Source organism: Podarcis filfolensis (genome assembly GCF_964270895.1).
Source record: "Podarcis filfolensis genome assembly, chromosome: 3".
Taxonomy (NCBI): domain Eukaryota; kingdom Metazoa; phylum Chordata; class Lepidosauria; order Squamata; family Lacertidae; genus Podarcis; species Podarcis filfolensis.
This window is the reverse complement of record NC_139606.1, coordinates 72,009,311-72,077,255: the sequence shown is the minus strand read 5'-3', so window position 1 is coordinate 72,077,255 and position 67,945 is coordinate 72,009,311. Positions and strand designations below refer to the sequence as shown.

Below are 67,945 nucleotides of genomic sequence, written 5' to 3'. Positions count from 1 at the left end.
GTGTGCATAGGATTGCAGTTTCGGAATAACAATAACACTGCACATTTCAGAGTTCATACACAGAGAAACTGTCACTCAGCAAAAAATCATTTTCCCCCTATTTGGGCAGAACAAGCACTATGCATATATTTAAAAGCTCTTGGATTCAAAATGCAATCATGTGGAAGGTTTAGGAAATATGGTTTTAATGTTGAAACAGCAGACTGGTCACAAGGTTCACGAGTGTGGCTATATCTATCCTTGGCTTCCCAGGCTCAAAACTCCATCATTAAAGGGGGGGAAAGTGTCATGTAGTTTAAGCTTCCCATTGAAATGCCTAAGAAAACATTAAGCCAGCAAAGGTGGAGAAGTTGATAGAAAAGCAGTGGCTGGAAAAGATGAGAGAAGAGCATTAGCAACTGACTTTAATTTTCTTTTCACGCATTTACAATATTGCTAAAACTTCCTCATTCGGGGTACTTTGAGGCTCACGAAATTGGTTCAGAATAGTGCCGAGTCCAAAATGGAGAGGGAATTAGTTAATAAATGTACCTGACGGAAGTGTGTGCGGCTTTGAGAATGAGGATGAAGATAAGCACACCTAGCAGACACTCTGCATTCACCAGGGAACTATTTTTAAACAACGTTTCTCTCTACCCCACCCCACCCTACCCCGCAGTTTTCCTCTGGAAAGCCTTGACTCACCTCTGCATTCAACAGCATGCTCAGTCCTGCCCAAATGTGAGGCTGCAGCAACTATTCATTCTGGCTGCCGCTCTGCCACAGCTGAAGAGCCTCGACTCACAGAGCAACAGGACCCAGAAGGAGATTCTGGGACAATTCCGCTTATGTATGCACATCATTTGATTTTCTGTACAATTGTGGCACCCACACACCCCATAAAACATAGTGACACAAAAGCTGGGGTTTTAAAATGGCACCTAGCATATCAAATTATTTCAACTGGATCTGCACGTGAGTAAAATTGTGGTGTGCACTCGCTCAAAGAATGCAGGCTCCTAGAAATGTGAGGGGTGGGAGCATAATCGCTCAATCTCTGGGTGAGGGCATCAGAATAGTTAACTCCCTCCTCCTCCAATGGTGCTGAGGGAATTCTGAGCTCCTTATGACTCCCCCCAAGCTATGAGGCATTAAGCAGTTGAGCTGACTAGTCCTCAAGTATGGTTCCTGTCCCTGCCCTTCGTGGCGTTGATGGGCAAGACTGAGGAAGAACCACTTCATCTCCAAGACGGAGTCACAAGGTGCTCAGCAATTGTTTCCCCTTCTATCCTGATTTACCCAACCCCACACTGTATCTGCCCAAAGAATGGCGGACAAAGGCTTTAAAAAACCACCTGACGACCAAAGGCTATGTGACATCCAAGAAATCCAAAGCCAATTAGGACCTGAGTGGGAAAATTCCTACATAAATGGGAACCATGTCAAAACCCACAGTATAACAAGGACCAACCAAGTCACACAGGAGCAGAATGAGGAGCTTGTGTCATGCTCAAGTAAAGTAATTTGCAGCTGGCCCCAACAGTTGTCTGTGTCTCAGGGTGCAAAAGTTGCTTTACCTCCCACAAACCAGGCCACGGAAGGAGATGGAGCGAGAATCACTACAAATTTGATGATTTTCACTGATTGTGTGAACTCATTCTTGAGGTGGGTGAATCTGACAATTTCAGCTTCTCATTTCCCCAGTTTTAAATTATGTTCTCCGCATTCCCGCATCAGTTTTTTAAAAAGCCCTCATCAAAATTTAACAGCGTTTGCTGCATATTTCTCCAAATACGCAGGTTTTTTTGTAGGCGGTTTTGCCCAAGATACAGATTTTTGCAAAATAATTCTCCTCATACAAGACATTCTTTGTATGATCCCCCCCCCCCGCAGAGTCTTCAAGCTTTGCTGCAAAGTATTTTCTTGCCTTATTAGCCTAGAAGGTGGACCTTGGTGGCTCAAATTTCAGCAGTGCCCTGTGTGACGGCAAAATCTGGCACCCTCTTTCTTTCACCTTCTGTTTGACGTCATACGTAGCTGCAGCACATGCTGCAGCACCCCAGAAGCTCAGCACCCAATTTGACTGCACCTGTCAGGCTCCCCTAGATCCGCCTTTGGATTACCTTAAATATTTTGATTAGTGAAAGGATCTGCAACTGCTCTTTCTAATCTTTTTTTTTTTTGTTTTAGTAGTAGTAGTAGTAGTACCATATTTTTCGCCCTATAGGACGCACTTTTTCCCCTCCAAAAATGAAGGGGAAATGTGTGTGCATCCTATGGGGTGAATGAGGGCTTTCACTGAAGCCTGGAGAGCGAGAGGCGTCGGTGCGCACCAACCCCTCTCGCTCTCCAGGCTTCAGGAAGCTATCCGCAAGCCTTGGGCGCCCGGCGGGAGTTCCCCCGGGCGTGCGAGGCTTGCGGGCGGTAGCCTGCAGCGCGGAGCACGGGGCGCCCTCCGGAGGACGCCCCGTGCTTTGCGCAGGTGTCCACAAGCCTCGCACACCTGGGGGAACTCCCCTGGGCGCGCAAGGCTTGCGGGCGGCAGCCTGCAACGTGGAGCAAGGGGGCACGCTGCGGAGCACGCCCCGTGCTTTGGGCAAATGTCCGCAAGCGTCGCGCGCCCGGCGGGAGGTCCTGCCGGGCACACTAGGTTTGGGGCGGCAGCCTGCAGCTCAAAGCAAGGGGGCGCTCTGCGGAGCACGCCCCGTGCTTCGGGCAGATGTCCGCAAGCCTCGCGCGCCCGGCGGGAGATCCCGCCGGGCTCGCAAGGCTTGCAGGCAGCAGCCCGTTCTGGGGGCTGGGGTCGGGGGAAGCTCGGCCTCCCCCCACGCCAGCCCCATGCCTGGGGGGGGAAAATAATTTTTTTTCTTTATTCCCCCCCCCAAATCTAGGTGCGTCCGATGGGGCGGTGCGTCCTATGGGGCGAAAAATACGGTCGTTTTTAATTCAAAATTATAACAAGACATATTATCCAAAAACATATCATCCTTGTCCCCCCCCCATTTTTCCTCCCTCCCCCCTCCCACACAACCCCCCCCCGCCCCCACCCCCCGATTTCCCTCAGTTCCAGTCTTTGGTTTCTCTAAGATTGCTGTTTTCTGCATGTTACAAAGTTGTATAGATCCTCAAACTATTTAGCTGATTATTATCAATAAAAAGTTTGTGAATGTTTATTCAAAACCTGCCAAGGAGTCCAGTTCGCTTTGTTGCGTCTTCAGATACTTTGTGAAGGGTTCCCATTCATCCTTAATGTCACAGCTATCCTTGTCCCATTGCTTATATGTCAGTTTCTTTCTAATCTCATACGATCCAGTTCTCAGTTGTGGAGCATAGGGTTACAGCAGCTTTACCAAACCTTGCTGGAGCTGCTGCTTGTTAGTTTGGCCTGTAAAGTGACAACGGTGGCATGATGCTTTATAAAACCGAAACATTATTTTCTTTCTGCCAAAAGGAAGTTCAGCTCACATAAATTTTACCCGTTTATTGCTGCTTTATCTCTTTGCCACTGCAGCACAAATGCAAAATCTGTTCCCTTGCCAGGAGATGCCTGTGTTTCTCTGAGAAGGCAGAAAGCAGCTTTTACTAGCGACCCCAGACCTTTCCTTCTAATTATCTTTTGTGTCACATGGATGCATCTTTACAAGCTCCATGCACCCAGGCCTATTGAAATTAAGTGATAAACCCCACCTAGGGACATCTGTGTCAAAACGTGGTGTGTGCGAGCCGGGAGGAGAGAACAAATAAGAAAACACAGCAGCAGAAAAGGGTAAGAGAAGCAAGCTCAGATGCAGCAGCTGCTAAAGAGCTAATCTGGAACAAAATAGGGTATCGGTTGAATGTGTCATATTTACAGTTTATGAGGGGCCCGGAATTCAGTCCATTTCCCGATAATGCAAGTTTTAACTTATTTTAAAATGGTTTGCTGATATTAATGTTGTAGAGCTGGCATTAGAAGGCCAGCATTGTCAGGCACCAGGTAGTTGGAGTCTTTCAGGAGCTCATGACCTCTGTGTGATGCTGCCCTGCCTGGCATAGGTGCTAACTCCCTGTGGCCCTGGGTGCCCAAGCACCCACAAATTTTGGTGCTGGGGCCATGCATGCTGCATGGCACCTGTGGCCTCGGACACCTACGGTCGCTGGCCAAGCTGGCACTCCTGCCACCTGGTAAACCACTGAACTGCAGAGGAAGTTCCTGGATTGATTCCACCTACCCAGACCGTGGTGTCGACTCTACTGCTGGCCCATACCCTTCAGTGATTCTCTGGTGAAAATAGGATCGTCCTATTCCATAATCATAATAATTTTATTATTTATACCCCGCCCATCTGACTGGGTTGCCCCAGCTATTCTGGGCAGCTTCCAATAAATATAAAGACATAACGAAACATTTTTAAAAGATTCCTTATAAAGAGCTGCCTTCGGGTGTCTTCTAAAGGTTGTATAGTAACTTATCTCCTTGGTTTGGAGGTCATATAACTCCATACCCTCCAACATTTCTCTGATGAAAATAGGGACGTCCTAAGGAAAAGCTGACTATTCTAGAGTCAAATCAGAAACCAGGACAGCTTCTGTAAATCCAGGACTGTCACTGGAAAATATGGACACTTGGAGGGTCTGCTAGCCATTTAGAATGGCTGGGCAAGAAACTGCCCACAGCTGTCGCTTGGATTTCCAAAGGAACCCCTGAACAGATGAAAAGCAGGAATAAGAGTTCCAGGCTTCAGCATGTGTGTGAATGGGGACTTTGGTGGGAGGACGAAGCCAGATGCAGAACATGGGAAAGAGAAATAGGATTCTGGCCTACTATGGCAAAGAAGAAGGGGGTGGGGGGGAAGAAAGCTAGGTTTGAATATTTTTAAGGGCGACAACTAGATAAAAATTTAGAGAGAATGTGATAGGGAGAAAAGGGGAACTGCTATGTTGCTGTTGCTGTTGGTGGGAGATAGCAATACCTGTAGGTTATTCTTCTGCAGAGAATACCTGAACATTTAATTTGGTTGCATGGCTGACATTAGGGCAGAGGCAAAGTCATCTGCTGTGCGTTTCCCTCATAAAGCAAGCATAACCCCGGGAAAAAATAATGGCGATTAAAGAACTCACTGAGTTCTTTATCTTCATCTCATATTCATACACAGACCTCAAGAGACTTATTTACTTAATTCTCTCTCTGTCTTCACCTAGCTCCACAGATTAGCTTCTTGTTTTCTAGCTTCCTCACAGAGGTGACGATTCATGGGTTTCCTCTCTCTGAATATGCTGGAAATGACAACTGGGTAGCACCAGCATTCTCACGTGTATAGACCTGTGATTATGGAACCTATACAATGAATATCTATGGATTTATCTATGGATTTATCTCGGGGGCCTACAAGTCTGAGAGTGCCTAGGAGCTAGTTGGTGGAACCTTTGAAGCCCACCACGCTGCTGGGCCTCAAGCTCCTCTTTTGCATGCAAGGAGCCTGCAAGTTGTAGAATATTATGCAAAGGACGTTATATAACAGCCAAGTGAGAATAGCGAGGTTTGGTTTGCATTCTCCATCTTTTGTCATGTGCACCTTAGATTCCATCCCTCTGCATTCAGTGCATATTTTGGTTCCTTGACTTAGTTTGACTATCACAACAAGCTCACTGTGCAGCTAAGATAATGAATATGGGGTTTTAGATATTGAGTGGCCAGGATGCAAGGCTTTACACTGAGTTCCAACACCTTGTTTGTGTATTTTCACACAAACTGCCTGTTTGAGTCAAGCGAGGGTGAGCACCATCATAGGCATGTGGTCATGTCTGACCTTCCCTCTAGCAGCCTCTCTCTCGACCATGCTTTGCAGCACAACCTAAGCCAGGCCCCAAGGCAGCAACAAATTCTCCTGGCTTTTACGCAAGCACACATAGAACAAAGTTTCATCTCTTTCCAGTAATTCGGCAGATGATGATGAACGGTCTTCTCCAGTGCCAGCAGACAGCATACGAGCCTGTGCTACAGACGGCACTCACACAAATCACCCGCTAAGGTCAGTGTTGACAGGGCCTGGCTACTTAAGAGGGGCATCAGCTTACAGCTCCTCATTTCTCAAACAGAAAAAATGAATTAGATCCAAGTCTATGATCTCTTTGTGTGGGTGCTTCTGTGTGCATAGAAGCATTTCCTTTCTCTCGCTTTAAACTCTGCTTGCTATTGTGAGCTCCTCCTTGCTCTGGAGATTTGCCTCGTTGTGGGCTGTTTCCCCCCTTGTAAGCAAAGAGGATAAAACCCCGTTGCCAAAATGTGCTAAGCTTAGTAAAGTACACCCTCTGGCCTTCTCCAGCTCTGCATGGTCATAAGTATGAATGTTTAATGGATATGGTAGAGAGGACTGGGCCAAAAACAAACCAATCATCAGCTTCATGGTCTGCAAGGAAAATGCAAGACGGATTAAAAGAATGGAAAATTTTGAGGGTACTCAGTTGGAGAGCATTTAAAAGGCTTCTGTCACTGCATTGGCCAGAGTGCAATTCCAATTTACCCAAGGAGATGTAGCTGGCAGCTTCTGGGCTGGACTGTAAGAACATAAGAGCTTGCTGGATCAAGTCAATGGCCCATTTAATCCAGCATCCTGTTCTCATAGTGGCCAACCAGATGCCTGTGGGAAACCTGCAAGTGGGACCCCAGCACAAGGCTATTCTCCCCTCCTGCTGGTTCCAGCAACTGGAAATCAGAAGCAGAACTGCCTCCAACTACGGAGGCAGAACATAGCCATCATGCTGTGTAAGGGCACGCAGCTTACCCAAAAGTACCCAGTGACAGGCAAGGAAGTATACTCTTGACTAAGGGATGGGAAGAGTGCAGGTAATGTGAGCATGTCTGCCAGGTGCCCTGGTAGAGGGGCATGGGGGAACACATGTACCTGAGCCAACAGGGGCCCTAGGCTTTCTTCAGAAATGTCAGTTTGACATTTCTGAAGAAAGTTAGAGCACAAAATGCAGAGGCAGCTCTGAAGGTTCAGCACTCAGCAGGCAGTACCCTTGCTAAGGATGGCTGATGACTTTATCACTGCTGCAGCGAATGGTTTGTTAATGGATGGATAGGTGTGTATCTATCCATCTATCCACGATCTGGAAGGACAGATCATGAAGCTGAGGCTCCAATACTTTGGCCACCTCATGAGAAGAGAAGACTCCCTGGAAAAGACCCTGATGTTGGGAAAGATGGAGGGCACAAGGAGAAGGGGACGACAGAGGACGAAATGGTTGGACAGTGTTCTCGAAGCTATGAACATGAGTTTGACCAAACTGCGGGAGGCAGTGGAAGACAGGAGTGCCTGGCGTGCTCTGGTCCATGGGGTCACAAAGAGTCAAACACGACTAAACGACAACAGGTGTGTATGGCTTTGGGTGTGAATGGAGTCACACAGACCCATTAACTCCCCATTGTATGCATATCTATGTATAGTGGTTTTTTTTGTGACAGCAGTAACCACTCTGGCATCAAAGTTCATTCCTCTCCCAATCTCCCCCATTGCACAGCTGATTGGAAGGGAACAGCTCAGCAGCAAGAGACCGATTGCTGCAGTTACGCCCTGTTTTCTTCACTGCTCAGCTGATTGGTGGGATACCAATACTGCAAGTACCATAAAGTTCAACAGTGGACTGCAAGCAATGAGTTGCACATCTGGGAACTAGATAAAAGAAAAAATGGAGAGTACACATGTTGCCCAGAGAATGCACAAAAGCCTCTTAAGCAAGGCCTATTTGCTACTGACTGAGGAATGCATGCACAGTGTGAGTGATGATTTACAGAGTAGGAGAGTCCTGCCCCAGGGATCTGAGTGTCCAAAGCACTGGGCCTGTCACTACTGCTTAGCAATTCACATCCACCCTGTTCTCTTTTGCATTGCAGATGGCAGGTTTGGTTTCAGCTCAGGATACGGAATTGTACCTGGCCAAAGAGACTATTGTCTCTTGGAAGATATCCTGATTCTCAGTGGGGAGGAGTTGCTTTCCTTTGATTTGAGCACAAAACTAGAAAAGGTACTGACTGTAATTTATCTCCTTTCAAGTCATGGGGAAGAGAAGGCTTCTCCTGCCCCTCACTCCCCCAAAAGGGTGGTGGGAATAGCAGAAACAAAAATGGCGAGAACTGCCTGGGAAGATGCGCTCTGTTTACAACACATTCCCTTTGCCTTTGTTCTGAGAAAGCAATACCACCCCAAATGGAAGCACATCAATTTTGTGGTGCTGCAGACACACCGCAAAGGAGATAAAAGATTGTGCCCCTTTCATGTCTCCTAAAGCAGAAAGCTTTGAAAATACAAAACAAGAAAAGTGGTGTCTTCCATTTTTACCCACCTCTCTGCTTTCTGCTCATTTCCTTTTGCATAAAAGAAATCACACTGCTTTTTAAGATGAACATTTAGATTACTCCTAGCAGTTTCAAGTGCTTTGCCCTGAAAAACATATATATTCAATTACCCTTCACCTTCTTTTGATATACTATTAGATTGCTTTTATATGAATACATATATGCTACAGTGTCTTTTCATTTGAAAGGAGCTGGAGAGCTTTCAAACTTTTATATACATGGAAACCACTTTACTCAGCATTGAAATGCATTCTCTGTAGTGCCTATATTTATTCTAAAAGTATAAAATATCTTGAATACAGGAAATGAAGGGGAGAGAGCCTCAATGGAACCCACGTGCAGTACCGGCGCTTTGTGCATCGCCTGAATTTAACAGGAGATAAGATTTTTTGTGTGTGTGCAATTTAACCATTTAGGGTGTGATCCTGTATCACTTAGTTCAGTTTCCACATTTGCATGTCAGTGTGTGGCTTTTCTTTTTTAGGAAGTCCTCATAAAAATTCATCAACATTTTAGTGTGAAATTTCACCTAAAATACACATTGTTGTAAGTCGTTGTCTTAATACAGTGGTACCTCGGGTTACAGACACTTCAGGTTACATACGCTTCAGGTTACAGACTCCGCTAACCCAGAAATAGTACCTCAGGTTAAGAACTTTGCTTCAGGATGAGAACAGAAATCGTGCTCCAGTGGCGCAGCAGCAGCGGGAGGCCCCATTAGCTAAAGTGGTAACTCAGGTTAAGAAGAGTTTCAGGTTAAGAACGGACCTCAGGAACAAATTAAGTTCTTAACCTGAGGTACCATGCTATGCACATTTTTGCAAAGCTATTTTCCCTAATATAGTTTTGTATGGTTTTGTTTAAACTAATATATGTGCACTTTACCCTCGTTCCCTGGGGAGGGATTGACTGTTAAACCACACTGCAGATGGGGGATAAGGGTCTCCCAACAACTCTCAGCTCCCAGAATTCTTTGGGGGAAGCCATGCTCATTTAATGTGAATTGCATGGTGTGAATGTGGCCTAAGTCTGGTCTGTTGACTCTGATTAGTTTAAAGGGCAGTGATATAGCAATGGGCATTTATCCTGGATCCATCTTCATTTGCTTGCAGGCCATTTATATGTCTTCCCATTATGGCTTCCAGCAACTGGTATTCAGAAGCATTGCTGCCTCCAACAGTGGAGGCAGAGCATAGCCAACATGGCTAGAAGCCATTGATGGCCTTTCCCACCATGGAAGCAATATTCTCAGCAGCAGTCCCATAGGTTTTGATTGTCCCTGGCTCTTGATGTCAAGGTGCAAGTCCCACTTTGCTCTTGATGATAACCCTAGCACATTTATATATTTATATATATAACAGGAGGTCTCTGCAGGCTTCTCACTTCCCGTAAATCACTGCTAATAAAAGTTCATTGTCGGAAGTGGCTATGCAACTCTGAGAAAGTTAACAGATGGGTCAGAGAGGGCCGTTGTCATTTGCCTATGCCTGTTGCAGGCACAGGCAAAACAAATAAGCCAAGTATCATAATGGGACATTAAAGGCCCTCATTTCCTCTCCTTTATTCCCATTCAGACCCGCGTTTCCGATCGCGCAGCCTCGGCCTCTCTCCTTCCACATCCCACCATTTCAGCTTATCTATGTCCCAGGAAATTGTATCCTTGTGCTTTATTACAGCAAACAGAAATATTTCCAGGATATGTACAGCTGTGCTCTTGAACCTGTGACATTTAAAGGGCAGTAGAATACTAATGAGACTAATAAAATAGAAAAACGGTTCGAGATGAGAGGAGCTCTTTTTTTGAGCAAAGTCATTTTGACAACGGCGCTCAGAGCAAATGAAGTGGCGGGACAGAGATAAGAATTTTAAAGAAAAAACAGTAAAAATAAAATGACAACATAGACACAGGTTTTGACAGCGCGAAATAAGCAGGACCTGACTTTTCTTTCTGACCATCGGGGTTTTTTTCTTTTAAATTCAGAGTAAACTCCTACTTTAAAGGGAATTATTTCTTTTCTTTTCTTTTTTCTAAAAGTGCTTCCAGACTAGAGATTTTTGAGCAAATCAGCCTTAGACCTTTCTCAGTTGTTGCCGAGCGGGAAGGAAGAACAAGCTAACTGCACTTCCTCCTCCAGGTGGAACCCCTGCATCTGTTGGGTTTTTTTTTGGTGGGTGGTGGTATGTGTTTGTGAAGTGTGTGTTCCCTGTACCTAAGTCATGGGAACCACTCTGCAAGGGCAGGGGTGAGGGGTTACAGATTGAGATGCTCTAAATGAGAGCAAGACTAGGAAGCACATGCCTTGCCCTTTCATGCTCTCCTTCCCCATTTAGAATATCCAAGCTGAGGGTGTGGCCACCCAGCATTGCTGAGATCAGCCTTCTTCAGCCATGGATACCCAGATGTTGGACTACAATCCCATCCTCCTTGACCATTGGCTAAACTGGCCAGGGATGATGGGAGTTGTAGTCCAGCAACACCTGGGGACCCAAGGTTGCTGACCTTAGATGTGCTAGCTGCACAGCACCCCTTTGCAGCCTGCCCTGATTATTCTGTGCCTGTCAGCAAACACGGCAGGCTAAGCGGTGCTTTGGGGACTAAGCATCGCTTCCGCTTGCTCATCCAACTGGGAACTGAAGTTGCACCCAGACTGGTGGAAGGGGGGGGTTTCCAGTAAGAGCTGTTCGACAGTGGAATTTGCTGCCAAGGAGTGTGGTGGAGTCTCCTTCTTTGGAGGTCTTTAAGCAGAGGCTTGACAACCATATGTCAGGAGTGCTCTGATGGTGTTTCCTGCTTGGCAGGGGGTTGGACTCGATGGCCCTTGTGGTCTCTTCCAACTCTATGATTCCACACCCTGAGCAGCCTGGTACAGGAATGCATGGATTATTATTATTATTACAGTGGATCCCTGGGTTTCGAACGTCTCCACTGACAAATGTTTTGGAAACTGAATGCCGAAAACCTGTAAGTAAATGCTTCTGATTTCGAATGCGCCTTGGAAGTCGAACTTCTGAGATGACTTACTGTTTGAGTTTTTCTTTTTTCGTATTGAGGCTTCCATATTGAGTTTTCGGTTTTTGAACGTTTCAGAAGTCGAACGATCTTCCAGAACAGATTACGTTAGAAAACCAAGGTTCCACTGTATTTACTTTTAAATAGAACAATTGTTTTGGAACTAAGATTTCAAGAAGCATTAGAAGACTTGCGCAAAACTACAGATGTTTGGGTTGCACATCTTTTCTCATCCTTGGAGCTGAATGGGAGGATAAGGTCAAAAAGAGTATTTTAGAGCTGGGGGAAAATGCAGAAAGGGACCAACTGGGTCTCAGGTTACAGACTCCACTAACCTGGAAGTAGTACCTCAAGTAGTACCTCAAGTTAAGAACTTTGCCCCAGGATGAGAACAGAAATTGTGCTCTGGCAGCACGGCGGCAGCAGGAGGCCACATTAGCTAAAGTGGTGCTTCAGGGTAAGAACAGTTTCAGGTTAAGAACGGACCTCCGGAACGAATTAAGTACGTAACCAGAGGTACCACTGTAGAAGCTTTAATGTCTGTGGTGTCCAAGGGTAGTTTTTCATTCTCTCTGATGATTGTAGAACCTGGGTCATTCCAGACAAAACAAAGTTCTTTACACAAGGCAGAGTTAACACTATGGCATGTGCTAGCGCAAGATACATTGAAGGCCACGACTTGGATGGCTTTAAAGGGGCATTATGCAAGTCCACAGAAGATCAGGCTCCAGTGCAGAGCCATCTTTCCCATTGGTCTTAATGGTTCATTGCACCAGGGCGCTGGCCTCTCAGGGGCACCCTAGCGAGTAGGGGAGATGCGCTGCTTTGCTGGCAGCCTCCCCTTTCCCTGCACGCCCGCCAGCTGCTCCCTGCCAACTATATGGCTGGCAGGCATGCAGCTTCCTTCCCAAGCCTCCACAGGAGGAGAGCGATCCCTGCAGAGGCTTAGGACGGAAGCCACGCAGCTTCCCTCGCAAGCCTCTGCATCTGCTAAAGATGGCCTGTTGTCCTCCTCCTGCTTCCTGGCGAAAGGTGGTGCGCAGCCTTCCCGGACACCCTGACGCCAGAGCGTGTCCGCCAGCACGTTTTCCTGCTTGATCGCAGCCGCCACGCTGGGGATCAGGGCGGTGGGGGAGGCAGAGGACATTTTCCACCACCCCCTCCCCTGTTTTGGAGTTGTGGGGGGGCGCCAGAGGGATCTTTGCACCACGGCGCCAGATATGCTTAAGACGGCCCTGCTCCAGTGGCTACTAAGCTATGTTCTCTCCAGTATCAGAAATGGTGTACTAGTTGCTGAGAGTCACAAGCAAGAGAGTGCTGTTGCCCGAACTTGTCTTGGGCTTCCTGTAGGCATCTGGTTGGCCACTGTGGAAAACAGGATGCTGGACTAAAGAGGGTTTTGTTCTGACCCAGCAGAGCTCTCCACCTGTCCCTAGCTGAACCTGTCTCAATCTCATTTCCCCTACAGTTATTTAAGCTTTGGTGTTGTGACCTCTGCTGCATCCTTTGCTGCATCCAGACGCCCAGCTTACACTTGACTTTGTTGACGAGCATTGCTGAACTGTGAAATCTAAAGTATCAACAACCATGGCTGCTCTTTTAATGCAGGCCAAGCATACCAAAATGGCTGAGCTGCTTTGTGTGAACCGGGCAGCCTGTTCTTACGTAAGGCTACATTGTGGTGTCTGTGTGAATAAACTCCCCCCACCAATATTTATTCAAGGAAGAGATTTGATACACAGAGGTGTAGCTTGGGGTGGGGGGGCACTGGGCACTACACCGCGGGGGGTGGCACTTACCACACTGGAGCCATGCATCTCTCCTGGGAGTGCCACAGTGGCTCAGGTGCCTGCAGACTCTGCGCAGCCCAAAAAAGCAACATGGGCCTGTAGGGCGCTGGACTGGAGAGGGGCTCAGGCACTGGGATTCTGGTGCACCCTGCCCTGTCCTGCCCCACAGGTGCCCCACCCCCAAGTGTGTAGCTACTCCGCTGTTGATATATTCAACATACATTTAACACTGATGTAGGTTCTGCTTTCAAAATGATTTCACATGATTTTGTTCCATTTCAGAGGAAAACCTCAGCGAACATGCTTACACATGAAAAATCTCAAATTAATCTATGTATGAACAAGTAAGGTGAAAGCTCACTTTTAAATGTTCACCTTTTTTATATAAAAAAGAATCTGTCCTGTGAAGTAGCAGGAAATTAATACATAGCCATAAAGGCTGATTTGCTGTTTTCATGCTTGACAGCAGACTCCCAAGGAGAATGTTGTAAACCGAAGTGAAGTTGACACGATCGACTGAAAAACAGACTCGTTGGGGCACAATCACAAAATGCTAATGCAGTGTTGCTTTAAAAAAAAGGCAAGTGGGGGGGATATACTACATTTCTAACAAAATAAAGTACAGATTTTATTCTAGTTTTTCAATCCTGGCCCAATGAAATCTCCTAACACTTTCTTTATCCCTTTGTTTAATCTCCCGTTAACTACTGACAGGATTTTGAATGGTATGTGTGACCCTCTACCTTTAGCAAATTTTCCCTTGGGAAGGCTGGAGAGATGGCTTTTCCTTGTGTTCTGGGCTTGATTAGTGGGAAATAATTGATTAGTGCCTGGGTGTGCATTTCTTTTATTGCCAGTGGAGCATGTGACTTGGTTCACTGACTTGGACTACATAAAGATATTAAAGCTGAAGGCAACTTGCTGAAAAGGTTTTGAGAGGTTTTGGCAGGCACCTGGATGTCTGGATGATGCTGGATGCATTTTATCTGTGTATTTGCTTGAAGGGTTGTTGTTGTTGTTACCTTTTAGTGTTTTTCAGTGCATATTTCCAAAAATATGCAGAGGTAATAATGGGAAAGGTATTTTCCCCTCCTTTTGCTATCCAGAATTACAATACCGCCCCCCCTTTACTGCATTATGAAGAGCCAGTGTAGTGTAGGAGTTAGAGTATTGGACAAAGACAGGGTTCTAGCCTGGGTGTCAGGCTGCTGCGGGTGACTCCCATGGCTGGTTGCCAGGAACATACAAAGACAAAGAAATATTTCTTATATATATATAATTTTTATTAAATTTTCTGTTTTACACTTTAAATTACTCATTTTACATTCTTAAGATATCAATGACTCCCCCTCTTCTCTTTCCATGGTTCATTTTACGTATCAAAAATCCCTGCATATTTTACAAAAACTATACCAATCAGTATTCCATTATTGCATCCATCAAAATTTATTTACACTTTTGAATTTATCTTAATGCTGCCAGCGTTTTCAGCTGTACACAATTATTTCCCATATATTCAATAAAACTTTTGCAATCTTTAAACGGATGTTCTTCTTGTTCTCCTATTTTATAGGAAATGTTTCTTACTGTCCACAATTTATTCAGTATTTACAGATAGAAGCTATAGAACCCAGCCTCTTGGATAATGGTGCTGTCCCAAGTGAATTTCCATGCCCACCCCATCTCTCCCACTTCTTCATTCGCCAATCTCATCATCTCTACAGGTGCTGCTAAGTGCCCTCTGTCTTTGAGCTCTTTGCTCTCCTACTTTCAAGGCTCGCCGGGTTCTGGGAGAGGAGGGGTCTGGAATGCTTTCTAAAGACACTGTGTCCATCAGCTGTCACCCCTCTGGTGCTTCCTCTTCTTCCTCCTCCTCCTCCTCTCCCTATTCCCAACTCTTCTCCTCATCTGCCTCTGAATTGTGACTTCCCACAAACCCATGTTGTAAATCTAAACTGTCTTCCTCTTCCTCCTCCCTGGAAGGGTCAAGCTGGAGAGGCGGTCACCACCATTCCTCCTCTGCCCAGTTCCTGACATTGGGTGACCATGGCTGCATCTCAGCCTAACCAACGTCACAGGGTTGTTCTGATGATAAAATAGGGAGAACCATGTACACCGACTTGAGATTTTGGGAGGAAATGTGGGGAACAAACATAACAAATCAATCAATAAAAATATATAATTTAATTTTTAAACTGCATACATTTAACAAACTTACTCTGTAGATCAATCCTAGGTCCTAGGGCAGTGATTTGGCTCCTAACTCCCATAGGCTTGTATTGTCCTGCAAATATTTTCCACGTATTTGTAGGATAGTGTGTGTGTGCATGCATGAAATTGTCTGCATAAATTAGTGGCTGCTGTTGCCAGTGGATTTTCCTTTTTGGCCTTGCCCGGTTGAAAACACCACCTAGAGTAATTCATTTTGAATCAACCCTCCTCTTGAACTGGCTACTCCATTCTGTTGGTTAGCCACCTAATCGCAAATGAATGTAGTCTTATTTTTATGTCATATTAGGGCCCTAAAGCTCCTACAGCAGTTATTAATTACTCAGTATTTGATGTGTAAGTTGTCAAGATGATATTAATGGGTGGAAAATCATAACACCCATGAATGATTATTCGTCCTCAAGCACCTTTGCTTTGGGCCTGTTCAATCTTTCAGAGGCACTTCAGGCATATTAGGCGCTTGCTAATGACCTTCCACAAATGATGTAAATCTCCCCAAAGAGTAATTGCAGTTTCCTTAAAGGTCTGTGATTTGCTAAATCCATCAAAAGTGGATGGCACCAATGGAAGTGTGATTGGAATGTTCTTATTTGGACTTGGGTACAACAGAAGTAGGGATTGCATTCCTGAATCTGATCAGAGTTGCCATATTTCCCATGCGTAGACGGGCACAATCAAAATGTGGAGTGAGACAATTGTATCAGGCAGAGGGCACAGGAAGCCGTGGCTTCGCTCGACCCCAGATTCTCCTCCACCATGTTCCCCATTATCGGCTGCTTGTCCTGCTGCTGCCACCAGTGCCACAACCCACTTGGTGAAGCAAGGGTTTCTATTGCCCCTTCTACCTCATTTTCCTTGCCTGATGCTGAGGAAGGGCCAAGTGTGTCCCTCCTCAGAGTGAGGCATTCTGGGTGCAGTGCCAGGACAGGTCATGCGCCACCATAGTGGCTTGCTGCAGCAGAGAAATACTGTTTACACGGAGAGAAAAAAAGTTAATTGAAAAACCTGCTGTTGAACAGTTTTTCCTACTTTTAAGCTAAAATCTGCTTCCCTGTAATTTCCTCTATGTTGTTTTAGTTCTATCCTCTGGAGTAACACAGAGGAGGTTGAGAGCCCTTCAGATGTCTCTTCTTCATGTTCTCTTTGGTCACACCTGGACCTTGCATTTAAATTATACCACTTCAACAATCATTGTTGTGGTTGTTGTTTAGTCGTTTAGTCGTGTCCGACTTTTCATGACCCCATGGACCAGAGCACGCCAGGCACTCCTGTTTTCCACTGCCTCCCTCAACTTGGTCAAACTCATGTTCGTAGCTTCGAGAACACTGTCCAACCATCTCGTCCTCTGTCATCCCCTTCTCCTTGTGCCCTCCATCTTTCCAAACATCAGGGTCTTTTCTAGGGAGTCTTCTCTTCTCATGAAGTGGCCAAAGTATTGGAACCTCAGCTTCAGGATCTGTCCTTCCAGTGAGCACTCAGGGCTGATTTCCTTAAGAATGGATAGGTTTGATCTTCTTGCAGTCCATGGGACTCTCAAGAGTCTCCTCCAGCACCATAATTCAAAAGCATCAATTCTTTGGCAATCAGCCTTCTTTATGGTCCAGCTCCCACTTCCATACATCACTACTGGGAAAACCATAGCTTTAACTATATGGACCTTTGTTGGCAAGGTGATGTCTCTGCTCCCCCCCTGCTCCCCCCTGCTTTTTTTTGGTGCTCCCCCCCAAAGAATCCTGGGAACGATACTTGGTGGAGGATGCTGAGAGCTGTTAGGAGACCTCATTCTTCTCGCACACAGTAGTTACAATTCCCAGAGTAGTTTAACAATCAACCCCTCTTACCAGGGAACTCTGGAAATTGTAGCTCTGCAATTAAGTGTGGCCTCTTCTATAACACATTTCTCAGGCATGGGACATTACAGCAAAATGGGAATAGCTCTCTTACCATTCATGTTTTTGATGAGGGGTCTTGGACGAAGGGGCCAGAAGCCTTGCCAATGGGAAAAAAAAGGTTCAGTAAAGATGGTTTTTCCCTTTGCAAATGGCTGCCTGATGCCTTAAGGTATGGAGCTATTGTTCAGCCCTTTCTAATGCATGCAGCACTGCACTCCTTCAAATTATTTTTATCACTGCGAGGAAGGTTTTAAGAAATACAATGAACACTGCAAACATTCCTACAAGCTATGCTTTGGTAATTATCGCTTGAACTCCTGAAAAATGGCAAGAATAATTTAACTCCTTCTCTTGGCATTTTAGAGCTGTGTTATTTGCTTCCTTTCCCAGAAACCTGTTTCAAAGGATTTGCCTCCTCTGCCGGAAGCTGCATTTAGACAGCGTTAATGAGAAGGAGCCAAGCCTCACAAAATCTTGTGATTTCAAAATCTAAAGTAACCCCTACATAGTTGGTCGGGGAAAGATTTCTAGACAATCAACTCGCAAATTATCGTAGTAGTTTTAAGCTTTCTCTCTGTTCATGTTGCGTGCCCAACTTAAAACAGTATAATGCTTGTTAAATTTGCTTGTAGAAGTAGATACCAGAGCTTCCACCAGGGGGAGCTTGAAGATCATTCATATCCAAGGAGCTTATGGGGTGGAGCATTGATGAATCCATGGGTAGAACATCTGTAGCTTCCTACATCAGGTTTTCCTTAAAATTCATTGCTGGAAAACAATTGCCCTGGCTTCGGTATGGCCTTTTGTGATGTCCCTACCTCAGATTCATCCCATTTTCCACTTAAAGGACACTTTTGTACCTGTCTCTTCCCCTTGGGAGCACTGGACAGCATCTTCCCATGTGACACCTTCTAAGGCAGGTAAAGCTGTAACACTCTGATCCAGCATGTGAGAGCCACATCCACACACAGCCTTCTGTGCTGCACTGCTGATGAAAGTTGGATACCCTTCACCTTCCACTTTGAGATGCTCACACCAGCTTGTTGAACTGGCTGCATGCATCTAGGAATGAAGATTCACATCTGGATCTAGTGCATCTAGCAGACATACCTTGCATGCCTAGCTGGCTTCAGATGGTTTGGAGGCAGAGCCATTCACTTTACCATGGCTTCTGAATAAGCTAAGTAACCAAGCAAGGAGGGGCTGTGATCCCAGGGTTGCCAGTTCCAGACCCAATAGTCTAACCTCATGGTAGGGAACCTTTTTTGAGCCTGTGGAGAGCCTGAGTTGGCAGTGGGAGGGCTGCACTGTTGGGATAAAGTAAAGGTAAAGGTACCCCTGCCCGTACGGGCCAGTCGTGTCTGACTCTAGGGTTGTGTGCTCATCTCACTTAAGAGGCCGGGAGCCAGCACTGTCCGAAGACACTTCCGGGTCACGTGGCCAGCATGACGAAGCTGCTCTGGCGAGCCAGCACCAGCGCAGCACACGGAAACGCTGTTTACCTTCCCGCTGGAGCGGTACCTATTTATCTACTTGCACTTAGGGGTGCTTTCGAACTGCTAGGTGGGCAGGAGCTGGGACCAAAAGACAGGAGCTCACCCTGCCACGGGGATTCAAACTGCCGACCATACGATCGGCAAGTCCTAGGCACTGAGGTTTTACCCACAGCGCCACCCGCGTCCCCCTGCACTGTTGGGATAACAGGGTCCAAATTACCTTCTGAAACCCTTTAGTATGCAGTGAGCAGGGTTTAGCTAACGAATTTTGGTTAGAGAGTAGATGTTACCTGATGCAATCACACACCCAGAGTTGCTTGCAGGTAAGAAAACAGCAATGGAGTTGTTTACTGTAGAAAATACATAACTTGGATAGAAAAGTTTCTTGTGCTGGTCTAATCAGTCTGGAGAAGAACAAGGCAGTTATGCTTGCTTCTTTCTTCTCTTAGAGCATAGTTAAATTTGAGATCTGAGAGACAAGTGTGAGGTGGAGGAGGAGGAAGCTGTAAAAAGGATGCAACCTGAGACATATCATGGGGATGAAGAAATATGCTGATAGGTTAAAGGTACAGGGATAGTCTGGGAATGTGGAGGTCCTTCACTCTATATCTGTCTTAACACCATGCAAATCCCTCTTCTGCAAGCTGAGTTCCACCCAAAATCCCAACATGCATCCCCAGTGGTAGGTGTGACTGGTGGCAAAAGTGGACCTGGGAAAAGTGCATGGTGCAATGGATCACAGTGAGAAGCATTATCACAGGTCAAGGACACAACAATCCTCTCAGGGAGAAGCACTTGAGAAAGGCACAGAGCAGAGCTGGTGTGTGTGTGTGGCAAAAGTTTTGGGGGCCATATAAAGAGGCCTAGAGGGCCACGTTCAGCTCACAGGCCTGAGATTCTGAGATTCCCCAACCCATGACACCAAACAGCTTCTCAGAATTAAGAGATCAAATGAGATCTTATCCATTCATTTATTTACTTTAGACAGCAGTGCTCTTCATCCAAGAAGGCTCCCAGCGCTGCTTAAATAAAATCCCCCAATAAAAAATAATAACAACCAATAAAAGGTTTAAGAGCAGGGCTAACAATCATTCTGTGATAAAACAGCATTGAAATCAAATCTAAAAGGTCTGGGCAAATAAAGGCATTTTTATCTGGTGATGGAAAGAAGATAGTCTTCACATTCAGCAAATCTCCCTAGGGAGAGCATTCCGCATCAAACTGAAAGGACCATTCTATGATTCTATGCTCTAGTGCTGAGTGCATACTCATGAGTGTATCCCTTGTGGCTAGAAGCCATTCATAGAAGCCATTGTTGGAAGGGGCTCCACATATGCATGTAGACCTCTTCTATCCAGGTGGGAGGACTCTAGTCCAGCCAGGGTCTCGTCTCACATGAAGGAGTGCTAGTGTGTATATCACGATGGAGAGAGTGGGGGTGGGACAGAGCTGCCATGCACGTTGGGGGCACATGCCTCCCCTGTCTTCTTCATCCATTCACATATGGATGTAGGTGTGTGTGTCTTACAGTTCAAGTAGCGAAGGTGGGTATTTTCAGGATCAGTTACGCACGATAAAGGTGATTGTGATCTTGCAAAATATTGTCCTGGGTGTGCAAAGCTAGACTGCTGAAGTGGGGAGATTTTATACTTGTGGAGGTATCTGCCTACTGCAAGTGATTAAAAAACAAACCAACCAGAAATGTTCCTTTAAAAAGAAGAAGACAAAACAAGCTTGCATTCTTCAAATGGAAATTTGCCTTTCAGTTTCAAGCTGTCGCTATTTCCTGTTTTCTGTGAGTGCTGAGATGCAGCCTTGAAACTCTTACACAGCCTAATTATTATAATCCTCTCAGAGCTTAATTATTGGGAGCTGATGCTGGTGCAGGCAAGCTTAGTTGACAATCTGGCTCCATGCAGCTGGATCCCAGCATTGTGCTTGGCAGTGTCATGCAAAAAGAATCCACTTGGTGAAGTCATCTAAAATAATTATGCCTTAAATATGCACTGTTTCTGCCAAGCCATGTGCTACTGAAACACAGAATCCAGATGCCATGAATTTTCTATTCTCTCCAGCTTCAAATCTGCCATGTGCAGGAAAGAGGTGCATTATAAAACTCCCCCCTTGCCTTTTCCAGTGCAGGAAAGCTTTAATTAGGCATAAATGAGTTTGATCAATGAATCATTAACTTCCATTAAACTTTAAGTAGATTTCCTGACCCGGCTACTTCATTTTGAATTTAATCTGGTACACACTTGATAATTAGAATGAAAGGGGATGAAAGCTGGAGGCTATCCTCAGTCTTTCACACAAAATAGAGTTGAGTCAGCTAATAAGTTATGTTATAGTCAGCTTATAAGGGCAGGAATTAGCCGTAAAGTGTGATTTCCCTAGGAAAAGTGGACAGTGAAGTGAACTGGTTCTTTGTTTTGATTTTGAAATTCGTTCCGGAATAGCCCATCCTGAGGCTTTAGAATTCATTGCCAACCATACCCTGCCAGTGCAACAGTTATTGTTCCAGATTATGTGCAGAGGGTTGTTTTGGAACCGTGAAGCTGCAGAGTTAATGTCTCACTGATGGCTCAGTTATCTTTAGGATGAAACAACAACATGTTTAGAAGATCCCAGACTATTCAAAACTACAAGCATGCCACCACTGGTATTTTCCAGCCATCCCTATGAACTCACTAGTCAGTGACTCTGGACTCAGTTCAAGCATTTGATTTTTTTCTATGAGCATTCTCTTGCAATTTCCTTTATAAAAAAAACAAAACCATTCTCTATCAATTAATGGGAAAAGTAACTGAATTCAAAAAATTTCAAAATGGCAAGAAAATTTCAGTGAAATTCTTATCGAATTTCACCGGCCATACTTACCAAAATGTATAGAAATCAAGATAAAGAATGCTGGAAATGTAAGGAGAAAGAGGGGAATTTCTTCCACATGTGGTGGATGTGTACTAAGGTGAAAGCCTATTGGGACATGATATATAATGAATTGAAAAAGGTTTTTAAATATACTTTTAATAAAAAACCAGAGGTGTTTTTGTTAGGTGTAATTGGAGATGAAATTCCTAAAAAAGATGTAAATTTGTTTATGTATGCTATAACGGCAGCAAGGATACTTTTGGCCCAGAAATGGAAGCAGCAGCAACTTCCAACATTGGAAGAATGGCAATACATGAAAGAACATTGTAAACTTCTGAAAACGTTTGTAGCTTTGAGTTGAAATATTTTGTAATGTTAATATTGGGAGCTGGTTTACATTTAACAAGGTAAATTTTATTAAGAAAGAAAGAAGGTAAATAAGTGGTGATAGAAATGCTAAGATGTAAGTGATTATCTATGAAAGCCAGAGAGTGGGATGGGGGGAAGTGGAAGCTCAGTTTGAGCAATGTTTTTGGTCATGAGATTATGTAATGGAATGTGATTACGGTAAAATGTAAACTTAATAAAAATTATTTTAAAAAAGAAAGAAATTCTTATCGAATTTCAGCTGCACAGATTCTCATGGATGTAGTGCAGGCTTTTTGCCATGCTTACGTTTCTTTGAGGTGGCTGAGGGATGTTTGTGCTGTGGCAGCAGCATCAACAGCCATAGCCAGGGGTGCTGACTCCCCCCTCCATTGAGGGGCCCTGCTCTCCTGTAAGTGGCAGGGGATGGCAGCCCCCTCAATATTGGTGGGGCTCAGCCCCCTCCCTACAAATATTGAGGGGGACGAAGCCCCTTTCCGCCCCCTATAGTTGGTGCCCTGGCCACCACCACGGTATCTCTTCCTTTTCCCTCCTGCTACCATTGCTCTTTTCTTAAGTCCTTTTAGTAAAAGGAAAGAAAAACAGTGGAGAAGTGTGTTAAAAGGTGCCACTGATTTAAAAAATCTGCCCCTTTGAAGTGTTAGCAGAACCACAGGGCAGCTGTGTACCAGTTCCATCTGGTACGCAGGCTGAGACCCTATCTGTCTGCGGACTGCCTCGCCAGAGTGGTGCATGCTCTGGTTATCTCCTGCTTGGACTACTGCAATGCGCTCTGCATGGGGCTACCTTTGAAGGTGACCCGGAAACTACAACTAAGCCAGAACGCAGCAGCCAGACTGGTGACTGGGAGCGGCCGCCAAGACCATATAACACCGGTCTTGAAAGACCTACATTGGCTCCCAGTACGTTTCCGAGCACAATTCAAAGTGTTGGTGCTAATCTTTAAAGCCCTAAATGGCCCCGGTCCAGTATACCTGAAGGAGCGTCTCCACCCCCATCGTTCTACCCGGACACTGAGGTCCAGCACCGAGGGCCTTCTGGCGGTTCCCTCACTGTGAGAAGCCAAGTTACACGGAACCAGGCAGAGGGCCTTCTCGGTAGTGGCGCCCTCCCTGTGGAACGCCCTCCCACCAGATGTCAAAGAGAACAAGAACTACCAGACTTTTAGAAGACATCTGAAGGCAGCCCTGTTTAGGGAAGCTTTTAATGTTTGATGTATCACAGTGTTTTAATATTCTTTTGGAAGCCGCCCAGAGTGGCTGGGGAAGCCCAGCCAGATGGGCAGGGTATAAATAATAAAGTATTATTATTATTACCACAGAGTGTTTTAGAAGTCCCCAGCCATTTATCTGAAGTTTTAGAAGACATCGCTCATTAGATAATCCATGTGATGCACCAAGCTAGTTGTGATCTTTGACTTCCATTCCTCATCACCGAGAGGCGAAGAAGTAGGGAAAAAAAGATGGGAAAGCCACACTTGCAGAACTAGCCATTCTGTACCACTTATTAGTTTTCTGAGAAAGTTTTTATTTTAAAGTCAAAGAGCCTGTTTGTACATCAGCCTGGTACAAACAAAAGTAGTTTGATCAAATAAGGAACAGATAAGGCAGTGTTGAAACTTACAGGCTTTTCTCCTAACTCTGGTCAGTTTCAACAGAGAGCAGCACACAGGGATGATGAAGGTGATGAAGGGGCAGGAAGGTGATGGTGAAAGATGGTGTGTGACTCCATCAAGAAACAGCAATGACTGAATAAAAAACCCAACACACACACAAAAACAGAAATTAGAACTAGTCAGTGCTGCAGTTGTGCTGGAAGGTCTAAAAAGGACCATTAAACAGTGTCACCTTAGGAAAAAGACAGGCCTTTGGTGATTTTAAAAGGATGCAATCTGGATTATCAAAAATAAAAGAGTGGATGAATTGTGTGGATAGGAGAAAAGGGGCCATGTGAAAGTAACTCTGAGCAATTGATGCCTCTGACTTATTCATACCCTCTAAGAATGTTACTGTGATAGTCACCTCTCTTTTCAGAGGAGCAAAATGCTTCAACAAGGCTTGCTGCCTCTTGTTCATTTGTAAAGCTCTCGTGTAAATAGGAAGGATTCCCAGTTCCTCTTGCAAAGGATTAGGGACAGAAGCTCAATTAGCCACAAAGGAGCTGAATTTCTTACGATGCATTAATAATAATAAGAGGCCGAAAAGACCCCTGGGAGCTGTCAGTCAGCCGGAATCTTCTGAAGCCTTGCAGCATTACTTTGAAAAGCCATCATGGTTCTGTTCAGCCTGCAGTGCAGTGATACTACAAGTGTCAACTTGTCACATTTTATTTCCATTCACACGATGCAGCGGGAACAACAGAATGAAAAGTGAAGGGACATCTTCTTGCCACCCTTTTAGAGTCATATTCTTCCCCGCTCCAGCAAATGCAGCAACAGCAGCGCCATCTGCACTGGAGCAGAGGTGACAGCAGGCGAGGTGACCCTGTCATTCTTCTGCCCCAGGAAGGAAGAGTGTTACATCCCATCAAAGCTTCCTTCTCTTGAGCTAACCACCAGGGTTGGAACTGCGGCACCTGCTCCTGACTGCAGCGAGGAAAATGGGAAGCAGAATTGCTCTGAGGACATGGAGAGTGGAGGCAGATGTCACCTGGCAAAAACATACTAGCCGGCTACTTATTGCTGGGCCTAAGCTCCAGAGAAAAATCAGTATGAAAGTCACTCAAAGTCCTGTGCACCAGTTCTCCTCCTGCCAGCACAATGATGTTAAGAGGGAAAATGTAGGTTGGGAATGCTTTGTTTCCCTCAGAAATACCTTGTGTGGCCCTTAGTGAAATAAGGAAGTATATCGTTATACAGTGGTACCTCGGGTTAAGAACTTAATTCGTTCCGGAGGTCTGTTCTTAACCAGAAACTGTTCTTAACCTGAAGCACCACTTTAGCTAATGGGGCCTCCCGCTGCCACCGCGCCGCCACTGCACGATTTCTGTTCTCATTCTGAAGCAAAGTTCTTAACCCGAGGTACTATTTCTGGGTTAGCGGGGTCTGTAACCTGAAGCGTATGTAACCCGAGGTACCATTGTAGATCAAATGGTGTGCATGTGCCATGTCATGTGATCAGTTATGTGGGGCGGGGCTTACCTGGGCCCTCCCAATATTTTATTCAAGTTGCTAGCCGTGGATCCCAGTAATATTAACAGGGACAATAAAGGTAAAGGACCCCTGGATGTTAAGTCCAGTCAAAGATGACTATGGGGTTGTGGTGCTCATCTCACTTTCAGGCCGAGGGAGCTGATGTTTGTCCACATACGGCTTTCTGGGTCATGTGGCCAGCATGACTAAACTGCTTCTGGTGCAAGGGGGCACTGTGATGGAAGCCAGAGCGCAGGGAAACACTGTTTACTTTCCCACCACAGCGGTACCAATTTATCTACTTGCTAGGTTGGCAGGAGCTGGGACAGAGCAATGGGGGCTCACTCCATCACAGGGATTCAAACAAGGACAATACATACTCCCTGATTAGATAAGACTACCAAGATAGTGTCTTATATCGAATCCTTGCCAAACGCCCAGTAGAAATGGATCAGGAAAACCAGTCTCATCCTGCAATGCTTAGAGCTGAGCAGATCTCACTGAGCTGACTCCCCATCACCTTGCTCATAAACTGAAGTTCCAAGCAATTTTTATAGTTTTCTGTGATGGAATAGAGTCATACCTCGGGTTACAGACACTTCAGGTTGCGTGTTTTCGGGTTGCGCACAGCGCCAAATCCAGAAGTACCGGAACGGGTTACTTCCGGGTTTTGACACTCACGCATGCGCAGAAGTGCTAAATCGTGCTTTGCGCATGCACTGCGGGTTACGAATGCTGTGGGTTGCGAACATGCCTCCCGCATGGATCAAGTTTGCAACCCAAGCATCCACTGTACTTACTTCCCTTTGCCTTAGCAATTAGGTCTTGAATTGCCTGCCAACATTATACCAGTGATGACAAGCAAAGATCCAGCATTCATGTTGGCACCTGTACTTCAAGCACCCCCTCTGCACTTTCAGATATGACAGACTGGGAGAGATCCAAAAAAGGGACAGGAAGATACAATAGGAATATCCCTTTTGAACTCTTTGGACCCATAAATAGCCAAGACATTATTTAAATCAATGCATAAATATTGTGAAATCCTGCAGTAATCTTGAAAGAGATTCTCTTTATAATTAAAAGTTTGACAGTTCCTTTGATTTTTGCTGCCTAATTAGGAGGCAATTAAGCAAGAGCAGGCAATCTTTTTGATCACAAAATATGTTCACAGCAGAAACAGAACTTCTCTGGGATGCAGTTCTTGATGGCTGCTGGAGCATGGTAGAGAAAGGTAGAGGCTCTCAATATCTAAATTGCCAGCAGTTTGTTCCTAATATTGACACTAATTAGAACACTGGGTGGCATTCTCTGCAAAGACTTAATGCGCATGGTATAGATTTTCAGACTGCATCTTTCATTCTTCCTTGGCAAAAGGTGTTTCATATTTTCCCCTATTATGCAGATCAGTATTGATTCCTTTATAATATGTGTTTATTGCTCTTTGTGCATGTTTGTCTAAAACAGGGTTGGGGAACCTCCAGATGCTGCTGCAATACAAGTTGCATCATACAAGACCATTGGCCATGTTGGCTGGGGCTGATGGGAGTTGAAGTCCAACAGCTTTTGGGGAACCAGAGGTTCCCCATCCCCACAGGTTCTCTAGCAACATTTGAAGGGCCACCAGTTCCCCACAGGTCTTAAAAGTGGTTAAATCTAACTTAAAACAGCAGCTAAATCTCAAAAACCAGGAAATGACAAAACCAACAAGAAAACAACGATAATTTCATATATAACAACTAACATAAGAACCCCAACTACATTAATTTAATTTAAAATATCCACTATTGTTTTTGTTTTATAAAAAAAAAGATGAAGGGATTGGAACTTCCTATGCCGAATCAGTTCCAATAAGCCTGCAATCTCCACAAGACATACCAAGATGGGCACAGACAGTATTGCATTTCTCTAATTGCTCAGGCTATTGTTTCATACATGGCATGAGGGGCAGTTGTAGTATGTCCCCAGGATTTGGTATGGGGGCTGCCGCCATGGAATTATCTCTGGGAACTGTAATGTAGACAGAAAGAAAGGGAATCAGATTTCTCCTCCATCCCTAGATGCCAGGCTTGTGGATTGCCATTGTCGTAGGCTATCTACTTAATCAATCCACTGAATATCTGAAACAAACAATGTTAAATGCTCTCTGCTTCCCTGAGTGGTGAGAACTAGTTCTGGGGCAGTGGTTGCTGGGTGTGGTCTCCTTGGAGGAGAGAAGGCCCAAGGTGTGAGTGCTTTTTAAAGTAAGAAAGTCAAAAAGAGTTGGCATCGTTTCTTTTCATCCCTCGGGCAAGTTTAGATCTTCACCAAGTGATGGAACTTGCCGCATTGAGCATTAGGGACTTTGGAAAGGTAACTGGGAACAGAGGAATAGCTGAGAAACTGATACTCCAATCAGAGCAACTCGAAAGCTCTGCTCTTCAACCTGCCTCTAATAGCTCCTTGAAGCTTAGCTGCAGGCATCCTTGAAAACTCGCATTATGAAAAACCTGGAACTGAAAATCAGGAGCATCGTTGTCAAATCACTCCAGCAAACTTCAGCGATGTCCCGGCCATCAGTAACTGACCTTTGCGTTGTCCTAACTGTTGACCTCAGGTTCCAGCAGTCTATATACGGACACTACAGATAACATTTGGAGCTCCTTTAAATCTCTCTGGGTGACCTTTATGATTACAGTGACTTCCAAGAGGGAAAGATACATATATAGAAGGACGTCAGAGAAATGTCTCAGCAGCAGGAGCATCCATTCAAAACAGCAAATGGGCTGTTAACAAGGCTGTCCTTTGCTCTTGTCTGCCTGGTGTGCAAAGATCACAGCTTTTTATTTTCTTTACGAGGACCTGAGCATTGTGGTTTTCCACCTTTCTAGGCCTTCTCACGAAGACACCCTTGAAAGTGCATGGACAGTTTTATATACGAGCACATTGAAGTATATAGGGCACTATCCATTCATTTACTGCTGGAAGAAAAATGAAAATGAGCAGACCAATTATACCTTGCCAAGGAAAGGAGAATCACAGGCAGACAAATCTCAAAATCCAAAGCCTGGGGGGGGGGGCTTGCACCAGCAGGGCAGAAGTGTGGGAAATGTCCCCCCTGCCATGTGTGGGGCTTGAATACTTTGATCCCTGAATTGGGGCAAGATTAGGGAGCTTTGGACCTGCCCCAGCACACCTCTTTCTTCTCCTCTGTGCTGTTAAGCACAAAAGCAGAAGGGAGATGGTAATAATGGTTTCTGTGGCTGCAAGGAGACCTCTCAGGATGGGAATTCCCCTCTGTGGATCTCTCTCTCTCTATGAGCAAAGGGGGAGATACACTTTCTCCTACGGATCCTGCGATGTGCCCCAAGAGACCCGAGGATTGTGCCCTAAATGTAATTTAAGGGAAATTAAAGTTCAAGTTTAGAGCTTTGCTCTAGCCTGCATCCATAGGAGTTATTAATGTAACCTTGTGATAGTAACTTTGTTAATGGAAGTGTATGCTAAAGTCTCAAGTGAATTGTTTTGCTGACTCAGATCGAGTGCAATACAGCAATAACAATTCCACTTTCAAGTTTCTCTAGTTTTTGTTCATAGGTCTATAAATAATAAAAGCTGAGATCAAATTGTGCTTAAATGGATTTTATTTATTTTTACCATTTGAATGTGTTTTTTCCACATTTTGAAATTTTGCATTTGAAATTTAGTTGTAAGAAATGCCTTTGAAAGATCAAAATCTTGTTGGTGAATTTTAAGGTGTTCATGACATGAACTAGCTGTATTACTTCTTAAGTTCCAATGAATCTCTAACAGCACCAGAACAGATAATAATAATAATAATAATAATAATAATAATAATAATAATAATAATTAAAAAATAAATAAATAAATCAAATTAGTAAAACCTTCATTTTATCCCCCCATCAAGTCAATTCTACTTGGGAGAATTTGCTAAAGAATTTCTTCCTTCAGTTTATTTTAGCTCTACAAAATATCCCACATTTTGCAAAAACCATTTTGCACAATTCATGCTTGGTTTTCAAGTGTTCATGAACAATTAACAATTTCAATTTATGTTTGTTCAAGCACAACAATAGCTAAGTTCGGTTTGCAGCTATTCAGTGATCTATTTCAGTTTTATCCATGATGAATGTCAAGTGGTGTTTTTATGTCTGATAGGTTAGGTGTCAGACGGTGTTTTGTATGTGCATGCTTATTTTCCCCCATAATATATTGAAGTTGCAATGCCATAGACTGTCAGAATAGTAATGATTTCAAGTGTGTAATTTATATCAAATAATAATTCATTTTCAGAGAGTAATTATAGACATGTTGTATTTGGCAATCAGACAGTAAATATATTTTTACTTTCAGATTCATGACAAACTATTCTAAGTTTTGGTAATTATTTATAGTGCAAAGAACTAAAAAGGCATTTGCTACTGATTGTCAGGACAGTTCCATTAAAAGAAAATCCCATGGAACTGGGAAGGGACACTGAGGTTCATCTAGTTCTACCCCCTGAAATGCAGGAATATCATGGTGGTTATTGATCCCTGTTAAAGTTGGAAAGGTAGAAGAAGCAATGACTTGTGCAACAATGGGGCCCTGAGGTGTTTCATCACAACCTCTTGGACCAGCTGGTCTTGAATGTGGGACTTGTCAGCATCTAAGGGCTGTGATACCCGGAAGCACTTCTAATTTCTGAAGAAAGGAGGAACAGAAGGCTGGCAGGGACCAGACCAAAGACTGTCTGCTTTGCCAGCAAATGACTGTTATCTTCTCTCCATGACTTCTGGCTACGTTGCCCACTAAATGCATCTTTAAAAAAGAGGTAACACATGACCCCCCCCAAAAATGAGGTCACAGATTTGCATTAGATTAGCATATGCTAATATATACAAATAGATGCAAATTTATAAATCGTTACTGTAATTTAAATAGAAATACAATGCATGGCACCATTGTGGGGAAGGTTGCAGCTAGGTGTCCTGTGTGCTTGTTCAGCCTCCTTTCCAGGCACTAACAGTTGGGCAATTTCAAGGTCTCTGTTCCTTATCTTTAAGCAGACATGGGCAGGATAGCCCTTCAAATAGAAGACTGTGCTCTGACAGTCCTTCAGGATACATGACTGGCCTGCTTGTTGCTTTGTGTCCCCATGACGCTAAGAACAGAACATTTTCCTTCAGTTTCCAGAGGCCTCAGTCTTCTGGAACTGCTGCTGTAAGCCTCTTCCTGCTCCACACAGCTGGGTAAGTCCTGATATGGGATTGGGGTGGTGAGTTGCATAGCTCCACTGAGAGGAGTCTATGGAAGATGACCAGAAAGAGCACTTGTTTCCATCAGAGCTTCAAGGCATGTCTTTGAATGGCATAACACAGGTGGGTTGGCAAAGGAAGAAGCCAGAGCTAGATGTTAGCATGTACAAGGAAATGCATTATGAGTTCTCTTTCTCATGAGACTCTGAGCCATTGTGTCTTAGATACTCTAGTGTGCGTTTGCATCTGTTTGAATACATGAGTTCTGGTGTGATAAGTACTCAGGAACGCTGTCTCTGGTGAGATTTTGTTTTGCACTGAGACTACGCCATGGTGATTTGCACAATTGTAGCCAACTCAGCTTTTGTATGACAAATCAATGAACCGCCCTGTTAGATGGTAATTTAGCTGCCCCTATTGACCTTGCTTGGATTTGAACCCTGGGCGTTAAGGCAAATGCCTACAGTGTCTAAACTAATCCTATGAGCTACTGAGTTCAAAAACAGGCATAGTCTGTTCTTGGCAGTTCTTGTGCTGACATGCAAGTGGGGAATACTGGGTATAATATTTCTGCCATTCAGGCCATAAATATATGGATGAAATATCTGGCTTTGGGGAAATTCATCCACCCTGAGCAAGTGAATATCTGGACCTTTGCCAGTTGCCTACTTTGACTCAGAGAATCTTTATGCCAGAGTCAGAATTTCAGTAAGGTTTTCTTATGGGATGATGATTCTTGCAAATTATATTTTTAAGCAGTTTACCTCACTGCTACTGTACAGATGGTGTATTGTATATTTAATGTCATTCCCTGCTGGTTTTTTAAGTAACGTGACTGTACCTCTGCACCTTAGTGGGAATGGAGTGCAGGGAAATCTTGAACTCTGAGGAAAGCATTAGTGGCCTGGTGCAGATCCAACATATCATATTGAAAGGTTCACAAATCATGGAAAGAGTGTCAGGTCTGTACGTTCCTCCCTCACTTTCCCCCTCTTCCCTCATGTGCTGACTTTGAGCAGAAATCCTTACTTGTTTGAGGCCAGAGCTCTCTGTTATATCTAAAATGAGGACAATCTTTAAAAATATGCAGTCAGAATCTATGAATTCACAGCTGGCTCATTACCTCAAGCCCCTGTAAAAGCCTGGGCAAAGAGGTGCCTCTTTAGCGTGTGTTGAAAGGCAAACTGCATCAGCATCATTCACCTCAGAGAGAAGAGGGCATTCTTTTAGCTGGGTGCCACCACTGAGAAGCCCCTAGCCCACATCAACACACAATGTGCTTCACCCAACAGCAGGACAGCAAGAGGTGTCTTCCCAGCAGATCTTAATTGCTCTAAGGAGAAGACAGTTTGATAATAATCCCTTTAATAAAAAATAATAAAGTTTATCTTACCCAAGGCAGAACAAGGCGAGCAATTAGATGTAGCAAGAGTGGTTTGATGACATCCTCAGTCATTTGGTTTTACTGATGGGCTGGGGGCTAATTATTTTATACAGAGGATTCAACTATATTATGTGGTAAAGAAGAAAATATTTCACAACTTCATATCCCCACCTATAAAGGCATATATCTATATGCTCCCTGTTTAAGAAAGCCTATGCTCAGATTCTTGAGGGCAAGAAGTTCAGCTGTTGTTCTGAATGTCTTAATTTGTTCTACATGGAAAAACTATGACTTCAGATTTCACGGTGAGAACATAACTCAAGAGCAAGAAATCAATAGTTTCATGCGCACAGTTAAGCAAAATTGGGTTTCATATTGGTAAGCAGATCAAATTAATGCTTAGATCTGTAGTTTTGTAACTACCAACACTGCAACTTTAATTGCTCCTAGAATCTGAAATTAATCACTCTGGGTTTGTGATATAAACAGCATCCCTGAAAGTAATGGGTCAGTTGGTTGACGCATGAAAATAGTTGACAGAAATGGTTTGCCCCCCTCCTTTCATTTTTCTTTCTTTTCTTCCAGAGAATTGAATCTACCCTTGGCTACGTATGCATTGATATTTTTTTCCTCTCCCTAAAGTATTGAGTAAGATATGTGCGAGAAAACAAGCCTGCATCCTAGCAGAAAACATCACAAGGAGATTGATGGGAAATTTCTCACTGCAGGGAAGAAAGACTTTTGCAGATGTTAGTTTTTCCTTGCAGTTCTTAAAGACGTGTCAATGAATGGAGCGCTCTCCATATGCCATTTTTCTTTGCAGCTGCAATTCCTATTTTCTATTAATTAGTCTTATTTTAACAGATCAATTAAATAAAGCTCTTCACACCTACACTCCCTCTGCACAGCCAACAAGTTACTGCTCTTTAAGTAGCTTGATTCATTTCTGACATATAATAAGAGAATCCTGACTGCTTCCTTCCCCCTCTCTTCAGAGGCAAAATATATTGATCACCCACCCCCCTTTTCGTGTTAGAAAAAAAAGGGAAATGTTGGTAATTTTATCTGTGCTGGTCTAAAGAGGATTTACAGCACAATGCTAAGCGTATTCACTCAGTGTAAGTCCCAGTGTTTCTGATTGGAGTTACTCCCTACCAAATGAGTTTAGAATTGCAGCCTCAATGACTGAGAGAAAATTTCATCATCAATACAGAACACATAGATTGGGGCTACATGTCTCCCCTTCTCACCACATGTCCCTGATAATGTATAGTTGGAAAAAACCCCACATGCCATGATGTCATTGTGTTGGAATATTCACCCTTCAGAAGTTGGTACACTCCAACTGCCACCATGGTCAGGGGTGACCATTTGCAACATCTAATTATCAGGCAATCACCACTCTTGACCATCCATGCTCAAGTATGTGCCTCATAATGCCTCCATAAGATGAGCTTTTCAAGGGGTGTGGTATTTCCTACCACTGCCCAGCCCCAAATCAGTCTGGGAGCTCCTGGGTGCCAGTGCTTACTAAATCAACATGACACATTTTAGCAATGCTGCTTTCTTTCTCTCACACAAACCTGACATATCCGTTGCAGCCAAACCCCAATTCCATTTGGCTCATTATTGCCTCTAACCTTTCTCAGAAGCAGCAGCAAAACCAGCAACTTCTCAGTGGGTGAGTTACAAGAGGACAGAGCACTCATCTGTTAAGTTGGGGAGAGGTGGGCAATGGCTGTCTCATGAGGCTGAATACCCTTGTTGTCTGGATCCCTGACCCATAGTGGTGAGGCCATGACCCCAGAAGCTCACATTCCATGGCGATGGGCCCAAACATGACTATTATTGCTGCCAAGCAACAGCGGAAAGCAACTTGGGGGCATCTATTTTTACAGCAAGGCTCTTAACTTCACTGTCAGGTTCAAAATGAGACAGATCCCCCAAATATTTCATTCAGTAGGAATCTTATTTTATGTTTATGAGATATTTTATGACGCAAGCCCAACACTCTCTGACTGGGATTCTACTACCCTGCTGGATGAGGTAAATTGGGAGCACATTGGATTCTCTCCCCCCCCTTCCCAAATCCAGTTCTGATAGATCAGATGAGTTTTAGTGATCTTAAAAGTATATTAAGCTACAACTATAAGAGAATCAAAGAAAAAGAGCATAGAGAGAATAAGCATCACAAGCAAACATTCTCACGCATCTAGGACCTGTTCCTTCTTTCTAACTTGTTTGCCTTTTGTACCCCCATATCCTATTCTAACTTGGGGTGCCTCTTTTTGATTGGCTCCCTAAATCACCATCAGTCACAGCCTTTCACCTATTTCCTTGCCCTTACTGTCCCAGACAAGAATATTTCTTCATCTCAACCTGCCTCATAATACATGTGTACCCTGTTTTGCTTCAACATTCCATCTTTACTTTAGGCATCTGTCAAAGTATGCTGCTAAAATGCTCCTAACTAAGCACATTGCTGCTGAAATCTGCGCCGTAAGCATATTTTTTATTGAAATCCTGTGCTCATCAATTCTATGCTTGAAACATTGCCCAAACATTTTGTATCTGCCTTACTATACTTCTGATTATCATGTAAGACAAAGCAGTCAGTATTGCTATTGAACAGCTCCACCATTGGTCAGTTTACCCTAATATTTAGTTGAGATCTGCCTCCTTGCATTTTCTACCCATTTGTTTGAGTCCTGCCTTCTAGCAGAACAAGTCTGCTGCTGTGTCTTCCTTGTGACAGCTCTTCAGATCATGGAAGACACCCGTCATGTCTCCCCTTAATATTTATTCTTCCTCATGAGGAATGGTTGAAATAATTGGGTATGTTTAGCCTGATAAAGAGGAGACTGAGAAGAGATATGATAGCCACCCTCAAATTTATAAAGAGCTGTCACATGGAGGAGGGAGCAAGCTTGTTTTCTCCTGCTCCAGAGGCTAGGACTCAAACCAATGGCTTCAAGTTACAAGACAGGAGATTACAACTAAACATCAGGGAGAACTTTCTGATGGTAAGAGCTGATTGACAGTGAAACAGACTCCCTCAGGTGGTGGTAGATTCTTCCTTCTTGGATGTTTTGAAGCAGAAGTTGGGTGACCATCTGTCATGTATGAGATTCCTGCATTGCATGGGGTTGGACTAGATGATTCTTGGGGTCCCTTCCAACCATAGGTGCCAACTCCCTGAGGCCCTGGGTGCCCAAGCAGCCACAAAATTCCCCACGAAGGGGCTGGGCACCCACAAATTTCGGTACTAGGGCCATGCATGCTGCATGGCACCCACGGCCCTGGGCACCCACAGTTGCGGGGCCAAGTTGACACTCCTGCTTCTAACTTTACAATTATATGATTCTTCATTTCTCAAAGGAGTTGGTTTCCTGATCACCCTCCTGTAGGCTTGCTCTAATTTGTCAGTGCCCTTAAAATGTGTCTACGACAACTCATGCTTTTTAATTTCACCAGATCACCAGCTCGATACGTCCTGCAACCAGTCCGGCAGATGCAGGACAAGAAAACGTTCTGGCATCATTATACCGGGGTTTGTTTTTAATGGAACATGTTCTGACAACAAAGGAACAAATGCAAGGTTGCCATTGTGTCAGCCTCAATCTTCCTTGTTGTTGTTGTGTGTGGCAAGGGGAGAAGGTGAAGAAGTTGATGTTTATCAATGAGATCCTGCAGTTAAAGGTCAAAAAATTGTGATGCCACATGAGAGGGGATCTCTCTCTCTCTCTCTCTCTCTCTCACACACACACACACACACACTTTTGCTTGCTCATTCACATGTTATTAAGGCTTGAAACCTTTGCATCAGGGGAAGAAGTGCTGCTGAACATTGGTACTTCTGAGGTTTTTTGTTTTTTTAAAAAATAAATAAACTAAAAAAGGCATATGTTCAAGCTGCAAATCTCTTCTAATATCTCCTCTCCTCTGTATCTCCTCTAATAACAATTGATCACTGAGCTATGGAGGAGAGAGCCTCCTGCAGATACCATCTTATCAGGAGGCCATTCCACACAAGATAGCAATCATGTCTTTAGTGGTGTGGTACCTGCCCTGTGGAATTTTCTCCTGTTAAATATTAGACAGCAGCTGTGCCTCATCTTTCTGGCACCTGCTGAAGACTTTCCACTTTCAACAGACCTTTCAAGCAGAGATTTTCCCATACTGGAATTGTATTTAGATGTTTTAATTCTTTTATTGCTTGTGTGTTTGCCACCCTGGGCTCCTTTGGAAGCAAAGGCAGGATACATGTGCATATCCATGTGTTTATGGCGTGGGCAGAGAACCCTCCTCCAGAGCTATCTATCTGGTCCTCGGCATTCCTCCCATACCACAACCTCTCCCCAGTCACACTCTCTCCTGCCAGGCTTCACTCCCCATCTCTGGCCTTTCTCCATACTCTCCTTGAGTAGCTTTTGGTTGGCTGGAATGTCCCCTTGATCTCTGATGGTGACTCTAGTTTGCTAGGGTGGAGGACAGAGGTATGTGTGAGACTGTTTATATATTCATTCCTCCATCTAGTTCCCTTCTGGCCCCATCCACCAATGACATGTGGCCCCCTGGAAGGTTGCCAGAAGGGCACGTGGCCCTCAAGCTGGAAAAGGTCCCCCACCCTGTGTTAGGGTGGGTGATTTGGCAGTAATGCATTAGTTGGATTATTGTCCTCCCTGCCCTGGCAAGTATAAGATAAACTGCTTTGTATGGGATGTTACAGGATGAAACACAATACGTTATAGAGTATAGCATTGCCCCAGATGACCTCTACAGGCCCTTCCCATCAATTAACACCATCCTTCATTGTTTCTGACCCTCTTTAACCTGTTCTAATGACTCCTATATGTATCTGTACTGCAGCAGAAAGAGAACAGCAAGAGTAAGAGGTTCATACACAATGGAGCATGTACTTAATCAGCCAAGGATGTCACTTCTCATCAGCAGAAGCCTTTCTGCCATTGTTCCCAACTCCCTTCCTCTGCTCCAGTGATGTAATGGGGGGCATATGGAACAGACACTATCTATTTATACAGGGGGTCATCCTCTTCCACGTTGATGGGAACTGATGCTCTTTGTAGCTCATAGGCAACCCAAAGATACCCCCTTTCTTTAAAAGCAAAAAATCTACCTGAAATTCTCCACCCCACTACAACATGAAGCTGAGCCTTTTCCTGAGCCACACCACATGGCCATCTAACTCAGACACATCCAATCCGATTGGCAAAATTTTCCCAGGTCTCAGGCAGAAATATCCCCCTGATCAGCTCTGCAATGTAGATACGCATTTTGCTGGAGATGGCAGAGACTGAGTTTGGTAACTTATGCATGCAAGCCATGCACTCTGCTACTAAGCTTCTACATGGGTTCTTTGTGACAGGATGTGGCTCATAGGTTGCTGCTGCTTGGTTTTCACTGGTCCTTTGCCACCCTGTTGCTTAAGGTCCTTCAGGTGGAGCTGCTGCTGATTTTTGATCCTGGGACTCCGTATGTACACAATATGTACTTTTCAGATCAGCTTCTGAATTATAAATTCCCACAGCTAACAACAACAGTAAACAGCATAAGGGCCTGCCATTCTATCCGCCCCTTAGGAAAACCAAGTTGTTTTCATTTTGACAGGCTAACACCTCTTTTTCTTTTAATAATGAGCAGGCCAGCATAGCATCTCCATGCAAGTGGCTTTACTGATTTCACCAGGACTGCTGTTTGGATTGAAGACCAAGTTGATTGGCATTACCCTCCATAGCAACATTGAAATGAGCCCCATCTTGCGTCCTGCGGGCTCCAGTATATTTCCATCCTGCATTACCTCACACAGCTGCTTCCTTTTGGAATCCAAACCCCAATCAAAGAATCAGTGCTCTCCAACCCGCGTTTCCTTTTTGAGCATTATGCTGGCTACCTTCAAATGAGCAAAGTGCATTTAACCAGCCATTTATAAGCCTCGATTGCATGGCTTTGAAGGGATGCCTTTGTGGGCTTCTCCTTCCCTTCGTCCCCTGCCTCTTCGGTGCTAATACTGTGACTGTTTCTTTGCCAATCACAGCATTAGGCTCATATCTGTTTAAGCACACACGGGGGTTACTGTTTCCAGATAGCTTCATGCATACCTGAAACATTGTTTTCCTTTCCACTGGGTCCTTCCCACATTCATTACAGCCTGATAATGCCGTTCTTGGATACCAGCGAAAACCCGCCGCGCTACAAAGCACAGCAAGAGGCCAAGAAGAATAGCTTTGTTTACCTCTCTTTCTCCCCGCCTTGCCTTGTCCGTTTCCTTCTGCAAGATGTGCATGCTGACCCCAAAAAATAATGATTGCACCTAAGGACCCCGAGTGTAAATAGGAATCAACTAGCACTTGGGTTTCATCTCAGGTCACAAAGGAAGAGTGCATAATGGCTGGGCTGAATGTGTTTGAAAAGGAATTGTTTCTCACCAGCTGAATTTCTTAAGAGTGCAATAATAACTATAATTAAACAGAAAATGGGCGGGGTGGTGGGGAGTGGGGAGACATTTCAAACTGCTGCAATTTTGTGCAAAATGCACTGCAATTATCTTTCTATTCCTAGCCCAATCGGGTACAAAGCTGTTTCTCTTCTCCTCCACCCCTTTGCTTTCTACACTCTTGTATAGCATCATTGCAGTTTTCTGTTGATGGCAGAAGCACACTGAATTTCACCAGACCGAGCTGCCTTGGAAGGTTTGATATTAATTGCACAGAACATTGTTACTCAGAGCACAGAGCAGCATGACTGACAAATCTGGCTCGGGAATGATGTTAGCAATTTTCTCGTTGCAGTGGTGATTATGGCAAGGAACATTATGTAGCTCATTTAGGAAGCTTCTTATTGTTTAGAATGGTGTGTGTGTTTCAAAGCACTGCAGAAGAAGAAAAAGGCAAAAAAAGAGAAGAATTCTAATTTTTTTATTGCAACTAGTTTATAAAATACTACCAGATTCCATTTCCCCTCTTCACCCCTGGCCACAAGTCCTCCTTTAAATTCAGCCTCTTCATTTTCATTGAGGTACTGGCAAGATCTCACAGGCTGCCTTGACTTTTTTTGGCTTGGAGTGTGAAAATAAAGAGTTCATTTAATTTAATAGCCAGCCTTAAGGATACAATCTATTAGCAAACTGGAGTGATGTAAGTGTTTAGCACCTTGGTGTGTAATTTCTGTGAGCTCTACATGGAAGCTCTTTGAAAGGAGCCATAGCTTGGTGGTACAGCATACACTCTGTATGCAGAAGTTCCCAAGTTTGATCCCTACGATCTCTACTTAAAAGGCAGCAGGACTGGGGAAAACCTCTATTGTGGCTGTGGGGAGCCACTGCCAATCAGAATAGAAAGTAGTGGGGTAGGTAGACCAGTGGTACGACTCTGTATACCTGAAGATCATAATAATAAGAAGTAAGAATGAGATAGTAATGGATTTGAAAACAATAATGTGTGAATAAAAGACTTAGGGCATAATCAAACCCAGGATGGGGAACCTGCAGCCCTCCAGATGTTGCTGGACTCCCAGCACCCTTGCTGGACCTGATGGGATTTGGAGTCCAATGGTATCTGGAGGGCCATAGGTTTGCCAGTCTTGTTCTAACCTGTTGGCATCTGTCTGTCTCAAGAGACAATGGAGTGTGCCTCCAGGAGTGAAGTCAAACTGCTGCATTAGCAACACCAAAGTGGCCTCCCCGGAGCACAAGTGTGGGCAGTGTGTATGGAGGTCCTGGGCTGCCCAGACAACAAGACCCTCCTCTTGGCCTCTCTGATGTGGTCCAAAAGGAAGCAGAGCAATACATTTGCAACCAGCTTGGCTGCAGGAGTTGCTGGAAGGAGGTGTACAATACAACATCCGATTGTCTTAGGGACTCCACTCTGGATTGGTGTAGGGTTTACTCCTTAGCCTTTTCTTCTCCTAAAGATATCATGCCAAGTAGCGGAGGTTCAGGATCAGAGCTTTCCTTCTCCTAGATGGGCTACCTTCCCAGGTTGAGGAGCCTCATCTACCCCTCACTTCCCGCAACAGCAAATAGCCGCCTTGACCACTGGACCCACTACTGGTCTCATCCACTCAATCCACTAGACCCTGTCTTTGCATGAAGTCCCTAATTCAACAAGGGTTTGAAACCCATCAGCCAACTCCACCTAGTTTAGCTGGCCAGTTTTTTGTTTTGTTTATATATATTTTTGTTTAGCTGGCCAGTTGAAGCAGTTCCAGGGGCGTGGCCACTGTCACATGCTGACAGCTTCTAGGAGCCACGGGGGAGAAGTAAGTGCAGTGTGGAGACCAAAAGCGGACAACGTGTCCCACCAGAGGTGCTACTCCCCAACACCCCTTATCTAACCACAGTTAAGCATTTCATCATGGCTTTCACTGTGGTGGTTAAACATGCACCTCTACATTTCCATCACTGTATTGACCTTGTCTGGGACATGCCCTTATTTTGTGTATAAGTCTGCAATTATGAAAGCCACTGAAATATGAAAGAGTTGGATGTTATTATGCACAATGTAGTCTCATGACATCTGAGTAGGAGGTATGCTTGATGGTGTCAAAAACAAATGCTGGTTTATGTTGCTGATCTTAAGTTCTACATATTGTGGAACGGCAATGGAGGCAGTGTATTCTTCCCTACTTACAGGCTCTAATTACATAATCAGAATATAAGTTATCAGGTACCCATTATGGAAGACAAATATAGAAATACATGCCCTGAAAATCTCCTGACCTTCCAGCTGCAATGCTACATGAGAACAAACGTTCTAGGCTCTAGAACAACAACAGTAATGAATTTGAAATGACAGGGTTAACCCATCCCCAACCGCAGCATCAGACAATATAGATTCAGCTGGTTAAACCCAGTTGTTATTGTTGCTTAGTCATTTAGTCGTGTCCGACTCTTCGTGACCCCATGGACCAGAGCACGCCAGGCACTCCTGTCTTCCACTGCCTCCTCCAGTTTGGTCAAACTCATGTTGGTAACTTCTATAACACTGTCCAACCATCTCGTCCTCTGTCATCCCCTTCTGCTTGTGCCCTCAAACTTTCCCAACGACAGGGCCTTTCCAGGGAGTCTTCTCTTCTCATGAGGTGGCCAAAGTATTGGAGCCTCAGCTTCAGGATCTGTCCTTCCAGCGAGCACTCAGGGCGGATTTGGAGCAGGAACTGGCAAGCCACTCCAGTATTCCTGCCAAGAAAACTCCATGGACAAAAATAACAGGCATATAAACCCAGTTACTTTATAATAATAGTTCCAGGATATTTTTGATGCCATCTACCCATTGTCAATAACCTATTCTTAACAAGTCCCCCACACTTTCATGTGTACCACCTGCCCACTCCCTTCAGTCTTGATTCTGAAATGCATCAAAATCTCAATCGCTCACTTTTCTGTTGCTGCATTTTTCATCCTCCTACTACCCCTCACCTTTCTATTACACAGTAGCATTAAAAATAGTAACGAAAAAAGACTCCTACCTACTGTACTGTTTATGATTCTTCCTACAAATTTGCTACATGCTTTGGTAGTGTCATACATCACTGCTTTGAGTTATTAAAATTTGCCTTTGATTGCTCTCAAGTGCTTGAAATGCATTTATAATCTATACTTGCTGCAGTGTGCACACACACGCACACGCACACACATATTGATGATATATTGCAATTTTTATATAATCCAGCCCTTTTATATCAAGCACAGTGTGTGTGTTTCTTGGTTCATCCATACTGTTGTGATGTTTGTGTGAACTGGTTCAATGCTGGTCCAATAAAAGATATCACAGATCTGCAATATTTCACATGCAACTTTCCATCTGGATGAAAGTATTGCACTCAGTGTCCCAACACGGATGCTGTGCTGACTATTTTTACTCAATCAATTAATGCAAACCTAGGCAGTGGAATGGAGCCTGCTCTTGTATTTCAAAGTCAATCATGTGAACTGAGCTGACTCCCAAAGACATTGTCTAGGTGCAAAGATGTGGTCAAAGGTCTTCTTCATCTGCCATATAATCTTCCTTGTGCCTTGATAAATGTTGGAAGCCACTGATGTAAAATTGTTTGAGAAGAAATGCATATTTGGATTACATGCGCAGGAGTTTTAAACATTGTTTCCAATCCACTTTTTATCAAATGTCAGTGACACATAAGATTGCTAAGAACAAAGCAATCAGGATGGTGATAGGTTTGTCTGTGTGTGCGTGGGCGCCCCCCTGGATAAGTCGGCTAAGAAGCAATTGCAGCATTTAAATTCATGTTTTGTCATTTCCATTTCAAAATGTCCTATGGGGGGGAGAGATGGTAAGAATTTCCATACGTTACAGACAGAGGGTACTTTGCTCTGAATTTTGCAATTTACACTGGAAAGCATGCATGCAGCCTGATCTCATGTATGTTGCTCAGAAAGTTCAATTAAGCTAAGAGGGGCTTAGTCCCACCTAACTATGCAGTGGATTTTAATCTTAATATTGTAATAATGCTTCCTCTGCCTTCTATATTATTACTAGTTGAATACACTTTTGATTCTAAATTTAATAGTCATTAAAATGAAAATGTGGTAAAAAAACCACCACCACCACCAACCATAACTGATCATAAAATAAAAGCATCCTAGATATGCCTCAAACTGTTTTCTGATAAAATTTCATTGGGACTAATCAGAAAGAAATGCTTCTACATCCCAATGAGGGAAGCAGGCAGGATGCTCAGAATTCAATTGCTTTAGATATAAAAACAGCATTCATAAAGGGTCTGACTCTTCTTTCTATAAGAGCAGGATGCAGGCTGTCCATTCAGAGAAGTTCAGGTAAAGTTCTTTGTCAGTTCCTGAAATAACAAGACCCAACACTGCCAAGAATCTGTCTGCCATGTCTTAAGAATTCCCCTGGTTTCATTTATTCTCCTCTATTGCTGTTTCTTCTCAAACTGCAGAAGTGTCTAGGATCCACAAAGTTGTGTCACAGAACCATAGAGTCATAGAATTGTAGAGTGGGAAGGGACCCCAAGGGTCATCGAGTCCAACCCCTTGCAATGCAGGAATCACAGCTAAAGCCTCTGTGACATATGGCCATCCAACCTCTGCTTAAAAACCTGCAGTGAAGGAGAGTCCGCCACCTTCCGGAGGAGTCAAGTTCCACTGTCAAGCAGCTCTTACAGTCAGGAATATGATAGCCATCTTCAAATATCTTCAGGGCTGTCAGCTGGGAAATGGAGCAAACTTGTTTTCTCCTGCTCTGGAGGGTAGGACTCAAACCGGCAGCTTCAAATTACAAGAAAGGAGATTCCGACTGAACATCAGGAAGAACTTTCTGACAGCAAGAGCTGATTGACAGTGGAATGGTCTCCCTCGGGAGATTGTGGACTCTCTTTCACTGCAGGTTTTTAAGCGGAGGTTGGGTGGCCATTTTTAATTTATGTACCACCCTTCATCAAAAAAATAAATAAATCTCAGGGTGGTTCACAAGAGACAAAAAGCACAAATAAATCACCGTCTCGTGTTATCCAGTTGAGGTTCCTCATTGCAGGAGATTGGGCTAGATCACGGGTAGGCAAACTAAGGCCTGAGGGCCGGATCCGGCCCAATTGCCTTCTTAAATCCGGCCTGCAGAGGGTCTAGGAATCAGTGTTTTTACATGAGTAGAATGTGTCCTTTTATTTAAAATGCACCTCTGGGTTATTTGTGGGGCATAGTGATTCATTCATTTCCCCCCCCCCCAAATATAGTCCAGCCCTCCACAAGGTCTGAGAGACAGTGGACTGGCCCTCTGCTGAAAAAGTTTGCTGACCCCTGGGCTAGATGATCATTGGGCATCTCTTCCAACCGTACCATTCTATGGTTCCGTGATGCTAAGTCAAACTCTATTTTAAAGGCTTGTTTTCCCTCTGCCAGGCTTGGGTTGGCTAAGGAGGCAGCAGCCCTACTTCTGAGTGCAGCTTGGAACAGGGGTGCCTTAAGTTTGTGTTAGTTCCACCAGCTTCCTATAATTAGGGCTGCTCTGTCACTTACTCGAGGATCAAGGCACTTTAGAAATTAGCTGTCAACCCTTCTCTTCTCCTGCTGGTTATCCAGCTACGGTGTGGAGTATTAGTTAATGGCTGCAGTCTATCAGGTGTGAGGATATGTCCCGCTGATAAGGTTGGACCAACACAAATGTATGTGTTATTCTCCAAGTCCTACCTGCCATTCTTCGTGAGTCATTCTGGACCTTTGGCAGTTTTAAATTGCCTGTGATGGATGGAAACGCTATTGGAGGCCAAATGGCTATCATTTTACTGTGAGATGCGGTGAACCCATTTATTTGGCTATCTGATAAGGTTGGGAGTAGTAATGTCTTGCATCAGTTATACTCCAGGAAGCAAAGAGAAGAAAAGACAGGATATAACCTGAATATTAGAAAAGAAAAGAAAAACATCTCACAGAATTATTATTTGAACGTGTCACAATATAAATCTTAGCCTAATTAAAGTACAGTAAGTTAACTGGCTCTCGTTTAGCAAAGTAATTAATTAATCAACTAAAATAAATATCACAGTGTCTTAATTCGTGTGATATTCTGAGAAATTTAAGGGAAATAGCACGTACCTTTACTAATACTAGGAAAATATCACTTACGACAAGAACTAAATGTATGAAAACTTTTGTGAACTAAGTGTTATTAAAGATCCACGTTTTGAAATTTCTTTTTATAACTTTGAGGGCTCATATCAAGGGATTAATGATTTCTGTCTTACTTTCTAAATTATCTGGTTGCATTTTATTTATTTATTTAATAAGATAATCATTTTTCATGCTGCCATATGCTTTGGTTTGCTGACGAAAGACTATAAGATGAGACTCCTTGGGAGGCCATTGAAATGTGTAAATTGAATTATGAAATGATGTGCTAAATGAAGTGATAGCTTATTCATAATTAAAAACTATTCAGTGTTGAGCGATTTTTAATATAAAAACTTGTCACTTAAGCATAGTGATTTCAAGGTAAAAGAGGCTTAAACTTCTACATTAAGACTTACATTTATATTTGTGATCAAACTCATTGAAGTGGCCAGTGCTTAATCTACAGTGGCTATTTCTACGTTTCCTTAGGAATAAATGTCCTAGGCAAACAGCCTTGTTCAAATCCTATTTTTGTTGGTGCAGGTTTGTCATATCCACACACACCTGTTTTTTTGTCACCATATTCGTTGCCATTCGTACATATACTTTCTGCTCCTTGATGTCCACAGAGGCAGATGGAACTTAATGAAACTTATTAGCGCATTTCAGGTGCAAAGAGGGTTGGGTCCCTCCCCATAGTAACATTTCCTTCATTCTCCACAAAATGAAATCAATTACCAAAAACAACCAAAATGAAAAGGAGGAAGGCACAAAGAGCTAACCATAAATGAATGAATTAAATTAAGCAACAACCAAATCAAAGGTTTGTTTAAACAGATGAATAATGGTGGACGAAACATCTCTCTCTTCTCCCTCAAATTATGGCATGATTCAGCCAAGGATAAGAGTTTACAGAGCAATCCTATACATGCCTGTTCAGAAGTACATCTCATCAGGTCAACAGGGCTTATTCACAGGTATAGAATATAGCAGGAATGGAAAGCCTATGGCTCTCCAGATGTTCTTGGACTACTTCTGGCATCGCTGACCAGTGACTCTGCTGCCTGGGGCTGGTGGAAGTCCAATAACTGCTAGAAGGCTACAAGTTTCCTACCCCCAGTGTGGAGGACTGCAGCCTAATGTCAGATGTTTCACTCCCCGCTTTGACTTCAGTGGGCCTTAAAGATAAAGGTAAAGGGACCCCTGACCATTAGGTCCAGTCATGACCGGCACCCTCAGTGGGCCTTAGAGAGGCTTAAATTGGTGGAAGGCTCATATGATTCATGTTCCTTTTTAGGTGGGACAGAACAAGGAAAAAATATATAAGATAGCTCCGATAGGTTGATTATTAGAACTATGTAGAACCCCACTATCTGCCCTGTTGCACTGATCCATCCACCCCCCCTCCAAAAAAAAAATCAGGCTGACCCACCCAGAGTCAATTCAGGAACCCCTTGACCCAGATCTGGTCCCGATTTAGTTTGGGATGGGGCTAATGATTAATTTGCTTTAAAAAATAAAATCAAACCCCTAATTAAACACACCAAGAGCAGGAGGTCGGGGGGGGGGCTCCTTCTGAAGTGGTTTCCTTGCAGAGAACAGCTGTTGTATGAAGGCATCCATTCTGCAGGGTGCAGTTTTGCAAAAGGTTTCCTTTAGGTAATCCAACCTGAACCGCAATGATCCAGGGCTGTCTCAGCCCATCTTGACTGATACAGAATGCCTCAGAATAAGCCCAATTTGGGCCATATTTGACTCGGCCAAATCTGGTGCACAGCCCTATTGTTTACACATTCATGTTTGCCGCCTGAATCCTGAAAATATAAACATCTGCATTAATTTGTTTGGCAAGATGTAAGCTGCCATGTTTTATAATATATACCCATTTCTGCCTGCCTGCAGTGGAAGTAAACTTTCTCTTTGGACAAATTATTCTGTAATTGTACACACTGGGGTTTCATGATTTATTTATTTTTTAAAAAAATCTTTTCTAGTACCAGCCGCTGCAAGAGATATGATACAGATCTAGGATGGCCTGCTAGTCTTCCCTGTTCACCTAAAACAACTTATTTTATCTGCTACAGTGACACTTGCTTACAGCAACAAACGAGAGAACTTTGACCTTAGTTTTCCCCCCGCCCTTCTTTGAGAGCTGGAATGCAAGCATTCATTTCAGGCGCTTTTTAAAAGGTTATTTTCAGCAGAGCTGAAACAGATCTGGTGATTGCAGATCTGCAAACTGAACTTGAGTGTTTGTGGTTTTCAGTAAAATATCTAAATTTGAATTAATAACCTTTCTGAGAGTAGCTTAGCATTTCGCCAATATCTCACTTTAGATGAGTGCAGGCTTGACAGATTCAGTAAGAGACAAAGCTCTTGTAGTTTTAGTATTTTCTTAAAATGGTACATTTCAGGAGGTGTGGACTTTCTCCTAATAGCTCTGCAGCTATACAAGCTGAGATCCTCCTTTTTGTGGTGCAGCAGTCTGACTGCCCCCTCTACCTTCCACCCTGTCCCCCCTGCCTGTGCCCGGCAGGGCTCTGGATGCGGCAGTGGTCCTGTTCCATACTCAGGGGTGGGTGTGGGGAGAGAGGTTTGGATTGCAGCCTCAGATTGGATTGCAGCCATTAAATTAGGTTAGACACAGCTGGGCTTGAAGTCAAAAATTCTTTCTTGTTGTTGGCCTTCCCAGCCTCAGTATATTCAGAGATAGACTGCCTCTGAACCTGGAAGTGCCATATAGCAACTTCAGCAAACATCCATTGATGGACGACTTTCCTCCTCCAGCTTCAGAAGTAACCTTCATCTGAAATCTGCTGAAGCAGGGGAGACTAACAACAGAGAAGGGTTATTAGCCTTCCCTAGGCCTTGCTTATGGGCTACCTGATGCATCTGATTTGCACTATATTAATTACAAAGGTAAATAATTTCCTCCCTCAAACAAATGCTTTTATGGCAATGGTTTTCAACCAGTGTGCCGTGGCACCCTGGGGTCCCTTGAATAGAAGAGTTTGGATTTGATATCCCGCTTTATCACTACCTGAAGGAGTCTCAAAGTGGCTAATGTTCTCCTTTCCCTTCTTCCCCCACAACAAACACTGTGTGAGGTGAGTGGGGCTGAGAGACTTCAAAGAAGTGTGACTGGCCCAAGTTCACCCAGCAGCTGCATGTGGAGGAGTGGAGACGCGAACCCGGTTCCCCAGATTATGAGTCCACCACTCTTAACCACTATACCACACTGGCTCTGAATGATGGTCAGGGGTGCTACAGGCAACACTGGCCTCTGTCCCTCTTTCCTTCCCTCTCTCCTCTCTTGCCTTCTTGCGTGTCTTGTACGGCTGTTTGTTGCAGCAGCCCTGGCTACAAGCTCTGCAGGCAAATGGTGTCTCTGGGGCTGGCCAGGGGGTGTTGGTTGCCAGGAGCTGAGGTGTCCTCAGAGTAAGCAAGCAAGTGGGCGAGGGCGCCCAGCCAGCCAGTCCACCAGCCCTTGCTGTTCGGAATGGGCAGATAAGGGGGAAGCCAGGCAAGCAAGCAGAGAGGCGATGCCCTGGCCTTTCTTGTGCTTGCTGTGTGCAAGGCTTGCCTGGCAGCTGAGTGCCCAGTACTGAAGGGGAGCCTTTCTGCCATGCAGGCCTGGCAGCACCCACTTCTGCCACTGCTGTCTCCCAAGATAAGGTGCTGGCTTCACGTTCACCTTTGGCTAGTCTATGTTGGGCCACTAAGGCTGGGGGCATCCTCTTCCCAGGCCCCTGTAGGAAGGCACCTCTCTTGGAGGCAGGGGGGTGCAGCTCAGAGACCAGGGGCAGCAGCAGCAACTGCCCAGAGCACTCCCAAAGAGAGGGGAGAAGAGAGCAGACTGAGGGGACACTCCACAAGGGAGGGTGTTCAAAAGAGGGTGAGAAGCTGCTAGCTCTTCAGGCAAGGGGTGACATGAGTGGGCTCCTAAGCCCTTCAGAGGTGCCAAAGAAAGAATGTGGTTGGTCAAGGGAGCTGTGGACTCAAAAAGGTTGAAAACCTTTGTTTTATGGGATCAGAGGCATTTCAAGGAAGATCCCAAATGAACCTTTAAGCCAAGTGATTTGAAGATTCTCAGAAGGCCAAAAGGGATTGGCCATTAAAAAGCTGTTTTTGCCAGGCTTTGCTTCAACCACTTTCTCTCTATTTCCTTGCGTCGTTTCATCTGCTGCTATAATTCTGCCCCCCATACTTTTAGCTGTTTCTGTTTTAGCTATAAGCTGCCTTGAGTCCCCATCAGGGGAAAAGGCTGGATATAAATAAATATAATAACAATATAATTATTCTATTGAAATTATATTCTTGTTTTTTGAAAAAATATTTTTTATCTTGTGTGCTACCCAAAAAACTTGTTACTGACCAAGGGGCAGAAATAAAGTAAAAACCATTCTGCACTGAATTAATTGAGACCCACGTGCATATTTTCCCTTTCAAATAAGTTCCTTGCACAACAATTAAAGTCATACCTGCTGTATTCTTCACTGGTGAACCCCCTTTTTTAATATTCCAGCTGAACAATGGGTTTGGATATCAACATGTTCAACAGAAGCAGAGGGGGCAGAGGGTATGAAGTGAATGTAAATCCTGCCCAAAGCACATGTTTGGCCTTGCATGCTGGAAGTAAGTCATTGTGCACACAATCCTAAACTAAAAGGATCCTGATGTTTTGCCCCTTCTGTTATACTAATTGAATTATTATCTTTTGTTAGGGTGGTTTGTTTTCGGCTGAATAGAAATCGCTGTGCCACTGGGCACCCTGCTACGAATTAACATTCAGCTACAAGGTCTCCAAACATCTGGGTGGTGGTTTTATTTTTTTGTTCACCAGACACTCTTCATAAATATTTAACAAATCAAATAATTAAAGAAGAATATGATCTGCCAGCTGCAGCACCAACAAACAACAATGCCGTTGCCTATCTGGCTGATTACTCTTCCTGTGTAGTGCTTGTCCCTTGACTGTAATCACTTCACAGGGTGCATCATCCATGTAGAAACCACTACTGTTTGGAGAGCCACTGGTTTCTCCAGAATCAGAACCAAAAATATAGCGATAATTATGTTTATGTTTTGTCAGCTGGGTGCAGAGAAAGAGACAAGGAGAGTTGTTCCCTGATGCTCATGCTTATAAATTGTGTCAATGAAATTTTTAGTCTACCTTTGGAGTATTCCCATTTGTGTCTCTCACAAAAACAACCACCATTGGATGCCTGAAAAGACATGTATTGCGGTGTGGCTTTCATAGACACTGGCAAGACAAATCAGTAAAGGATTCTGTGCAGACGAAGAACATGCAAAGATGGACTATTCAGAGATGGCCCTGCCAGCTGTCCTGCTGATCCCTCTGCCATGTGCATGTCTGCTAGTGCTTTCATATCTCACCATCTCCTGCCTTTACCAGGTAAGCAACTGTGATGGCATTTGGAGCATGGGGATTATGAGCATGAACATAATTATGTTCATATTGAGAACCAGTGTGGTGCAGTGGTTTGATGGTCAGACTAGGAAATGGGAGACGAGGAGTCCAATCTAAGCCACGAAGCTCACTAGGTGACTTGGGGCCAGTCACTGCCTCTCAGCCTAACCTACCTCACAGGGTTGTTGGGAGGATTAAGTGGGGAAGGGTAAAATAACGCACTGCACCTTGGCCATCTTGGAGGAAAAGGTAGGATATTAAATACTTTCAAACTGCTAGGTTGGCGGGAGCTGGGACAGAGCAACGGGAACTCACCCTGTCGTGGGGATTTGAACTACCGACCTTCCGATCAGCAAGCCCAAGAGGCTCAGTAGTTTAAACCACATTGCCATCCGTGTCCCACATATTAAATACACACACACACACACACACACACACACACACACAGAGCCAAGCTGGAGAAGGCCAAAGGTCTGTCTAGCTCAGAATCTTTTCTCACAGTGGCTAACCAGATTCCCAGAGGAAGTCCACAAGCAAGACCTGAGCACAACTGCACTCTTCCCTCTTGCAGTTTCCAACAACCAGTATTCAAAGGCACAATGTCTCTGACAGCCAACACGGCTCTTACCATTGATAGCCTTAATCTCCATGAATTTGTCTTTTAAAGCCATCCCTGTTGGTGGCCCTCACTGCCTCCTGTGGGAGCGAATGCCATCGCTTAACTATGCACGGTGTGAAGAGGCAACTGTTAGGCGGATTTGTGGCTGACTGACTGACCAAACCCAAAGAGTGCTCATCATGTGAAATGTAGATAAATAGGCAGCCAGAGGACATTGGCAAAAACTGACTTCAGCACCCTACCTGCAGTGGGCAGAGAAGGTGATGGATATATAGCTATTTGTAAATAATGATGGGAGGGGCCAAGGAAGAATGGGATACTGAAAGCAGGGATATCATACATGAATCAATCAACTGAAAAAAACCAAGCTTTCATTAGTAGGGGATGAATATAGCCAATGAAAGTAGGATCACAGAACCCTAGCAGTGATTCAATTGCTTTCATGAAGCAAAAATGTTTGTAATGCCTTAAGCATCTTTGGCTTCAAGAAAAGACCTATCAGTAGGTAAGAGGGGAGGAGAGATAAAAGGTAAGGGGGTGAGCCAAAAGTGTTGCTCTGAAAAGTGAAATGCTTTCTTAGTTTCTAGACATTGGGGGAAGGAATTCTTTACTTAATTTGATGGACAAGCACAACTGCAAGGTTGAAACAGACTGCCGACAAAATAAGTTCCAAGTGGCACTCATAAGGAGCCCAAACTGTGACAAATGACACGTTTAGATCAGATAAAGCTGTGTGCTCTTTCTTCTTAAGTGAAGAAATGACTTTCTGGGAAGTAGGCTTAATTCTCAGCTGAACAAATTCTGGCCAGGTTGGAATTCACCAAAAACTGGGAATGACAGTTGGCTACCTGGTTGGCTACCTGCTTCATTTTGGCATGTTTTGGAAACATGTACAATGGATGTGTTCAGAAGAAGCAGGATTGTGTCTGCTGCCCCTCCAGGCACACTGTCTCTGGGTGTACAGAACAGTTTGTATGTGTGTAGGCTCTCTTTCTGAAATTGGAGAGGGTGGCAGCATCCTAGGTTATAGAGCCTACCTACCTACAACTTATTTCTGTGCACATGGAACCAATTAATGCATGGTGTGGGGACAGGTGCATGTGCCCTATATGGTTTGGGCCTGTGGGAACAGGACTAAAAGCACCTCTGGATCTCTGGGATTTGCATTTCTGCCACGTATGAAAGTTTGATATCTGAGGTAGTATGTGAAAAAAATAGATCTGGTTCTGATGTAAGGGGAAATCCATTGTGGAAAAACTCAGACTCATGTGCTCCCCTTTCCCTTTTGTGGACACTGGAAATGTTTGCTGTAGAATTTACAAGACGAATGAGGAGAAGAGAGCAAGAGTGCAGTCAAGAAAGTCAAATTGCTGACAGCTCTGAGTGAAGGTGAGTGGGTGGGCTTCAGGCTGAAGATGCCCTAGTTAGGGATGGAAATTCTGGAAAACCTGATCTTAATCCACATGGATTCTCCCCCCCCCCCAGTTCCATCTCACTTCTTGCTGTTCATGAGAAATGAATTGTTTGTTTGTTTTATTATTCATAAAATTTATACGCCGCTTGACTGTGAGAAACTTCAAAGCAGTTAAAAAAAGATAAAACAGTAAAATCAAGAAAAAATCACAACCCTACTTTAAAACATACAAAAATTTAAATACTAAAACAGATTAAAATTACCTCAACTTTCTAAGCATCTGGGTGGGCTTGTCTAAATAGGAACATTTTTAGCAGGCACAGAAGAGTACAGTAAGGAGCCTGCTTGATCTCAGAAGGCAGGGACTTTTACAGGTTATGCTAAAATAATAAGCAATTATTGCAATTATTATATACTTATTATATGCATATACGGTTTTCATAATGTAACCAGCACATAAACAAAACATACAACAATGCAGATAACTGTATAAAAATACTTATGTGTTAATATATTAAAAATATGCTTCAGAAATATAGTTGCACATGGAGATTGATGTGTATACCATGTGTATTTTTGCATTCAATTAGTAAGTTTTTAAAAACAAAAAACAGTTGACAATGTGCAGGAGGCTCAAACGTATGTGGGTGCTCAGTGCTAGAGGTGGTCCAATGCAGGCAAAGATTGATCAGGTCAGCACCACTAAATTTCAGATATCAGGCATGTCCAACTTCAAGTAGGCTGTGATCTACTAGGTAAAGGGACCCCTGACTGTTAAGTCCAGTCGTGACCGACTCTGGGGTTGCGGCGCTCATCTCACTTTATTGGCCGAGGGAGCTGGCGTGCAGCTTCCAGGTCATGTGGCCAGCATGACTAAGCCGCTTCTGGAGAACCAGAGCAGCGCACGGAAACGCCACTTACCTTCCTGCCAGAGTGGTACCTATCTATCTACTTGCACTTTGACGTGCTTTCGTACTGCTAGGTTGGCAGGAGCAGGAACCGAGCAACAGGAGCTCACCCTGTCACGGGGATTCGAACCGCCGACCTTCTGATCAGCAAGTCCTAGGCTCTGTGGTTTAACCCACAGCGCCACCCATGTCCAGTATCAAAAACTGGCAGTGATCTACCACACTCTCCCACTGTCATTCTTCAACTTAAACATATTATATTTGGCTGAGCTTATGATAAAAAACAAACAAATGATAATCGCTTCCATAAATCAATATATTTTTATGTGAAACTGCGGGGCCACTCAGTCATGCAGTGAAGGGTCCCTCTCAGACGGACCAAACATCATGCTCAACTGAAGCCCAACGCTGCAACCAGCTTCAGAACCGCCCCGCCGACCACTCGCAGGACCCTTGGCGGCTCCCAGGGATGGGTGCACACGGCTGAAGCTTGTGTCCTTCTGGATCGCCGTATGCTTCCTACTGTTACTACCATAACTTAGATAAAAGATAAGGGGTATATTTTTTTTGGGGGGGGCTGCTATCCTCTGAGGAGGAAAGAAGAGGCACGCTAAAAATATTGCCATAGTGCGATTGACCAAAATCCATCCCACAATCGACCGTTCAATTGCGACTGATGCGTTGGACATGTCTGCCATATATAAATCTGTTTAAAACAGATTCATCCCTCCTCCCTCCTCCTGGTCCAGATGAGTTCTACAGACAGAGCTAGGGAAATAGGTTGAGAAGAAGGACTAAAAGATGGAGAGATGGGAATAGCCACCAAAAGTCACAAGAGGGGTCACTGGCATCTTATGGTTGATTGGACCCCCTTGGAGTCACATATTCGTACAGATTTAGCTACGAGCACGTTTGTGAAAAGGGCTTCCCCGGCAGTGAACAGAGCTACCTTGCCGCTGATGCTGTGCTGCAAGAGGTTCATGCTTCTATGGTTCTCTTTACCCTTGTGGCAGGTAAGCAGCTAAAAGCCATAGGCTCCATTTCAGGTTGTTTCAAAGGCTCAGGTGATGCATCAACATCACGAAACCCTCTACACCCAGGGCACATTCCCCCTGAAGCACATTGCAGATGATACCATTTAGTCTTGTCAGAAACAATATGTTGAACACCCTTCTTAACTACTGCTAGCTCCCCGGCCCACAACTAACTTGACCTGGATTTAAAATATTTATCTTTTGTAGGCTTCTTTTTTTTTTGCTCAGAGTTTTAGTTAATATTTTATGGACAACGTTTAGCTGGGAGATTTGATGCTAGCTCCTATATTTTCTTGGATACTCACCAGGCACTCACATTATGAGCACCACTGGAGCTTCTATCTCCAGTTTGCTGCTGTAGGCTCTTTATTTTAAAAATGTTGCGGTCCACATCCTCAGTTTGCTGACATGAAGCCATCATGATTCTACTGGAGAAGATGCAACTGTGTTTCTTTGCACCACTTTATGGGCTGGCACTTAAGCATAACCTAATATTATTCCAATCTCTAAATCTCTCTTGTTGTTCATTTCTACAACAACAAAAAAATGTAAATTTTCTGATGAGTTCAGCCGACATAATATTCTGCCTTGAGCTATTTGTTGCCTCTTGTGTTACTTTTATGGATTTTTTTTAAAAAAAAACTTCAATCTTAATATTGCCATTTCACCTTCAAAAAATCAAAATTGCAGATTCCATTATTTAAAGCATATCCAAAAAGGGATTTGCACAAGGCTGTAAGATCATATGCCCACACAGCTAATTGCCTTCAGAGTTGAGATTTCAGTCAAAGTTTATAATTTTCTTAGGTTACATGCTGGTCGCTTGATAGTTTTATTGCCAGATAATCTTCACTTTTGCCTAATCAGGCATAATTGTGCACTGTTATTATAGAAGTTATTAAGACCATGTTTCACCTTATAGAAGTGCATATGCCTCTCTTCATGTGGTTAGCTTCTATAGGTTTTTTTAAACATGTGTTTCCCCCTTTAAATGTTTATATTAAAAAACTTGTAAGTGTTCCCTTTTCAGAAATATATTTTATCAGCTTTCCTTCAATATATATGCTTCTCCCCCCCCCCAATCCAAGAGGCTTCTGTATCTTTGAACTAAATCTGAATTTAAAATGAATTGAGCTTAGTCCACTGTCTCCCAAGTGTTGGAAATGTCCTGTCTCCCCTTTTCTACAAGGAATTTCTTCTCATCCTATTTGATCTCACTTGACAGGTATCCAAATTTATTATTAAATCTGCTGGTGTATCATCAGTGTTTGACGAGAGCTATTTGCTATGAAATTGTTCCTTGAACAATGCTTCTCTCCACCCCCTTGACTCGGAATGCTGTTCTGGTGAAGCAGTCAGCAAAATGTAAAGAAGAATAGCATTGGCTGATGCAGCAGAGTCTCTCCTAAAGTCTCCCCACTTTTTCAAAACAGACCTTTCCAGTTTGAATAGTTTCAGTCCCGCAACTTCTTAAATATCAGCACTCTTATACAAACCTGTAAAGGCAAGGAAGTTTAAAAAGTCTACAAGGAGGGAGTATTTTTATTTACTTTTTAAATCCTGTCTCTGACCCCTGAGTAAACAGAGTGAGTCTTTATGTTCTAGCTCTACAGCACTGCAAACCATCTTAATGCAAGAGGATGGTGGTCATATGAGAATGTGAGGACTTTGTATCCAGTGTTACTAAACACTGGGAGTTTTTAGCAGTCAAACCTAACCATGCATATTTGCTAGTTAGTATATGAAGGGGTTAAGGACCACAGAATTTAATTTCTGCAGTAGACTCAGCGGGATTATGCCCCCTCTTCTCCTGAGAGGATGTAAAGCTTGTTTCCTGTTCCTCTTTCTCTCTCTGTTTCCTGAAGTTCAGTAGTTTCAGTGCCCTGTTTTGTTTTTTTTAAAGCAACAACACTTCAGCCAAAATCGGTGTTATATCCTTAATTATAGTTTATTATATGGGAAAAAGTTGTTCACCTTCTCTTTCTTCAATTGTTCAATAACATTTTAGCTCAAGTTCAGGATATTTATTTGACCTTTTGTATCTTCTATATATAATGACTTTTGATTCATTAGCTTCTGTAAAGATGGCTGACCTTTTATCTAAAAAACAGTCCATTTTACTCTTCTGCTTCCTCCTCTTTTGTGCCATGGAGACAGTAACTCCCCAGGTTTTGATATTTTGTGGTGCTGGAGTTCTTCCTGAGGATGACGCAGTCTGGTGCTGAAACCTGACCTTCCCATTTCTCAAAAGTTTGCTTCATCGGTGAAAGAGGTTTCAATTTTTCTTCCTCTTTCACAGGGCACTTCATAATATATTTGGACTTTTTAATGGTCACATCCAAATCGCACATTGAAAGCTCACTGAAAGCACATGGCTTCCCCCCTCCCACCCACCCCTCAATCCTGGGATCTGTAGTTTACCCCTCAAAGAGCTATTGCTATATATTTATTTATATCCTACCTTTTCCTCAGAATGGGACTCCAAGCAGTTTGCATAAATTAAAACAACACAGGTAAAATACAAAAAGATAAACACATATAAATGATAATAGTTTAAAGACCAATTAAACTCTAATAGAATCAAACCAACAGAAAACCAAATATATTAAAATACATATAGTAAAAAAAGAAAAGAAAGCACAACACTCTTAAAAGCCTTTTCCCTTTTTTTAAAAGTCAATTCCTAAAGGCCTGTTGGAAAACACAACAACCTTCACCTGCTGGCAGAAGAACAACAATGAGGGAGCCAGTCTAGCTTCTCTAGGGAGGGAGTTCCAAAGTCTGGGAGCAGCCACCGAGAATGCCCTCTCCTGCATCCCCACCAAACATGCCTGTGAGGCATGTGGGACTGACTGAAGGGCCTCTCTTGAAGATTTGAGAGCCCGGGCAAGTTCGTATGGGAGAATAGAGTCCTTCAGATAGCCTGGGCCTAAGCCATATAGGGCTTTATAAGTTATAGACAACGCTTTGACTTGTGCCAGGAGACTGGTCGCCAGTGGAGTTGTTGTAACAAGGGAGTCGTATGCTCCCTATATAACCAGCACCAGCCAACAATTGTGTTGTTGTACTTCTTTGAGCCATTTGAGGTTTCTGAGCACTTTTCAAAGGCAACTCCACACAGAGCATGCTACAGAAATCCAAACAGGATGTAACTAAGTTGTGTGTGACTGTGTCCAAATCAGATGTCTAAAGGGATGGGTGCAGCTGGAACACTAGCTTTAGCTGTGCAAATGCACTCTAGCCCACCCCAGAGATCTGGCCATTCATGCTCAGGGATGAGGCCAGGAACATGCCCAAACTGTGAATCTGTATCATCCCTTGAAGTGTTCCCTGATCCAGCAGCAGCTGAATCTCTATTCCCTGTTCTGCTTTCTACTATTCTAGTGCATATGTACACACACTTTTGTTTTCTTTTTTCTTTTTAAGAAAGACAGCCCCAGAGGAAAAACAGAGGCAGTGATTTACTAGGAAATAAAGACTGCTGTAGCATTTTGATGTGGACCAGCTACCGATGTGATCCAAGTGTGGCTTCTTGGCCTCTTTCCTCAGTCTCCTCAGTCAATGCAAATGCTTGATTTATTAATTCAGTCCTTAATGCATTACATCAAACAAAGTTATCTAAATGTTTTGGTCAAAGCCTCTCTCTCTCTCCAGATTCTGCTTTAACCTAGCTGATACTGAGCAACACACAACCTATAATTCTTGTTACTTCATTCTCCTGGGAGTTCTATGAACTTCTTATCCATCTTTCCTTCCTAAAGCAAATGTTAACATAGCACAATCTCCTATTAAAAAGCATTGGAGATGTAAATAAGAGGGTGTTAGCAGGTGTGGGCTTAAATATTTCATTATCCTGTTCAGCGTGGGATTATTCTTAAGAAGCTATGAAAAGCAAGGAATTGTGGAAGTGTATGCACAAGGGTGCCAACTTAAATAAAATAGGGGGCCAGGTAAGCATAATCAATCATGAGAGGGGGTGCGCACGCGCACACACATACTCTCTCTCACACACACTATTTGAATGGCAATGCCCATCAACTTTGGAGAGGCTTGGCCCCCTCAAATATTTTTTGGGGGGCTGAAGGGACCTTAGCCCCTAGGAGTTGGCTCCTAGGCCTATACAGATGGAGGAACATTGAAAAGTCCTGCGAAGGGGTTGACAGTCTGAGCGATGACTTACCTACAAATCATTTGCAGGCCTGTCGGGTGCGGGAGGCACTTGTCATTAGGGATGCCCTTTCAGAATTTAGGGGGATAGGGCAGCAAAGAGGATTGTAGCTGGAGATGATATTGAGTGGCCCAATCTTAGGTACATTCATAGTCAATACACAAAATAATGACCTAATGTTGCTGTAAATAGAGGCTGTTGGAGCAGGTACATCAAAACAGGGAGACTCTCGTGCCTCGAATTAGTAAAGTGCTCAGAGATATAGGAGCTTAAGGATGGGAGAATCTGTCAATTTCAGTTTCAGTGTCTCACTTTGCCACTCTTCAGTTCTCCATGCTTTCACAACTGTTCATGTATTTTTTTCAAAAAAAATTAAAAATGTCCTCACAAGAATGTATCAATATATTACTGTGAATTTCTCCTAACAGGCACATGTGATTTTGCCTAATATACACATTTTAGCAAAGCAAATTCTCTTAATATAATGCATTTTTGTACGCTATTTTGTCTGATACAGTGGTACCTTGGTTGTTGAACGGCTTGGCTCCTGAGTGCCGCAAACCAGGAAGTAAGTGTTCCGGTTTGCGAACATTTTGTGGAAGCTGAACGTCCAACGCGGCTTCTGCTTGAGTGCAAGAAGCTTCTGCAGCCAATTGGAAGCTGTGCCTTGGTTTTCGAATGGTTCTGGCAGTCGAACGGACTCCTGGAACGGATTAAGTTCGAGAACCAGGCTACCACTCTATATGCATTTTGATGTGTGCTTTATTCCAGTATTTGCATTTTGTACACATTACTTGGCTGGAGAACTGCCCTGCACAATTTGGAGAAGCACAACCACATTGCCTCTTTCTCTCATTCCCCCTCCCCCAACTAAAAAGGTGCCAATGTTGTGACCTTTCCTCATGGGGGAGTTGCTCCCCCCCCCCTTGATCATTTCTGTGGCCTTTTTCTGAACCACTCCCAACTCTACAATACCTTTTTTGAAGTGGGGCAACCGGAAATGTACACAGTATTCCATAGGTGGCTGCTGGATCAAGCCTGTTCTCAAGCCAGTGGCTGACCAGATGACCACAAGAAGGATCTGAGCAAATCACCACTCCCCCGCCCCCAACTCATATTCAGAACATAGCCATTCAGGTTAGTAGCCATTGGTAGCCTTATCCTCCACTAGAAAGGCAAAGGTACGGACATAACGCTAAACTGAAATCAGAAGTAAGTTTCAAATCTTATAATTATAATATAAAATTAAATTCCACCCATCTGACTGGGTTGCCCCAGTCACTCTGAGCAGCTCCCAATAAAAACAATAAAAACACAATACAACATCACACACTAAAAACTTCCCTGAAGTCTTTTAAAAATCACACAGCTGTCTATTTGTTTGACATGTGCTGGGAGGGTCTTCCACAGGGTGGGCATGAGTACCAGAAAAAGCCCTCTGCCTGGTTCCCTGTAACCTTACTTATCTGAATGAAGGAACCACCAGAAAGAAGGCCCTTGAAGCTGGATCTCAATGTCTGGACTGAATAACCCTACCAGAGGGTGATGAAGGAGCATGCAAGCCAAAGGTTATAATGATAATAAACTGTAATAATACATCACAGTTTGTTGTGACATTCTAATGCAGTCACCGGGACAACTCACTTACAACATGGTCAATTTCTTTTAATAAATAACTAAATTGTTGAATGCGTATCCCTCCAAAGCATCAGACTGCATACCTTTCAGACGACACTCAAGTCTGTGCCCTGGAGAATGCAGGGTGTTTAATAAAATTAACAATCTCTGCATTTTGGAAAGGCAGGACATAATATTTGGTTGGTGGAATGCAGTGCCCTCTGCTCCTTTGCCAGCTTCTCTTACACACACTGCTGAAAATGCGTCCGCATACAAAAGAGAGTCTAATTGACAGGTCCATGGAGGCCGGAGGTGTGATATAACCTGGAATGAGGGCTGTTCTCATAATGAGAGACAGCTGAAAGATTATGCATGTAACCTCTTATATAGACTCTCTGGCTCTTTTTCATAAGCCAGCAGATGGTAGCAGAGTCTGTAGATCTCAGGACAGGCAAATGTGCATTAAATACTGTAACTGCCCTCATTCATTTGCCATTCATCTTCACTTGTCAGTCTCTTTATAAAGTGCCTTCTGTAGTGCTGACCCTGAAATTGCATCATTTAATCTGTAATCGCATATTGCCAACATTCTCTCCATTTTATCGCTTACCGACTGCATTAATTCCGCTGCACTATGGACCACCGATAGCTCTAGGCAACTCTCTGAGGAAAAGAGATATTCATAAAAATGTAGAGATGCAGAAAGGGAAGAGGCTGACATGCCTGAGATAAAGGAAGGAATCTTAAAGGAAGGGGGGGGCGAGAAACTTAGAGGCATACAGGCCCCTGGTTTTCTTTTTTCCTTTCTCACCCTGACATGTTGTGCTTTGAATTCTAAATGGCTTATTAGGTTACTATTATTTATAAGAGCTGTCGGTGAGTGCTGCCTTGAAAAGATACAAGAAAGAGCCCCTCCACAGAGAAGCTTCCTATTGAAACACAAGTACCATACAAATGCACATTACTATATCTTGGGGGGTGTGTGTGTGTGTGTGTGTGTGAGAGAGAGAGAGAGAGAGAGAGAGAGAGAGAGAGAATCTTTCCTGAGGATAGATTAGAGAGGTGAGTAAATAAATGAAGTGTTTGTCGAGCTAGATGCCATGACAGATCATGGGCCATTTGGCATATCACATTCATGAATCAGGCAGGGACCAGAGAAGAGTGTGGCTGGATGAGTGTGCTTTATCAGCCTCAAAAAGGATACTGTAGCACTAGAAAAAGTTCAGAAACCAGAGACCAAAATGATCAAGGGGCTGGAGCAGCTTCCTTATAAGGAAAGGTTACCACATTAGGGTCTTTTTAGTTTTTTTTTTTTTTTTTTTTAGAAAATGGTGAGGGAAGGGGGGACATAATAATGCATGGTGTAGAGCAGGCATAGGCAAACTCGGCCCTCCAGATGTTTTGGGACTACAACTCCCATCTTCCCTGGCCACTGGTCCTGTTAGCTAGGGATGATGGGAATTGTAGTCCCAAAACATCTGGAGGGCCAAGTTTGCTTATGCCTGGTGTGGAGAAAGCAGAGAGAGAGAGAGACAGAGACAGAGACAGAGACAGAAGTGTAGGTGGGTTCCCACGAGGCAAGACACAGTGATAACAGCAAGAGCCTTTATTGAAGTCACAGAACTGGACAACAGGGGCAAAGCAACTGCTTATATACATTTCTGAAGGCCTGGGCCACTCCCACTCCCAACGTGATTGGCTGTCTAAACTTCCAAGCTGCGAATGATGACTCAAAGTTTAAGGGCCAATGGCAGAGGCCCAAATCCTGGAATGTTCTGTGATTGGATATCATTCATCGGATCAGAACACAGGAGTTCAGAATCCTTAGTCCAGACTCAAGCTCAGGGAAACACAGACCACTGAATAAATAACAGACAGACAGACAGACAGAAAGAGAAATATGCTTTTCTCCCTAATACTACAACCTGGGAGCATCTAGTGAAGCTGGGTGTTGAATGTTTTAAGACAGCCAAAAGGAAATACTTCTTCACACAGCACACAAAGTATGGATTTTGCTTCGACAAGATGTAGCAATGTCTATCAACTTGAATGCCCTTAAAAAAGCATTAGGAAAAAAATCATGGAGGCTAAGGCTATCAGTGGCTACTAATTCTGTCTGGTGCTTTGCAGTCTTGGGCTTTTTCCCATTTCCTTCTCAATCTGCAAATCCCCGATAATGTGGCATAAAACCAGATGTGACATTGTACCGGTATAGCTGTTGGCAGGCTCTTTACTAAGCATTTGTGTCCCCCCCCACCCGGCCAGCAGTTATAAAGCCTGACTGTAAGGCTTTGCTAGAGTTGCCAACAGGGGAAAAAAATAGCAAAGCATTTTCCTCCAAAACTCCTTGAGTGCCTGAAGGTGACGTGGAGCTCAAAATAGGCAGGGGCCTTCCATTTTCATAGGTTTCTGGAAATGAGCTGTGTTATGTGCATTGCTGAAATAAAATGTGCTTATCTGATATATGGCAAAATGTAAAAATTGGGCTCTGGAGTCTGAAATCCTATTGGGAGTGTTAATATTGAACAATTTACATTTAACACCCTAAATTCAGCACCACCCATAACTGGGAATGTGCAGAGAATTAAAGTACAGTGGTACCTCGGGTTCAGTACTTAATTCGTTCCGGAGGTCCGTTCTTAACCTGAAACTGTTCTTAACCTGAAGCACCACTTTAGCTAATGGGGCCTCCTGCTGCCGCCGCACCGCCGGAGCCCGATTTCTGTTCTTATCCTGAAGCAAAGTTCTTAACCTGAAGCACTTTTTCTGGGTTAGTGGAGTCTGTCACCTGAAGCGTATGTAACCTGAAGCGTATGTAACCCGAGGTACCACTGTACCGGTATTTTTTGAAGGCAAGCAAATTTGAATTTGCTTGAGAATTTCTTCCAAAATTTGTTTCAGAGCTTGCTGCTCAGTTGAAGATACCTTGAAGTGAGATGCCCTGGTGGGGGGAACCACGATGGTGATTGGGCATGTGCTTCCGGACAAGGACATCTCCCTCCTGGACGCCTATGAAAAGTGCCGCAGCCTGGCCGACCCCAAGGTGTGCTGTGACTACGCCCTGCACATGGGCATCACCTGGTGGGCACCAAAGGTAAGAGGGGAGGGGGCGCACGGGGGGTGGGCTTGTTGGTCTCCCTGACTCAGAATGAGGTCTTTTGCCTTGACTGGCAGCGGGTCTTTAGGGATCCGAAAGTGGAGTCTTGTAAGAGCAGAAGGAATAATAATACAATAAAACAACACCACCACAAACTGGCTTATAAGTATAACACCAAATTTACTAGAATAATAGCTAGAATAGAGATAGGCTTGTAACCATTCAAACAACAAACATACTAAGGTGCCATGTGCAAGACAAAGCCTGGAGATACTGTAAACATGGAGTGGATAAACGTACAATTCTATCTTAACAAGTTGCATGTGCAGTAAACGTTATACAGACTGGATAAATGAACCGTTCAACAAGTAGCGTAGGTCCAGTCATAGAATGGCAACCCCGTGCCGCCACAACGGCAAGGGTAGCACACTGGAGAATATGAAAAAGTTTTTCAAAGCTGTTTTTCAAAGATTGAACTGGGTGAGATGTTCTTCAATGGGTCTTGGGTTGGAAACACAAAGCTGTATGCGTGGATCAATCATGGGAAGGCAAGTCAAAGCCGCCACCCCGGTGAGGATAACGCAAATGTGCAAAAGGAGACCTGTTGATTAGCCTACCTTGATTTCAGCAAGGCATTTGACAAGGTGCCCCATGATATTCTTGTAAAGAAGCTGGTAAAATGCAGTCTTGACTATGCTACCACTCAGTGGATTTGTAACTGGCTGACTGACCGAACCCAAAGGGTGCTCATCAATGGTTCCTCTTCATCCTGGAGAAGAGTGACTAGTGGGGTGCCACAGGGTTCTGTCTTGGGCCCGGTCTTATTCAACATCTTTATCAACGACTTGGATGATGGACTCAAGGGCATCCTGATCAAATTTGCAGATGACACCAAACTGGGAGGGGTGGCTAACACCCCAGAGGACAGGATCACACTTCAAAACGACCTTGACAGATTGGAGAACTGGGCCAAAACAAACAAGATGAATTTCAACAGGGAGAAATGTAAAGTATTGCACTTGGGCAAAAAAAATGAGAGGCACAAATACAAGATGGGTGACACCTGGCTTGAGAGCAGTACATGTGAAAAGGATCTAGGAGTCTTGGTAGACCATAAACTTGACATGAGCCAACAGTGTGACGCGGCAGCTAAAAAAGCCAATGCAATTCTGGGCTGCATCAATAGGAGTATAGCATCTAGATCAAGGGAAGTAATAGTGCCACTGTATTCTGCTCTGGTCAGACCTCACCTGGAGTACTGTGTCCAGTTCTGGGCACCACAGTTCAAGAAGGACACTGACAAACTGGAACGTGTCCAGAGGAGGGCAACCAAAATGGTCAAAGGCCTGGAAACAATGCCTTATGAGGAACGGCTAAGGGAGCTGGGCATGTTTAGCCTGGAGAAGAGGAGGTTAAGGGGTGATATGATAGCCATGTTCAAATATATAAAAGGATGTCACATAGAGGAGGGAGAAAGGTTGTTTTCTGCTCCAGAGAAGCGGACACGGAGCAATGGATCCAAACTACAAGAAAGAAGATTCCACCTAAACATTAGGACGAACTTCCTGACAGTAAGAGCTGTTCGACAGTGGAATTTGCTGCCAAGGAGTGTGGTGGAGTCTCCTTCTTTGGAGGTCTTTAAGCAGAGGCTTGACAACCATATGTCAGGAGTGCTCTGATGGTGTTTCCTGCTTGGCAGGGGGTTGGACTCGATGGCCCTTGTGGTCTCTTCCAACTCTATGATTCTATGATTCTAGGATAAGTCCAAGTTTATCTTGAGCTACTTTTCAGCCCCTGATGAAGACGCCAGAACCTTTGGCTCAGGGTGTGTGCATTTATCCCTTCTTGGATCACTGCCTTGCCGTGGCGAAGGGGCTTGAATAACTCAGAGGAGCTATGAGCTATGCCGTGCAGGGCCACCCAAGATGGACAGGTCATAGTGGAGAGTTTTGACCAAACGTGATCCACCTGGAGCAGGAACCGGTAAGCCACTCCAGTATCCCTGCCAAGAAAACTCCATGGACATGTGCATTTATGTTAGAGAGCTATAGAGAGATTCCTGTGGCCACTGAAATGATGTGGAAAATACTTCCCTTGTTTTCCTATAAGTGGGAAACTATATTTTAAAAGATTCAGTCTTGTGAAAGGGCTGTGAGTATATCCTTAGACTCTAGATGGTAGTATGCAACCACAGTGTATCCCTATAATGGCCAATGTCCCTTCAAATATACGTAATGGATAATGCACAGCGGCAAAATGAAGTCAGCAAGAAATTTATTTTTTAAAACCGAAAACGAAAAGGGCTATAGATTTTTTTCAGATCCCATGTTTACATTATTTTATTTTATATTATGGGCTATGTGTACTAATAATATTTAATAGAATAGGATCACTCCAGGAGGATTTTTGTAGAATTACTCACAAAAATGAAACAACGGACTCCAGTGGCACTTTAAAGGCTAAATGTTTATGGTGGTATGAACAGTTGCATCAGGAAATAGACAGTGATGGTGCTGGAGCTATATAGAAAGAAACAAGAGGCTGAAAGAAAAGGGAGGTGAAATCTATTTTATAAGGGGGAAAGTAATACTGCAATCCCATGTATATCTTTCACAGGTGCATGCATATAGAATTTTAGCCTATATACACTTTACCTGTGAGTAAGTCCCATTGAATTCAATTAGACTTTCGCATACTTGGAGCCAACATGCTCTGTTTTTAGGCACCAGACTAAAACACTTTTGTCCACCCAGCTTTTGATTTGGAGGGTAATTAGATATGTCCCCTGCCCTCAGTTTGTCATCATGTAGCAGAATGGGTAAGTAGGATTTGTCCTTTTTATAAATATTGATGGATGAGCATTTTAGGTACTTTGTTTCCCTGATTATGTTTGTGCGATTTCAATGCCTTATGTGTTTATTTGTATCTTACTAATTTGAAAGCCCCATTGGGACCCGTTTTGTGAGAAAAGTGATGAATAAATAAAACAATAAATATCAGTAATATAATAATATTTCTGAGAAGACATGCATAGGATTACATTGTAAATCTCATGTGAGTTCACAGGAACTTGCCTTAGAGTGAAGATTCTTAAATGTGGTTCTCCGAGCTAGTCAGCAAGCTGTTACCTGGCCTTGAGAAGCTCGAATAAAGGGAGTGGGTGAGAGCAGAACTTCCTCAAAACAATCTTTGGTTGCAATTCTATGTTGCACCACATGGTTTTATAGATGTTGACTGCATTATGAATTCGGAGCCATCATTATTTTAAGAACATAAGAATAAGTTGTTTGTCAACAGGTAGCACCTTGACAGGAGCCTGAGTGGGCCCAAAGGTCACCTGATCACAGTCTTCCCCATTATTGTGAGAAGTGTTGTATTTCTGTTTAATTATAGCAATTGGGAGAGATCCAGCTATGACAGCCTGCATGCACAACAGGAATCCATTTGCAAACCAGACTTTCTCTTTCTTATCTCCACTCCTCCAGCACCCCACACACTCCCAAAATCTACTCTGGAGAGTTCCCCAACCCCTCAGAGGTTGCCCCTGGGGAAAGGAGAGTAAGACAAAACCCCTTTATGTGATTGGACATCTGCTTGTGCTATGTTGGATCTTATTTTTAAAACTCTACATACATATTGGCATAAAAGTTGTGCAAATATTTCCCTTCCTTGCCCTCGCATTTGGCAATGCACACTAGTGGTAGATATGCCTTATGTGGTCACTAATTTAGGTTTGCTACTTGCAAAGAAGAGGGACCATGGCTCCATGGGCAAGCCCATGCTATGTATATTGAAGGTCCCAGATTCAAGCTCTGATATCTCAGGCTATAGGATCTCGTGACAGGTCTCAAAAAGTCCTGGATGGTTGTTTCTAGTTGATATAATAGTGGGCTAGATGGTCCAATGAGCTGATTCAATAAAAAAAGGTTGCTTCCTACTTCATGTGGGGAACAAAATACTTTTTGGACTCAATTGAATATCAGTTTCCACTTGAATATCACCATAGGATAATTTTAAAAACTCATTGTGTGTAGGAAGAAGCGTGCTTGTAAAAATCTCCCTTTAGACTTGCGAAATCTTGATAAACTATAACCAACTGATAACAAAGCAGGCCATTGTGTCTTATTTGTGCTCCCACCCCCCAAAAACTGTGCAGTGTTGAATTCTTTAGGTGACTGTTTTTCAGCTTAACTGTAGTAAATGTGAAAGCTATGGATCAATACTACAAATGTGTGATTAGTGTTCAGCGGGTACCAAACATTAGAGTATGAATTCTATCTGAGTCAATGCTGCTGAAGGAAGGAAAACCAGAAAATAAATGGACTAAACTAATGAAAGCAGATAATTGTTGCAAAGCCCAACATAAATATTTCCAGCAACTTTTATGAAACAATAAAGTAACTCTAGCAAGTCTTCTTCCTCTCATCTATCTCTGTAGATGTTTCCATATCAAATACATTGTGTGGGCTTAAGCCATCAGGCAGTGCTGATATAAAACCACAGTTCACTTCAGGAAGGGGAAAAAAGAACTTGCTGGATTTTGGGCCATTGCATTTTGTTATTTGATGAGTGTATATTATAGACCAGTGGTTTCCAATTAGCTAAACACAGTGGACCCCTATTTTTCAAAAGCCCAACCATGAACCCTCTACTTTTGCAAATTTTGATACCTCTGTGGTAGTTTTGGTTATGTGACTGGTGCCACAGATCCTCTGAGTGGGCTATGGACCATGGACCACCAATTGGGAAACATAGTTTTAGACCATTATAGACAAACAGTGCTCATAATAATGGCTTGGGATTGGGACATTGGGAAGTATTCAACTAACCAAATCTGCTCCAGAGGGTTGAGGGTTAACATAGAACAGATGCACAGAGTGGGGAGAAGGACATCCTGCCATGGAAGGAAAAATCATTGTTCACTTTAGAACTACACAGAACGTTCATTTTAGAACTACACTGAATATGATCCATTGTGTTTTGTTATTTGATAGGTCTGTAATGAAGGACAAAGAGCTATCAAAAGTCTACACTGCCACCTGAAAATTCATGGAAGCAACTTTTACCACAGAAGGAAGTCAGTATGGGATAAAAGATACAGAGTCATAAAGAAGCTTTCCTTCTCAACACACTTCTACTGTGCCTTCTCTAAGGTGCTCTGATGTGGCTGTCATCCATCCATTTTTTACATGGTATGTAGGATAGATCAGTGCTTTAAATGAACAAGCAATCACAAAAGTTGTGTTCCTCCTGCACATAGCACAAGAAAATGGATCACAGGTACATCCTTTAACAGAAACTCAGCAGAATGTT

The 67,945-nt window shown here is 43.7% G+C and overlaps 1 long non-coding RNA gene across 2 annotated transcripts; it reads left to right on the top strand.

Annotated features, from left to right (window-relative positions):
* The first annotated feature begins 33,111 nt into the window (after positions 1-33,111).
* On the top strand, positions 33,112-67,745 carry LOC310759083. 2 transcript variants are annotated; one of them, XR_014546192.1, is made up of 5 exons: positions 33,112-33,421; positions 48,870-48,979; positions 49,437-49,760; positions 51,708-51,783; positions 67,627-67,745. It is a non-coding gene; the product is annotated as an uncharacterized lncRNA (long non-coding RNA). The 2 variants fall into 2 exon arrangements; XR_014546191.1 differs by lacking the exon at positions 49,437-49,760.
* Positions 67,746-67,945: the final 200 nt, after the last annotated feature.